General features: G+C 40.7%; 3 protein-coding genes, 1 long non-coding RNA gene and 1 pseudogene across 4 annotated transcripts; 2 read left to right on the top strand and 3 right to left on the bottom strand.

Annotated features, from left to right (window-relative positions):
- The first annotated feature begins 13,022 nt into the window (after positions 1-13,022).
- On the top strand, positions 13,023-15,185 carry LOC137025167 (E3 SUMO-protein ligase KIAA1586-like). The gene has a single exon (XM_067393202.1). The coding sequence runs from the start codon at positions 13,023-13,025 to the stop codon at positions 15,183-15,185; it is 2,163 nt and encodes a 720-aa protein (XP_067249303.1).
- Positions 15,186-18,786: 3,601 nt separating this feature from the next.
- Positions 18,787-20,406, bottom strand: LOC137024808 (ladderlectin-like). The gene is made up of 6 exons (XM_067392697.1): positions 20,397-20,406; positions 20,185-20,263; positions 19,903-19,997; positions 19,335-19,460; positions 19,018-19,126; positions 18,787-18,867 (listed from the first exon to the last, which is right to left on the bottom strand). Exons 2-6 carry the CDS (start codon positions 20,243-20,245, stop codon positions 18,800-18,802), a joined length of 459 nt encoding a protein of 152 aa, XP_067248798.1. The 5' UTR covers positions 20,246-20,263; positions 20,397-20,406; the 3' UTR covers positions 18,787-18,799.
- A 13,484-nt stretch (positions 20,407-33,890) lies between these two features.
- On the bottom strand, positions 33,891-39,973 carry LOC137024795 (tripartite motif-containing protein 16-like). Its single transcript, XM_067392678.1, has 6 exons — positions 39,395-39,973; positions 36,105-36,200; positions 35,794-36,027; positions 35,069-35,228; positions 34,882-34,929; positions 33,891-34,645 (listed from the first exon to the last, which is right to left on the bottom strand). Exons 1-6 carry the CDS (start codon positions 39,971-39,973, stop codon positions 34,125-34,127), a joined length of 1,638 nt encoding a protein of 545 aa, XP_067248779.1. The 3' UTR covers positions 33,891-34,124.
- Positions 39,974-46,288: 6,315 nt separating this feature from the next.
- LOC137024785 (NACHT, LRR and PYD domains-containing protein 3-like) lies at positions 46,289-71,489 on the bottom strand (annotated as a pseudogene).
- LOC137024812 (uncharacterized) lies at positions 53,470-55,946 on the top strand. Its single transcript, XR_010895757.1, has 4 exons — positions 53,470-54,155; positions 54,506-54,659; positions 55,358-55,461; positions 55,858-55,946. It is a non-coding gene; the product is annotated as an uncharacterized lncRNA (long non-coding RNA).
- Positions 71,490-72,089: the final 600 nt, after the last annotated feature.

The raw sequence follows: 72,089 nt of genomic DNA, 5'->3' as shown, positions 1-72,089 counted from the left end.
TGGCTCGCTCAGTCAGTCTCAACACTCCAGTTTTTGCCCAAAAAACCCCCCATTACATATTTACTGTTACACATTCAGGAAACAATACAGGAATAAAAACAAGGTCGAACATTTAAGCGATTAAATCAGACCTCGTCTTACCTTCCCACGGCTCGAAGACCAGAGATTCCTTCCACGTACTTTCATAGTAGAAGAATGATATCCCCGGTTCCATAAGCCTACGAACCTTATCACTATCAAGCCAGAAGGCGGGCCTTCAGAAAAAGTTTCATCATGGGCCGGCCACCGGCCTGACTGTTCAAAGGTGTTATCCTGAACGTGCACAGATTAAAATTAAAAACATATCCCGGGAGGACGAAGAAAAGGGGCGAAGGAAAGTACCAAATCCTCCCTCGCCCAGAGAAGAGAGCAATCAGCGGCGTTGATCACGCCGCCGATCGATCATCACCTCTCCTTTTCTTCGCATCCCGCCGCTTCTGAGACCTACTCCGAGGTGGAGGAGGTGCTCGAGCGGCGACGCTGGATCTCTGACCCTGCCTCTGAGCCTCGGCTCGAGGCAGACCAGAGCCTCCCGGTTGTCTGGGCCCAGAATCGGACCTGAGCGGTATGAAACTCTTAAATGCTGCTGAGCGTGCCCTCGCCTCCCTAAACTTTCCAACGACCGTCTCAACGGAACCGCCGAAAAGTTCAGATGGCAAGACCGGGGCATCGAGGAGAGAGCTCTTCTCTTTCTCCCCGATGTCCGCCATGGTCAACCAAAGGTGCCTCTCCGTAGCCACCATAGCCACCATCGATCTTCCAATCGAGGCGGCCGTTTGCTTAGTGGCACGGAGAGCCAAATCCGTAGTTTGGCGCAGCTCAGCCACCGCATCAGGGGACAAACCCTGCCCCTGATCCAGGTCCTTCAGCAGGTCAGCCTGGTACGCTTGCAACACCGCCATTGTATGCAAAGCAGCACCAGCCTGACCCGCAGCAGCATATGCTCTGCCGTTCAAACGAGATGTCATCTTAAGGGGTTTAGACGGCAGAACCGGAGCTTTCAGTGTCGGCGCGCTACCCGTGACGAGATAGTTGGCAAACGTCTCGTCAATGGGGGGCATCGACACATACCCATGCTGGCCCAATTCCTCCACATCAGCGAAATTCCCCCGCTGATGCAAATGAATCCTGGCCGAGTATGGGTTCTTCCATGCCCTCCCCACCTCAACATGTAGGTCGGGAAGGAATGGAAGGCTCGCAGGAATTATAGGGTTGTGGTCGGATAGAAACCGTTCGTCCAATCTGCCACGAATGGGCTCTTTCCTGACGCGCTGCCACGGCAGCTGCAGCCTGCCTGCAGCGCGTTCCACAACCTCCAATAATTCCACATATGCTGGACAGGGAGGCTTGGAAGGGAAAGAAGCAACCTCAGTCACTTCTCCCTCTTCCAAAGCCATCTCCTGCTCTCGGGGGCTCTCAGCCAGAAGAGCACTCGCTCCTGGATCCGATGATGTCAAGGAGATGGCATCATTGTCATCCAGAAGCTCATCCCCGCCAGCCGCCGCTTGAGGTTGAGAGACCGTGACACCTCTCTCAATCTTAGCGGCGAGCTCCACCTGTGACCCCCATGAATGCAGCCGGCGCTCGGCCTCAGCACGTGCAGGACCAGATCCACCGGGCACAGGTGCAGACGTCTCTCCCCTCGAGAAGAGCGTCAGGCAGGAACGGAGCATTCTCATGGGAAAATGCTCACACAGCTCACAGCCAGTGTTCTCAAACGCCGACCGTGCATGCTCTTCTCCCAGACACATAGGGTGTGAGGATCCTCCGGAGTCAGAAACCTCGGACAAGGATCCGCACACTTCCTAAAACTTTTGCCCTCAGACATAGTTTGAGATACTCACAGTTTGAATTAGAGAAACGGACAGTGGCAAGACACAGGCAGTCCCTGAAAGACAAAAAGATAATGACTGCTCCCGCGGGCGCGCTTTTATACTTCCGGGTCACGCCCCTATGACGTTGTAGGCTGTCGCCAGCCAATGAGCATTGGAGTTGTTGGATAGTTGGTTTTTCAGACACCGAGTCACGTGTGATGTTCCCCAAAGCGTGGCAATGCAGAGTTGGGTTCCCTTCGAAAGGGAACTTGCACTTTATAGCTGTCACTTGTTTCTGGTAAAATCTACCTCAAAATTAGTTAATATTTACTTGTCAAGACAGAAGAAGACCAGTTTTCTTAAATTAAGATTTATGAGATAGTGTGCAATGTATTTTATAAGACTTTTTATCTTTTATGGCAAAAAACAAGACTTGTTTTCTAGAAATAAGATTTTTTTACTTTCTTAGATTTCTGTTTTTGCAGTGTGGCTGAACTGTTTGCTTGTGTTTATTTCCTGTTGTCTTTTATAATGGCTTTTGTTGTTAATTTAAATATTGTTGTTCAATAAATATTATTTTACATAAATAAAATGTCGTAGTTGTTATTGAGAAAGGGATTGTGATATGGAGTGAAATTACATTTTTACAGCATTAGATGGAAGCAAAACTGTCTTTATGAATGAGTCAGAACAAGGAAGTTGTTTTAGCGCCATCATGGGAAATCCCCTTAAAGTGTTAGTTCACCCAACTTTAAATTTCTGTTATTAATTACTCACCCTCATGTTGTTTCAAACCCATAATACCTTTGTTCATCTTTGGAACACAAATTCAGATAAGACATCGTTAAAACAGTGTAGTGATTTTTACTTTGTCCATCCAAGGACGCGAAGTAAAATAGGGATTGGTACTCACGTCACCGCTGACTTTGTGATTTTGGATCACACGTCTCTTAAGGTGTGGTTATGAGTACATCAGATAACCACTCACCCCCTTTTTATTAACAAAAAGATAAACAAGAATAACTAACACAACTACTAAATGAATACCATGAATGATAAAGGAATAAAGTGCATAAGATACATAGAATACAAGTGATTAAGTTGGGTGTGGCTATGGAAGAGTTATGTTGTCTTATGGAAAGATAAACTGTTTCTCTGAAAATAATAAGGTGGAGAACCTTATTATGCAACAAACAAATAAACGAGAGATTATTTGTTATTGACTAACATCAGCTATATTGAATCTAATAGGAATTAGGAAAGTATATACTGATAATATACAGCAATGCCAAGGTCTCTGGAAAGAGGTTTGGTTAAGTGATATTTACGTTCCACTTGGTTGAGTCCGATGATGGTGACGTCTTCCACTGGTTGTGCTGGGTGACAGTGCAGTGGGGAGAGGAGCCAGCAGTGGTGGAAAGAGTACTAAAAATTTGTACTCAAGTACAAGTACTGTTACATTGCTGAAATAATACTCAATTACAAGTTAAAGTACTGGTGTCAAAAAAGTACTCGAGTAAAAGTACAAATTACTCTTCTCAAAAACTACTCAAAGTACTAAAATTACTAGTTACTTTTTAGCCGGCGATATTTAATGAATTGCCAAACAATATTCAATCAATCAGTAGAAAGTAGCTACTTTTTAACAAAGCACTTTCACCTTATTCATGAAGTGCATGAATTAGTGGTCACACAACTTCAATACAATACAAATGATCAATATTCAGTATCATTTTAAATACCAATAACATTGATCAATTACCGTTACAATAATTTCACTTAAATATTTGCTCACTCTGTGTATTTGTGTCTTTACAGTAGGGTAACTTTGTTGCAGTAGCTCACATGCAGCACAAGAAAGCTTGATTTCAAACTGAATTGAATTTACAAAAAAAGACAAGAAAACAGTCAGTAATAAAACAGGAACAAAAACAAATTACCTCAATTCAGTTAAGGTATATGAAATATAACACTGAATTTTTATATGCCCTGTATCTTAAAGGGTTATTTCATCCAAAAATGAAAATTCTGTCATTAATTACTCACTCTGGTGTTGTTCCAAATTCATAAGACCTTCGTTCATCTTCAGAACACAAATTCAGATCTTTTTGATGAAATCTGAGCTCTTTCTGACCCTCCATAGACTGCAACGTTATTACCACTCTTTATGGCCCAGAAAGGTAGTAAAGACATAGTTAAAACAGTCATGTGACAACAATGGGTCAACCCTAATGTTATGAAGCGACCGGAATACTTTTTGTGCACAAAATAAACAAAAAAAAAAAAAACACTTTATTCAACAATTTATTCTCTTCCATGTCAGTCTCTAACACTGTTGACGTAGTAAACAGTTATTGGCCGGATTCTGTGTCAGCGTCACATGCATGCGCTGTGGTGCTCACACGAACACCGTCAGAGAGTGACACGGAGGGAGTAAATTGTTTAATAAAGTCGTTATTTTAGTTTTTTTGCACACAAAAAGTATTCTGGTCGCTTTATAACATTAAGGTTGAACCACTGTAATCACATGGGCTATTTTAACAATGTCTTTACTATCTTTCTGGACCTGCAAAAGTTGCAATTGTGTTGCAGTCTGGGGTCAGAAAGCGGATTTTATCAAAAATATCTTCATTTGTGTTCTGAAGATGAATGAAGGTCTTATGGGTTTGAAATGACATGAGGGTGAGTAATTAATGACAAAAATTTCATTTTTTGGTTAAACTAACCCTTTTAAGAGCCATATAATATGTTATTTAGATAAAAAGCATCAGAATGGTTTGACCTATAATGTTTGTATAGTGATGCAGTTACACAGACTAGGTTATTTATTATGTAAAAATCATATAAATGCCCCATTCTGAAACATACATCTAGGCTACATTGTAAAGAAATTAAAGATCCACTTTTGTTTGTTGAGACTGTAGCATTTTCATCGGCCAGGCATGGAAGTCTATTATGATTGTTTGATAACTTTTGACAACGTTTATTTTAAGAGCACGGAGAGATTCGCGATTGCACACTACACAGAGCACGCGCTCAGTGGAGAGGCAGTTCACTTGTTTATTTGAGAGCTCGTGTCGTTTTTGGCCATTACATGAATGTGCTCTCGCGATACAATAATGCGCTCTCCACAAACCAGCGGGTATGATTAAAATTATACGCAATACCTGCAATCCTGCGCTGTAACTGAAACGAGTGACAATGCGCCACTGGTAAAATTTCAGGGTTTTCATTGGTCCGTTTACGATCGGATAACTTTATTGGCTACCGATATGCTGGTCAAAGCAGAGCCATATGGTTTCAATATTAATTCAAATTGTTGGCGTACTCAGTAACGGAATGTGATTTTACAAGTAGCGAAGTAGATTTCTAAGCTTAATTTGTACTTAAGTACAAGTAAAATTACAGATTAAAAAATGTACTCAAAAAAGTACAAAAACCCGAAAAAGATACTTAATAACAGTAACGTGAGTAGTTGTAATTCGTTACTTCCACCTCTGGGAGCCAGAATCTGTTTCAACAGTCTTGAACATGAAGCTCTGTGGGATGCTGATCTCCTGGAGCACCAAAGGGTCCTAAAATCTGGAACACGCAGATGAGGCCCTGGTGTAGGTGGAGAAGGGCCTTAACAATCTGGAACATGCAGACGAAGGTACATTGCAGTGAAGGTTTGCTCTCCTGAGCTTAACCTTGTTGCAGATGTCGTTACTGTCTCGCTGGACAGAAACTCTGTACGTAGTGTTTGTTGATGTCTCTTTTCTCACAAGCTGGAGGCTTAGAACGTGGTCGTCTCTGTTGCTGCCTCACAAGCTGTAGACTCAGATCATGGGATCTGTTGTTGTCTCTCTGGATGGACCAGAGGCTCAGAACAGTGTTGTATCTGTTAATATCTGTCCCCGTGCAGGACAGACTCAGAACGGTGTATCTGTTGTGTCTCACCCGATGGGAGACTCAGAACGATCTATCTGTTAATGTCTATCCCCTTTGACGGACAGACTCAGAACAAGGAGTGTCTGTTGAAAGGGTACCTTTATCCCTTTCCGATGAGGAGGAGATTGCATTTTGGCGCTTCTCCATTCGAGTGCTGTGATTGGCTGCTGGCATCAGAGGGGACACACAGAGTGTGGCCCACCCTTCTCTCCCCTGTGGAACTCTTGCATAAAGCACAAAGTCTTTACAGTGTCTTTAAAGTTTACCAATGCATTTCTCACTTTCCAAACCACCACCAGAATACCTTTGGCAATATTCTAAACAAATAGAGACTAAACATGATGGAAAAAGATTGAACTGTCATTCAATTGTACATTAACAGATGAATTTGCGTCAGAGGTTGCACTACAAATAGCTGTCACTGAGAATACTTATTTCTGTGAATAAGTATGAAATGGATGTGTAGTTTGCATCAGTTCTAAGGTTTTCAAACATAGTTTTGAATGGATTTGGATGGATCTTTGTGATCTCTCTTTGTTTCACATTGCTGCTAAGGTCCTGAGGAATTTTTATGGCAGTCTCTGGCCAACCTTAGGAAGTAGTGTTTAGATGGGTGAAGGGCAGTAACTGCCTGTGGACCAATGAGAAGTCCTGTCCTTTCCAGGCTTGGTACAAGAGGTCTTCCTCTTGCCCTCTAAGAGAGGTCTGGATGTTGTCCTCACATCTTTATCTGATGGCGTTGGACGGTTTGTTTGTGTTAGTCCACCAAGATCCAATCAAAATGTAGCAAAACTTTGTCCACTGTTACGGAGAGAGGGGGGCCCGGCCGTAAATAATCTGAAATGTATCCCGACATTAGCCACTTTCAAAAAAAAAATCAAATTGTGGTTAATTCAGGAACAATGTTGTTCTCATATTTAGTCCTCTGACTTTGCCCTTTCTGTATATTCTTAATATTTTCTTAATTAATATTTTCTATACATTTTTATCTTTATTCCTTCCCGGTCTTTTATTAATGTTGATGTTAATGTTAAACTGTATTGTGTGTTTTTTTTTTTTTTTGTTTTTTTTTAAAGCCCTACTAGGGACAAGTGTTGTAAATTAGCTTTTAGCTAAAAACATTATGATACATGCATCGGACGACTGTCAAAGTTTGTCTATGTTATTTGTATCTGTCCCTATCTAAATAAAACAAACAAACAAACAAAATTGGGCCCTGGAATTCACTACAACAGTCAACGTGACTGCAGTGGTTCAACCTTAATGTTGTGATGAGAATATTTTTTTGTGCGCAAAAACAAAACAAAAATAACAACTTTATTCAACCAATTCATCTCTCCCCTGTCATTCTCCTATGCTGTTTACGTTCAGCACTTCCAGGTTCTAAGTCAGAACAGCGACTCAGTATTCATCAACCCTTGCCACTTTCTCATATTCTTTTTGCATTTAAAATGCCAAAACTTTTGAGGCAACTACTGTTGTAGTAAAATGAAAAGTTGCTTAAACACTGAATAAAAAGTTTTTGCCTGTTAGTTTTTATGTTGTTGTTGATCCTTCCAGTTTCTAAGCTGTAGCCAATTCTATTCATGTATTGCAGTGCAGCTATGCGAACATTTACACCAGAATTGGCTGATGCTGCATTGGGTCCACAGTAGTCTTCAGTCCATCAAGTTCCACATTTAATTTCAAGAACCTGGATGTCAGAATTTGTGTGACTGGGGATAAGACCACTGCTTTCCCAATCTATTTGTGGAATCTGTAAGAAATTATGAATTAGTTTAAAAATAAATATGAATGAATAGACTAAACATAAAGAGTTAGATATGACTACCTCATCACACTCTCTTTAGAGTGGTACTGCTAAACCAGCTGCCACAGATGATTCGGAGAGAGATTGCCTTCATCTGAAAGGGGATGATTGTCCCACTCATCTCTGAATATATCGAGCCGTGGGATGAAGGCATAGTGACAGAAAAAGATTTGCAGACTGCTAAATGGATCAAGATTTTCATTCTCTTCCAGCTTGCGCAGGAAATGGTAGAGATAGGAGGTAACTTATTTTCAGGTTAGTTAAAGTAAGCTGAGTCTGGCCTAAATTAAGCATTAAAAAAATAATTACAATTTGGTCAGAAGACATCTCTGTGGTATGTTCTTGCTCAAGTCTTAAACACTAAAAATCAAAGCTTCTGTAGGCTTTTTTAATCAGTTAAATTTCTTTTAATTAGTTATTTATCTTTTTATAATAAACAAAAATGTACAGTGCCCTCCACAATTATCGGCACCCTTAGTAATTATGAGCAAAGGCGGCTGTGAAAATAAGTCTGCATTGTTTATCCTTTGATCTTTCATTCAAAAAAATCACTAAATTATAACCTTTCATTAAAGGAAAAGAATTGAAAGTGGGGGGAAGTCACATTATGAAATAAATGTTTTTCTCTAAAACACGTTGGGCAAAATTATTGGCACCCTTTTATTCATAATTTTTTTCAACCTCCTTTTCCCAAGATAACAGTCTTCACTTATAATGCCAGATGATTTTGGAGAATATCTGACAAGAGATCAGAGGCCATTCCTTCATGCAGAATCTTTCCAGATCCTTCAGATTTCCAGCTCCATGTTGGTGCTTCTTCTCTTCAGTTCACTCCACTCATTTTCTTTAGGGTTCAGGTCAGGGGACTGAGATGGTCATGGCAGAAGCTTCATTTTGTGATCAGTGATACATTTTTGTGTTGGTTTTTATGTTTGTTTTGGATCATTGTCCTGATGGAAGATCCAATCACAGCCCATTATTGGATTTCTAGCAGAAGTGGTCAAGTTTTGATTTTTTATCTATTAGCATTTGATAGGATCCATGATACCATGTATCTGAACAAGATGTCCAGGACCTCCAGCAGAAAAATAGGCCCACAACATTAAAGATCCAGAAGTATATTTAACCATGGACATGGGGTACTTTTTATCCATGTGTGCACCAAACCCATCTGGTGAGTTTGCTGCCAAAAAGCTCTTTTTTAGTTTCATCTGACCATAGAAGCCGGTCCCGTTTGAAGTTCCAGTCTTGTCTGGCAACTGAATATGCTGGAGATTGTTTCTGGATGAGCGCAGAGGATTTTTCTTGAAACCCTCCCGAACAACTTGCGGGGATGTAGGTGCTGTTTGGTAAATTTATTTAGGCTTTCTGAGACTCAAGACTCAACTAATCTCTGCAATTCTCTAGCTGTGATCCTTGGAGAGTCTTTGTCCACTCAAACTTTCCTCCTCACTGCACATTAGGACGATTTAGACACATGTCCTCTTCCAGACAGATTTGTAACATCTTTAGTTTATTGGAAATCTTAATTATTATTATTATTATCTTAATTAATAATCTTAATTAATAATCTTAATTATTATTATTCTTAATTATTGTCCTGATGGTGGAAATGGGGATTTTTAATGCTTTAGCTATTTTCTTCGAGCCACTTTCTATTTTGTGAAGCTCAACAATCTTTTGCTGCACATCAGAACTATATTCTTTGGTTTTACACATTGTGATGAATGATTAAGGGAATTTGGCCTTTTTGTTTCCTCATGTTTATACTCCTGTGGAAGTCATGGCTGGACAATTTCATGCTCCTAGTCACCCTGGTGTGCTAAAAAATGTAAATGTGAATGGGAATATACTTCAGAGATATTTTACTCAAGAATTTCTAGGGGTGCCAATAATTGTGGCCAACATGTATTGGAGAAAAACGTTTATTTCATAATGTGATTTCCCCCCCACTTTAAATTGTTTTACTTTGATGAAAGGTTAGAATTTCGTGAATTTTTTGAATGAAAGATCAAAAGGATAAACAATGCAGATTTATTTTCACAGCCACCTTTACTCATATTTACTAAGGGTGCCATTAATTGTGGCGGGCACTGTAAATGCAAATAAAACTTTATTAAAGTAAAAATATCATCTCAACAGAAGACATACATGTTTGAAATTGCATGTGAGTCAGTAAATTATCACAATTTTAATTTTTGGGTGAACCATTCCTTAAATTAATTAATTAATGATAATTTCTTAAAATTTGATTGAATGTTCTCTTTCTCTGCAACCAATTTGTGAGAGGGATTGTGATTATTTGACCTTTATTTGACAATCACTGAGCATTGTGTCACGTCAAAAGCAAATAGAAGTGAGAGTGATTATAATCTCTGGAACTGTCTACAAACAGGATACAGACAGCAAACAGATGTCTGTTTAATGTCTAACATACAGTACTTCACACACTTGAGCGCCTGCTGCAACAGGACAAATGGAAGAGTTTGCTCTGATGCATCCAGTGTGTTACTGCAAATAAATGACTGAACAAATGACTGCAATCCTGTTAGTTAGTGTATCTCTATGAAACTGGATGTGTTCTCAAACCTGATTACTTCCACCAAAGCAGCACTATCACAGTATAATGCCTCTGGACAAACAACTGCAAATAATCTCTGAGGAAATGAACAGAGGCAGTTCTCAAACAGAAGAGACGAGCCTCTGAACTGACGCACTGTGAAACCTGGAAGTGTAATTTTTTAACTGTTGTGGATGTAGCACTTCATTTTCTTGAGGAAAGATTTCAGATCATGGAAATGTTAAATGAAATGAAATGAAATGTCTAATTACATCCGTGCTATCAGAGTTACATGACACTCTCTCAGAAATGTTTTTGCAACTAGAAATAATCGTCCACCCCCAGCTTACTGTTACATATCCCGTGTCTCCCGGACTCCATTTCCCACCATCCTCCTGTTCTCCACACCTGCACTCACTTCCATCGTCATCTCCCCTTCAGCACTGATCATCATCACCTGGACTCCCTCGTCATCAGTACCTTTATTATGGACTCACTCCCTTCACTCCCTGTCCGTTCACTGTTGTATTACTGTTGTGTTTACGTGTGTTTAAGCGTGTTCATCTCCATTCGTTGTCATTAAAGTACGTCATTTGTGGATTACCGTGCATCGTCTCTTCCATGCTGCACCCGCACGTAACAGATGAACGGACCAAAACCGAAGGGTAATCCACTCAACAAGATGGATGGATGTTTCCTCACGGAAATTCCCGCTCCTCCCGTGCCTCCCACTTCACTATCCACGGCGGACCGGCTCATTGGACATTTGCAGTTCGGACGTTCGCTGGAGAGGTATGTGGAGGAGTTTGTCGAGCTAGCTTTTTTGACGAACTGTACGGATGCTCGTTTAAACGCCCTGTTTCTGGACGGACTGGACGAGAGCACTATCCGTTTTGACGAACCTGATACTATTAATCTGATTTTGTATTTAAATGGCTCCAAATTCGTAGTTGAAGAGGTTCCGAAAATTAAGTGCTCATCTCGTCCAGTCCCCCCAGAAACACGGGTGGCCTGGCCAGTTCGTCCATCTCTGTCTTCCTCCACATACCCCTCCAGTGAATCGTTCCCTGTGTCGCACCGGGCCCACAAGCCCCTGCTGGTTCTAGAAAGCGGAGGAGGAAGAAGAGAAAGACCCCACCGAGCCAGTGTCTCCGATCTCCGCCGAGCCAGTGTCTCCGATCTCAGCTGAGCCAGTGTCTCCGATCTCCGCCGAGCCTGTGTCTCCAGTCTCCGCTCCAGCCGCCGCCGCCGAGACCTCCGCTCAAGCCGCCACCGAGCCCGCCGCTCCAGCCTCAGCCTGCCATGAGCCCGCATCTTCAGCCTCAGCCTGCCATGAGCCCACTCCTACCCACAAACCCACGCCATTCCTCAGACTCCTGAAGACCCTCCTGAACCTCCCCAAGTATTTTTTTTGGGGGGGGCAAGTACCCGTGGGTGGGATACATATGGGCGTCACTCATGTGGGTGGGCCTGCTACAGCACCTGACCCACCATGGCCTGCTATGACCTCTGACCCTCCATGGCCGCCTGCGGCACCTGTCCGGCCATGGCCACCCTTGGCCCTTGACCCGCCGTGGCCGACCAGACTCATAGACCCGTCCTGGAGACCTCCGGTCATGTCCGTCCCTATCCCTGCACCGGCATGAAGTCTCCAGGACCAGGGTCACCAGGGAGGTACTGTTACATATCCCGTGTCTCCCGGACTCCATTTCCCACCATCCTCCTGTTCTCCACACCTGCACTCACTTCCATCGTCATCTCCATTTCAGCACTCGTCATCACTACCTTTATTATGGACTCACTCCCTTCACTCCCTGTCCGTTCACTGTTGTATTACTGTTGTGTTTACATGTGTTTAAGCGTGTTCATCTCCATTCGTTGTCATTAAAGTACGTCATTTGTGGATTACCGTGCATTGTCTCTTCCATGCTGCACCCGCACGTAACACTTACACCAACAATTCAAATATCTGTCTCTGGCGGGAGATCAAGGTGATTATGTTCTTCTTTGATTTTTTTTTCAAAAAATGAGTGGTGGATGAAAGTCACACTTGAGTAAAAGTATAGATACATTACCAGAAAATGATATCTGTGAGGTGACATTTGTGAGGTGTCAGAGGTGGCGTAGGATCTGATTTTGTGGTGGGCAACTTTTTCCCTCCAGGCTTCGGTTGGCCAGTGTGCTTGTTCCCTAAATGCAGACTGCCAGCTCTTTCACAAACAAGCTGTCTTTCACATTCAGCTGTATCTTCTTCCATTTTTCACAGTGTATAACTACACCTTCACCAATATTAACCTGCAAGATTCATGTAGTTACAAATCCGTAAAGGTGATAATACACAGGGCAACTTTTTGAGCAATTTTGCAGAGCGATGTTGCTTGGGCACTTTCCCATTGAGAATAGGCAACACATGTGTGTAATGGGGTAAAAACTATAATCACCTTTAAAATGGTCAGGATCAGGGTTCGAATTACGGGGGAGCTAAGGGGAGCTCTGCTCCCCTGAAAAGGACCTGGGCTCCCCTGAAAGCCTACTTTGAGACATTTAGGGGGAGCTCTAAAACACTGTCCATTTTTGTGTCGCATATAGATTTTGATTTTCTGTACATTAAGGTTCCTGAAATAAATGATGATATTAAAAATGTGTCAATGTTGTGTGTTTATTCGCTCATTACATTACTATTTCCGAACACTATTTTCCGCTGTGTCTCCTGCTGTGACCATCCATGCGTGGCGGCGCTTCACTGAAATTACTACGTTTACGTCACCACTTGAACTTCTCACTGAGTTGGTATTTGAATGTTAGCTTAACTTCAAGTTCAAAACATACTTTATTCGTTTTTTGGAACACTCTGTGGATACTAATAAAAATGTCGAAAAGAAAGCAGCCAAACCTCAGTCAATTTGGATTTACAAAACAAACGAAGAGGAGTGATGACAGCGCACCAGCTACAACTAGCTTGCCGGTGATACCGTCGGCGCTGCCGCCGCTAAAAGTTGCTGCTAGTGACAGCACCAGCACCGAGGATAGCGAGACTTTGGCGCCAGAAACCACCGCTGCGACCTGCAGCGGACCAGGCGATCATGCAACACCTTTCAACTGGACAACAAAGCAATGGAGTGAGTGGAGAATCAGGAATACATGGCTCTACTCCAAAAATCAGAAGTTAGGATGTACAGTATGCATGGAGGCAAAAACCCTGTTGCTCGCCGAAAGAGCAACGGGAGTACATCTGTCAGAGGAATGGATGAATGGAGAGGTCAGCAGCGAGTCACAGAATAACCTGCGGAAAAAGATTTACAAGCATCGGGACAGTTTGGCACACAAAAGAGCGGTTGAGATTTCGGAGATGAAGGAAAAGGATGTGCTCCCAAACAAGGTACTTGAAGTAAATGCTAATTTAATGCAAGAAACAGCTACGTCTTTCAGATCTCCTTATATGGTGGCCAAGGAAAAAATGGCCTACAGAAAGCTCCCTGCTGTAATGTCCCTTCAAAAACTTAATGGTGCAAACGTGGGAAATGTGCACAAATCAGACCATGCTTGTGCTGAAATAATCGGACATATCGCCAGTGAAATGAGAGCTAAATTTGTTTCAAAAATAAAAGAACTGGGATCACGAATCAGTATCACGATAGATGAGAGCACAGTTCATGGCCTGGCTTATATGATCATTTATGTGCGGTGTGACATGACAGGAACGGGGGAAGTGGATAATGTTTTTTTAGATATCGTTGAGCTTTCAGAAGGCACGGATGCCGAATCGATGTACAAAAGTTTGAGGAAAAGCTTGAGACAAGCGGGACTGGATGATGAGTTTCTGGGAAAAAATCTCATCTGCATTGCAACGGATGGAGCAGCGGTACTGACGGGCAGAGTCGGCGGACTCGTCACTAAACTCAAACAAGATTTCCCCAAAGTTCAGTCAATACACTGTCTAGCTCACCGACTTGAGTTAGCTGTCAAAGACTCACTTAAGGAAGTAGCTGGATGTAACCAATTTGAGTTTTTTATCTCAAAACTTTACGCCCTCTATAACCAGTCATCAAAAAACGCCTGTTTGCTCCAGGAGGCAGCTACAGGTTTGAACATGCAAATCCTAAAAATAGGTCAAATCTTTACAATTCGTTGGGTGGCTAGTAGTTTTCGCACTGTGAAGGCAGTATGGAACGATTATCCTGCACTGGCGCACCAATTCAGAACAGCCATGGAAGACACATCTCGCTGCGACACAGAGAGGCAGAAATTCAGGGGCCTGCACAAACTCCTTACAAGCACAGGTTTTTTGGCTGATTTGGCATGTATGAAGGATGTACTGCGAGAATTACAAAATCTGCTAAAACTGCAACGCAAACAAACATCTTTAGTTGATGCAAGTTGCCACATTCAGCAGACCATTGACATCTTGACAGCCATGAAAGCAAGTGGAGGAAAATCCACACAAAAAGCCGAACAACGCATATCGACTGGCCTGTTCAAAGATGTTGAGCTTTCAGAGAGCAGGCCGAAGATAAACCGTCTTCAGTTCAATCAGTCTATTATCAACAGCCTAAAGAAGAGACTGCCCGAACCGGACCTTGTCCAGATGCTGAAACCGCTGGATAAACGCTTTTGGCCACAGCAACATAGCGCCCGTATCCTATATGGGGAAACTGAGGTTCGAGCATTGGCAAAAACACTGGGAGAACCGGCCCGAGAGGCTGTCGAGGAGTTCCGGGACTTTAAATTGCAAAACAGAGCACCAGGGAAAACGCTTGTCAAACTTCAAACCGCAAGTCTGACCTACTTGCCGTCCTCAGCTGAGTGTGAGAGGGGATTTTCTGCCGTGAATTCTACTGACAGCAAGTATCGCAACAAGTTGTGTGAACAAAGCCTCTCCTCGCTTCTCTTCGTGGATCTGAATGGACCCCCTTTGGAGCAATTTGACCCTCTGCCTTTTGTATCATCTTGGATTAAAGCCGGTCACCGACCCTCAACATCCTGGGTTACAGGAAGGAAAGCAAAGACCCCAGGCCTCTGTGGTCACTTCTGATTTAAGGTAAGAATCATGGAATTACTTGATCTGTGCGTTTGTGAGGATTGGCCCTAATCCTATTTAATATTGATGTATTTTTTTATGATTGTTATGTGAGTTATTCTGTTTTTTATCATGATTTGCATGATGTAGGCCTAAGCGCGGTTGATTCAGAACCGTGGACAGAGCTGTTTGCCCTAACACTGACAACACTGACTGACGCTTGCGTTTTAAAGTAAACAGTTTACTAAGTAAACAATAGGTTTACTGTAAACCTATTGTTTTAAATGCCCTAACATGCACCAAAAGCGTTAAAGTCAGTCAGGGAGGATCGGAAAATCGGGCTCCCCCGAAAGCCACTTTGTAATTCGAACCCTGGTCAGGATACATGTGGACAAGCTGACAAGCCAGTTTATCCTGCTTCTTCATGATACAGCCATGAGTCCATAATAAACTTTATATTTTCTTAAACTCCGAGATAAACGCAGCCCCCCAGTCAGTCATGGGGTATATCCACAACATATCCAGTTGTCATGATCACCAGCTGGAGTGCCTGTGAAAGCCAACAGGGGGCACTCCAACAAGGACTTTCAAAAGACTTAATTTCCCATAATTCTTTGCCCGGACCATTCTTCTATTATTGTTTTCACCTGTGTCTCAGTGTCATTAGCTCACCATATATAAAGCCGGGTTTATCATTCACTCTTCTCTAGATCTTGTTTGTCTGTTAGACTGCATTTCAGAGCCTTGTATTCTTGTTTCTTCCCGTGTCTTGTTTTTTTTCTTCATGTTCTCTGGATTTTCCATTTTGCCTGCTTGTTTTTTGTCATTGTTTGTACTGCTCACTACTGTGTATGAATTTTGCTTGTTTTTTGTTGTTTTACTCTGTTTATGAATTACCCTCCATTACCTGGTCATATTTTGAGGGGGATGTACAAGAAAATCAAAGTCTGCAGACATGTCTTCAAACCTGAGATGTATCCTCAGTTTAAAGCTGTGAATAATGATACTTTAAAAATTGCATTTGTCATGAAGACACATGCCCAGTACAACACATCACTTCCCAGAACCTCACTGCCGACATAATAGGTGCAAAAGTTAATGTCCGCTCAAACACACCATTCTAGACATACCACTATCCACGTCCAAAAGTATGGAGCGAGAAATGCAAGATATTTTACAAATCATGTATAACCCACTACACAAATGGCACACTAACAATTAAAACACAAACAGACATGAACAGAAATGTCCAAAATGAGAACAAATTCATTAAATCTGTTATTAACGTTCCTGATACCACTCTCACAATAATAGATTCACTGCTTGATCTACCACCTGTAAGCATCAGAACAATATAACACACACAGAAACCATAATCAAACCTCACACCATACAGTGTGACTTACCTGTCATAGTAATTGCACCATCCTCCCGTACAAAGTCCTCCACCACACTCTTTCCATCCAGTGAAGACCTAGAAGAATTTATGGAGGACTTCCCACACAATGCACACCTTCCCCTTCAACATCATTAATTTCATGCAGGTCACTTACCTCATACTTAGACTATGATCAATTTAAAATCTATTACAAAATAATTTGAAGGGGAGGAATAGGGAACGGGGGACTCGCTGCAGTCCGCCGGGGAGCGGAGGAGGATCGAGCTGTCCACCAAGCATCCAGTACTATTGTCTTTGTCGCTCCTTATGCTTCCGTCTCCTTTTCTCTTGTCTCATCTGTCCTTACCCCCAGGTGCTGCGGCCACCGAGACTGTCCCCCAGGAGGAGTAGAGCGCAGTCTCGGGAGTACCCCCTGGCCTGCGAGGGGCGATGGGGGTATGTGACAAACAGGGTGGGGCAAGAGCTGTGAGAGAATGGCACGACGCCTAAGGATCTAACGTCTGTACAAGAATCAGTCTTAGCCAACCAACTTTGGAATTTTCAGAATGCTTTTAGCCTCCTGAATTGTGCATGTAAATCACTAATCGGCTCCGGCCGGTCTAAGAGTGACTGTGACTTTTGGCACTTTTGTGGACCCGCTGAGGTTAAACAGAGAACCCCATTTCCCAGCTCTGGAGACTTCAACGGAGTCTCTCATGTGGCTACATTCAAGAACAGCCAAAACCCAATGCACACACACAGAGACACCCACACAAACATGCTTAGAGATTGTATGTACAGTTATTCTCAAAATATGACTGTGCCAAAATGTACCCGTCGTGTATGTCAAGTGCATGTATGTATCCCGAGTGTTTGAACTTAGTTTAAATGACTGTAGTTGGGTTAATATTCATGTTAAACGATAGTATTAGAGTATAAAATGTGTACCTGGCATGCTCAAACACTGTTTTTCAGTTTCCCTGCAGGCCCACGCCTGACTATGGAGCAACCAGACAGAGCACCTCAGTCATTCCATGTGCCAAGATTTCCATACTACCCAGCAGTTCTACCTCGAGGAAGCTGGAGACCCAGGAGGTGCAGAGGACAGCCTGAACACGGGATGGGCACAGTGTCATCTCGGTGACGCTTCTTTCTTTGGCTGGGCATCGTATCTGACTGGTGGTCCACAGTGAGGCCAACAACTTGCTGAGCCAGTTAAGAGCCATCAGGCGTGCATTGGGCTTTGGCGGGAACATGAACTTTGGACACCTAAGGTGCAGCTTGCTGACATAATAGCAATGTGTAGCCCACAGTGTACCTGGCATGCTCAAACACTGTTTTTCAGTTTCCCTGCAGGCTCACGCCTGACTATGGAGCAACCAGACAGAGCACCTCAGTCATTCCATGTGCCAAGATTTCCATACTGCCCAGCAGTTCTACCTTGAGGAAGCTGGCTCTGAAAGCCATCAGACCATGTAGACCCATGAAAGAGATTGAATAAAACCTGGCTCGTTTTAAGCACTGTGTCTGGGTCACTTCATTCCATATATGAGTTCACTTTTTTTGCCCTGTGCATTGAGCCTGGGTAGCAGTTTGAATAAGCCAGCCTATCATTTCCTGGAGGTTTTTATGTTTTGATGATCTCATGATCTACCACTAATGCTATTTGTGTCTCGAGACTTGCCCTTCATGGAGTACCATAACAGTTTTGTATTATTACTTTTCCAGCCATCTTAGCCTCTCATATTGTCATGGTATGTGACCATAGGAGTAAGAAGGCATGAGAAGCGGGGTTCAAATAGGTTTAATGATATATCAAACAGCAGGTTAACACATCCAAAAACAACAGTGACTGGACAACTGAAGGAGGTGAGTGGTGTGCTTAAAGTCTGGTGTCTGTGACACATATATCCCCTTTAACTCATTTTCTAGATGCTTTCATTCATGTTCTCATTCTTCATGTAGTTCACAACTTGCTTAACATCTTTGGTAACCATATCCTCAAACCCTGCATCACAATATTCTTATTTTATTATACATTTATTTATTTGATTTAACTCCACAACACACATGATTTGCTTTATTAATGCTTTTATTGATTAAAGGAGTGTTTCAGAGAAGGTATTGAGAAGAGATTAAAGCTTAGAAAAGATTCAAATGAAGTTTAATTTTAAAATATCATTTTTTGAAAAGATTAGATCACAAAGTATAAAATCAATGTAACTGTGGAGCAGCATGCCTGCATATGATCTCAAGCATCTGTAACACAAATATAGCCCAATTGGCCTGCACAGGCCAAGTCGTTCCAGCAACGGTTAGCTGTAGAGTGGAAAAATTAAGTAAGTTATTCTGATCATTATAGGCACTTTGTGAAATCCAAATGAGCCATTACATGTTACTGTGAAATTATGAAATTACAGTAATGTAAATTATAATGTGAAGTATTCAAAAACCAGACTGCATTCTTACAGGACAAGTTGATCTCCACACAATTCTCGTTACCAGAACCATTAGGTTCTCCAGCGCACCAGTTGGTAAAGTCATTCACAGTTCCATCAGTCCACATCCACTGTCCTTCCTAAAGAGCAAAGACATGATTATAAGAGTGCACTACTGTACTCAGACTTCAGTACTAATTCTCAACTAAGTTAGTTGACATGTAGACGCAACGTTACTTATAGTCAACAGAATGTGTTAAAGGGACCATCAAAAAAAAAAAGAAAAGTGAAACTAAAATTCCAGTCTACAAATAAATAGGTCTCTTTAGTACACACAATGTAACTTACTTGTTCACCATCATGAGCACCAATCCAACCACGTGAGGAAGAAGAAGGCAGCAGACCCAGCAGAAACTCATTTTCCGGTTTATTATGCACAGATGCGAGATTCGCACCAAGACTTAGGCAGTTTCTCTAAAGAGACAGATTTTTATTGTCAATACAAAAAAGAGACTTTTAAAATAACATTTTAGTCATTTTCAAAGTATGATTGATTATTTGCTCAGTATTAGTTTTCTGTATCATTCATTTGAAGAAAAGAAAGGTTTACTTTAAAAATAATGAAAATCACCACTCCAATTTATATTAAAACTTTTAAACTGCTATGTGCTAACATTTAAATTAATCATTTGATTCGGTGCACTTATTGTTTAGATAAATGTTTTAACATTGTACTTATATTTAAAAAAAAAAAAACTGTACCTGCATGTAATTACATCTGTAATTAGATCAATGATTACACTGTTGACCTTTCCTTACACCTTAACCATTGTACCTTATTGATTTATTTATATGTAATGAAAGACACCTAATGTAAAGTTTGAACAAATCACCTTGTTGTAACTTAACACATTACCTCTGCTGTGATCCAGTTAACCGACTGAGAGAAGTACTTGAAGCACCGGAGTCCAAAACTTGACCATCCAGCAGGGCATTTTATGACTAAATCAACTGCATCCAGTATATAAATGTTAGGACATTCATAATATTCACAGCAAAAAAAAAAACATTATTATTTTATGTTTGTGTGATTTTGTCCCTAAATTACATGTACTTTGATACTGTAAATCCTTAATTAATCATGCAAATATTAGTAAATGGAATAGCAAGGGTTTTTACAATTAAATGTTTTGGTTACCTTCTGCATTCCCAATGGAGAAGATGATGAAAAGAAGCATCAGACTTCTCAGCACTGCCATGATGAACCTGAAATGAACCTAAAAATGAATAGGACAAGTTAGATGTCTGCACTCATATACTGCACACTGTGGATTCTCTGTGTATTTTAAAGACAAAGAACAAAGATACATTAGAAATTTTATTCAGTAGGTTTTTGTTCCCAAAACTCACCTTGGTTTGGTTGTCGCCTGTAGAATCTCAGAGGAAGATTTTGTGAAGTTCCAGAAACAGCTCTGCTTTTATACTTTACTTGACGTCAAGTGTGTGTGGGCTTACAGTCACGAGGATGACATGTGATTGTTTGATATGTAGAATTTATGTACACAGGAAATAAAATCCTAATATTGGAGAACGGTGTAAAATGAGCCTGTAGAATAAATGATAGTTTAGATAAATATTTATTTTTAAGTTAGTCATGAGGGACAGTTTCCCTCAACAGTGCCTGTTAAATTCCTAATGTGTATTTCTAATTCATCCTTATATCTGATCTAGGAAGAAAGAACATCACTGCATTTAACCCCATCAAACTTAATGACAAAATTAAATAAAAAGTAGGCCTGAAAATGTTGACTCAGTCAAACACAATGGCAGACGGCAGGAAGGGGCCACTTGTGCTTTTAGGGGGCACACTTTAAAGGTGCTAGAACTTTTTTTAAAAAGATGTAATATAAGTCTAAGGTGTCCCCTGAATGTGTCTCTGAAGTTTCAGCTCAAAATACCCCATAGATTTTTTTTTATTAATTTTTTTAAATGCCTATTTTGGGGCATCATTAAATATGAGCCGATTTATGCTGCGCGGCCCCTTTAATTCTTGTGCTCCACGCCCCAAGAGCTTGCGCTTGCCTTGAACAACATAAAAAAAAGTTCAAACAGCTAATATAACCCTCAAAATGGATCTTTACAAAGTGTTCGTCATGCAGCATGTCTAATCGCGTAAGTACAGTGTTTATATTTGTCATGAATGGGAGGCTCAGGCAGGAGATCCAAGTGCAGCGTTTATTTACAGTGAGGATGGTCGTACAGGCAGAGTTAATCAGGGGCAAACAGGAACAGCAAAGGACAGGCAGGGACGACGTCAGGGTACAGGCGGTCGGTCAAAAGGCAGGCAGATATCGATCATAGAACAGGAAACAATAAACAATCCAGGGGTCCAAAGGCAAGCAGCTGAGAATCAACACGGGAAACAGACAAGGTCGGGAACAGAAAGGCAAACAGGGAAAAACGCTCAGAAATTGCAACATGAATGTTAAACAATACTTCGCGGTGAGGTGGTGTGAGTGGAAGTCCTTTATAGTCCTGATAATGAGCAGCAGCTGGGTGTGGTGATCAGTGTGGTGTGCTAGGGTGGATGTGGCAACAGGTGATTGGTGTGATGTGAACATGTGACTGACAGGGAGGATTGTGGGAAGTGTAGTCCGGGAACTGACAGGAGCAGACGGTGATCGTGACAATATTGATGTTTACATTGATTCTGAATCAGTTTGAGGCTGTGCTCCGTGGCTAACGGCTAATGCTACACTGTTGGAGAGATTTATAAAGAATGAAGTTGTGTTTATGAATTATACAGACTGCAAGTGTTTAAAAATGAAAATAGCGACAGCTCTTGTCTCCGTGAATACAGTAAGAAACGATGGTAACTTTAACCACATTTAACAGTACATTAGCAACATGCTAACGAAACATTTAGAAAGACAATTTACAAATATCAGTAAAAATATCATGATATCATGGACCATGTCAGTTATTATTGCTCCATCTGCCATTTTTTGCTATTGTCCTTGCTTGCTTACCTAGTCTGATGATTCAGCTGTGCACAGATCCCGACGTTAATACTGGCTTGTCTAATGCCTTGAACATGGGCTGGCATATGCAAATATTGGGGGCGTACATATTAATGATCCCGACTGTTACGTAACAGTCGGTGTTCTGTTGAGATTCGTCTTTTAAACAAATGAGATTTATATAAGAAGGAGGAAACAATGGAGTTTGAGACAAACTGTATGTCATTTCCATGTACTGAACTTTTGTATTTTAACTATGCCGAGGTAAATTCAATTTTTGAATCTAGGGCACCTTTAACATTTATCTTAAAAGTATAGTTTACCTAAAAAAGTCTGTCATCATTTACTCACCCTCATGTCGTTCCAAATATAACTTTCGTCTGTTGAACATAAAAAGATATTTTGAGAAAAGTCAAATTTTTTTTCTTCATCCATATTGCAGTCAATTGGCATAGAAACATTCTTCACAATATATATATATATATATATATATATATATATATATATATATATATATATATATATATATATATATATATATATATATTTTATTTAACTTACAGAAGAAAAAAAACTCACAGGCCTACAGATTTGGAACAACATGAGTAAATGAATTTTCTTTCGTGAACTAACCCTTTAACCTGTTTTCAGGATTATTGGTAGTCATTTTTGTTTTTTATGTTGTTTAAAAACAAACATCTAATAAAGCAACACTGGACAACTGAATATATAGTAATATTATTTCTCATTATAGGCTATGTGAACATGACACATGAACATGAAATTATTTTCTTTTACCTGTATCTTTCCTCAGGTATCTGAAAATGTGAAACATTGCACCACATACTCTTCATGCTATTTTACATTGGTCATCGAGTAATTTCTTCTTCACGGAGTTTAAGAGTTATGGCACAATTAATTACTTAATTGCACCCAGTTTTAGAAAATTGTTTGGTGCAAACGATTCCAAATTTGGGGGGCCAGAGGGGGGCCTTATTTAGCACATATACTGTATTTAATGAACAAGATGTTACTTGTCACTCTATAAGCATTGACTGCGCTATAGTGTTTACCTTCATGTCGTCTACTCTTCAGCACAGTGTAATCACAAAAACTTCAACATAACATGAAGCCAATTTAACCAGATAATTTTAAACTAATGTAGCTTTGTCATGTCCACATACAATAGGCTATTTCACTGATGCTGGAGCCAGGTGAGACATAAATAGTCAGGATAAATTATAGTGTAAATATGAAAAGATATGATGAAATGATCTAACCTGAAAACAACTCTGTTCGGAGCAGTGGTCTGTTTGTACAATACAAGAAAACTGAGAAAAGGTGTTCACAGGAAGACCAACAAATCCATATTTATGCTAGTTGTGATCCATGACAATCGCCATGATCCAGGCCTACCACTGCTCCACGGTTCAGGCCCACCAATGCTCCATAGACCTGGTGTGCCTCTGCACCATGACACAGACCCAGCATTGCCATGCCGTGGTCCAGGTCATGGGCCTCAGCTCCACCACCCTTCGGGACTATAGGCTTATTTGTCTCAATTGGATTGGCTGACTTGAAGCAGTGCATGCCGGTAAGAAATTTTGTCTGACTTGAGACGAATGACCGACGGCATGTGACGGTGAAGTATGATTTCAAAGTACCGCGAGAGCAATACGAGAGCAGCCGCCTGAGTCAGCCAGTGCAGCATCTCAAGAAGAACTGCACAAGCTCTGATGACGACACAGCTGTTCCACAATTGGCCGGATTCACCGCATGACAACGATCATGTGTTTCATGTTTATTCTGAAAACTTTAGTTCCACTAATGCTCACAAATCTGTATTTTTATAACAGTTAAGGCTCTTCATGTTTATCAAAGTACAGTACATAAAGTATTGAATGAAAATTCTGAAACATCAGTGTATTAGTCAAATATTGCATTTATTTCATTTCAGCTGTGATAAAGTATGCAAACGCAGCGCAAGCGTCACTACGAGAAGCAGAAAGTGTCCGACTTCACGTCTCCGTTTTCAGCCCCTCCCCATGCGGATGATGCGGATACTCTCAGCGATCCATTACATCCAGTCGCAGCCAATGTTGAAAACACCTTATGGTTCTTTGTTGATCATTCACAGGTGTCTTTGTTTAGTCATCAGTCGGTGTATATATAACACTCATGTTTCATTGTTCACTTGTCTAGCTTTGTTTGTGTAACCTGCTGTTTGGCGAGTGTCAGTTTTAGTCAAGCCACGTCTTTGTTTTTGTATTTTGTTCATGTTTTGGATCATATTAAACTGCACTTGGGTTCTCACTATGCTCGTCTCCTGTGGACTTTGTTACAATGACCAACATTCGGTCTTCGATCTATGCCTCGATATTGCATTGAAATTGCAAGATCATAATTGCTTCTTTGTAATTATGGGTGCAATGAATGATACTTTTTTTTTCATGCCAACTTTTTTTTTTTTTATAAGAAAAACATACATTAAAAGAACCAAATAAGATCAATTGGGGGATACAAAAAAAAAAAAAAAAAAGTTTGACACTGGATAGCAGGACCCAAGTTTTACCAGCAGAACATTGTCCAAAGCATCACACTGCCTCTGCTGGCTTGCCTTCTTCCCATAGTGCATCCTGGTGCCATGTGTTCCCCAGGTAAGCGACGCACACACACCCAGCCATCCACGTGGTGTAAAAGAAAACCTGATTCATCAGACAAGGTCACCTTCTTCCATTGCTCCGTGTTCTAGTTCTGATGATCACATGCCCACTGTTGGCACTTTTGGCAGTGGACAGGGGTCAGCATGGACACCCTGACTGGTCTGCAGCTATGCAGCCCCATACACACCCCACAAGAGCTGCAGTTTCATTCAAGAGATTTTTAAACCATTTGAGTGCACAGAAAAGCGAAACAGAGCTCAATTCTGAACGTGCGGTTTTTTATGTGCGCACATACGCACACAGCATGCCGTTATCTTCAGCGTTTATTTGTGCCTAAATGGACACATACATGCAAAAAATAGTAAAAATGCACAAAAAAGATCAACTATCCTTGTAAACACAACTGAATATGGCTTAGATGAACTAAACAATTGAGAAAGAAAACCGGATGTGTAATAGTATTTTGGATCCACGCTGTGAATTCAGTCCAGCCCCTGCTGGTTTCTGTATCATGAATGTTATTCAAACAACAAAAGAAAAAGAGAAAAATCTCTTTTGTAGTTTTAACACAGATTAATTATATTTAATTTATACAGTGAGACTGTGCAGTTGTCACTGTCATGTTCTGTTTGTTTTGATTGTCATGTGCTTCTCTTTTCCTGCATGTCATCAGTCACCATGGACACTAATCATCTCACAGCTGTTCGTCATTACTTTTGTTTATTTAAGTTCCTGCCTTAGTTCAGTTCATTGTCCAGTATCGTTTCTATGTACGTGTTGCTACCTGTTGCCAGTCTGATTCTATATTAAACTATGTTTTCTGAAATTCTTCGTCTTCCTTCGCCTGTTTCCTGCAGCAGTACCTGACAGAACACCGGACCTCAAAAATGGATTATGCAAAGAAGTTTGCACTTCTGAGCCACGACTTTTGTTTCTTCACACAAGAGTTTATTCGTCTTGCACTCACCTGCCCCTACGATGACGAGACACTGAAGTCATTGTTCTGGATCGGAGATAACTTCCACCATCCTATTGACCTCCCAGACACCACCGGACTAAGCTGGACAGACGCAATCATCCAGTGTCTGGAGAGCATCACATCCCGGTCCAGAACACAGCCAGACCCAGAGCCCATATCTCCTCCATGGACTGCGGAGTACCCGTGTGAGCCCCCCGTAGACAGAGAGTTTCTACCGGCCATGAAGTGTCAGTCAGATCCCAAAACCACGAGGACAGAGGTGACCATCGCCCCGGAAGTGGAACTCTGATGTCTGACCAGGGGAGTGAGCCCACGACATCTGCGGATGAGGGAGAGACGCCCATAGATATGGAGGGCTGGCTAATTGATTTCAGTGAGGATTCAACTCCCACCCTGTCCCACCCGGTATCATCATCGTCTTCATCGACATAATCTTTGATCTGCCCATGCTGACGTCACCGCAGTGCTCAGCCAGTCCTCCAGTCCCATCTCTGCCGGATGGACCTATGTTTTTTTTATTGCATTGTCCTGTTGTTGACTGGGTGGATGCATGTACTTCTTTGTTTGTTGCCACTGTCTGCAAAAAAATTGCCCCTCGGGGACCTAATAAAGACGTTTGACAGTAAAATAACGCTATACACCTCTAATCAGTTTCAAGATGAGACTCACTGACACCTGTAGCATGCAAATTGTACTGCAAGTGTGTGTGAATTGCCTAGGCTAAAACTGCTGTAGAAGTATTATTTTGTTTCAAAGACATCTAAACTAACTGGGCTCAGACAGGAAAACTTTCAGTGAGAAAGAGGGGTCATACAGTAAATTTCACTCCATACAGACTTCATAAGTGTTTTAAAAGAAATGTGACAAAAACGTGCCTTAAAGATATCAAATGATTGTTTGCCAAAGGCTTTCCTGACTGACGACTAATGAAATATTATCCTTCTGCTTACTGTGTAATGTGAATACAGTGAAATTTGTTAACTGAAATTCTATTTTATTTGTTAACTGAAATTCATATTAAGCATAATTGTAAGATAATGCATAACATAGGTTCATTTGAGGAACATGAAACTATATAGGCTTTCATAGCCCTTTACCAAATTAATATAAAAGCTAAACTTAAAAAAATACTATGAATGCCTTGATTTATGATCTGAGAGTTTATGATTTAAGACCAGAGATTGAAGAATATTTGCTCTGTTTCAGTATGCTTCTTTAAGAGATAGGAGTAATTTTGAGAAACTAAAATGTGACCATTACACTAAATGTTAGGTTAACTGCTGCTGAGAGTCTTATCAGAGTCAAATCTTACAATTAGTGGCAAATTAAAATAGAAAAGCCATGAAAGAATGTCCCTGCTAGAGAATGTCAAGTAAAGACTGAGTAGGCAGATGCTCAGTATATCTGAATTAAAATAAAATAAAAAGGTGGTATGTTAATGTGCTGAGAAATATATGTTGCCTCCAGTTTACCTTCTATAGGCCTTTTACTCCCAGTGTCCTCTGTTCTGTTCTGCAGGGATAGATTGGTGCACAAGTCAGCAATCATTAAAAAAGAATATACTGTGCTATGATCAGACTAGTAATACATTATGGTTGCATAGCAGCAGCATCCACTTTAAGTAAAATAAATGTTATTCAGTCACTGGCTTTAAGAATCAGTTGTGAAGAAGAAGAAGAAGAAGACTGAATTTTCGATCTATCCATGTTATCACTATTATACGGTAGGAGGACGCTACGCATCATCCAGTACAGAATCTCCGGATCAAAACCGGTGAAGAAGAAGCAGAGACACGTGACAAGATTGCTTACGCAAATGTAAAATAATGCGATCATCAAACATTAAACGGCATATAAATCCTAACATTACTGAATTAACAAAAGCATCAGTAAACCATCATAGATTTAATTTTATTATTGCACATATGAGTGATTCTGAGTATGTTAAGTTGAATTACTGAGTTCAAATGAAAAAAAAATAAATAAATAATCTAATCTCTGAACATCAATATACAAAATTATTCAACCCCCAAAAGTCACTCTTCTCTCCCTTACTCTTTATAACCTCAAATAAAAATTGCCTGTAAGTGCTGATAAGCTTCTGACACTCTATTCCTTGTGTACAAAAGCTTCCATGTCACTGATATTCTATTTATGTTAAAAATCTAAATTAAAAATGCTCCCCATTGTACCCTAATAATAGAGAGCTAGGAAGGCAGATGAAAATGGAGGATCTAGGTGCTGGAGGGATCTTAATGAAAACAAAGCAAAACCAAAACAGGGAAACACTGACTGAACACAAAAAAGCATGATACATTCAACAACTGACAACACAACGAGGTCTATATATAGTGTTCAGCGTAAATGAGTACACCTTCTTAACAACAATATCTCAGTGAACACAAAAACAATTTCCAAAATGTTAACAAGACTATCTTTAATATAACATCTGTTTAACTTATAACATTGTAACCGGAATGAGTATGCGACGCCTTTAATGGGCAGGTTACTTTAAAAGTCTCGCGGGTTTCGGCGAAACAACGTTTGTTCTCGTTCTCCGCTGATGAACGAGCGTGTGTGGGGTTCTCTCTGGCGCATTGGAAGAACTGCTTCTGTGTGGTTACTGCTCTCAACAATTCAGCGTGAGTAAACGGGGTTCTTATTAATAAGAGTAGATTTTAATGAGAAACGTCTAATGTGCCCGCTAATGTGTTTTTAGGATTGGTCGGTGCTGATGACCTGTTGATTTGAAGATGCTGTGTGCGTGCAACTCTGCGAGTCCTCGTCGGGGGTTCAGCTACTCAATGTGAGCGTATGGTCAAGTTTACTGACGAGTTGTAATTGATATGAAATGCGGGGTCATAAATTTAGTATGTGTTCTCTTAGGATCGCTTGTGTTTATACTGAGTTACGAGTGCCAGAATCCATGGATAATCACACAGAATAGACTGTTGTAATCCACTTCTGCCATTTAACGAGACTGTTTCAATGTGAGTGTATGGTCAAGTTCATTGATGAGTTGTAATTGACATGAAATGCGGTGTAATTTGACATGAAATTTAGTATGTGTCCTTTTAGGATAGCTTTGTGTTTATACTGAGTTACAAGTGCCAGCATCCACAGACAATTATACAGCGTAGACTGTTGCAATCCATATCTGCTGTAGGAACTGTGGACGAACCAGACAAATGAATCATTCAGATGATTCTTTCAAAACATAATTCTAATTCAGAATTGAGGTTCCGGCTCCGGCCCGTCTGCAGATAAAGCCAGGCTGATTACTTTTACGACACATGCTTCCTGATATCAGAAGCAACGTACCAAAGGGTCACCCAAGAAGACGGAGAGACAATCCAGACCCTTTTGTTTCCTTACTTCACAGGAGAGCCAAAGAGACTGTTGAACAAATAAATCTGCTTCAAAATTGTTCCAACAATTTTAACGGACTTATCAAACATCTTTTAACTACATACATTTTGCATTATGTGTCCACAAGTACTACCTGTAAACAGTTAGGCTTTAGAACACTCACAATTCATGTAAATGTGTTAACTCTTGACTGAATGACTGGAAGTATGCCTTATTTGGACTTAATTTGATTCTTTCCACCTTTCCTATATCCTGACTTGAATGAAATCTGTTTAAAATGTATTGTATTCCATTTAATAGAAATTATGTTAAAATGGCACACTCTGCTGAAGCAGAAACAGGATGTAACACTTATGTTTTATTGGGGGCAGAGGAAGGCCCTCTTGAAACAGGACAATGTCTGATTGGCCAGGACTCCTCAGAGGGGTGACAAACAACTAAGTTTAAATGATCATATTGCAAGATAGTGAACGAGAGAAGTTGGTTAGTAAACGAGAAAGGAGTTCAAGCCAGCCAACCTTCACTCACTTTTCTTTTCTTTACTTAACTTTCCTTTACCGCTGAAAGTCTTGTGTCCTAAGTGTCGTCGCAAAGTTCAACCAACGACTTTTGCCGCTTCAACTCCAGCGACAAAGAGACTTCGTTTCATTGTCCCACACGGACCTGATCTGGACCAATCATCGACTTGGGAAACCCTCCTCTGCACGACGAGGGAAATTCACCTTAGTCAACGCAAACAAGTACCTCCAGATGAAAACTGAACTGGTGCATTTAAATGAATGATTCATGGTTCGTTCTGGTCTTTGAAATGCATTGATAGGAATTCTGTTAATCAGATCTCTCTCTCTCTCTCTCCCTCTCTCTCTCTCTCTCTCTTTCGAAACTCTTTCTCTCTCATTTCCTTCTTACTGCAACACGTATGAATGTGTGTGTGTGTGTGTGTGTATGTGCGTGCCTTTGTGTTAGATTAGTTTGTATTAGAATAAAATCTCTTGTAGATTTTAAAAAGAAAGTGTCTTGTATTATGTGCTTTATGATTTAATGTCTTAAACTGTCGATTTCAAGTTACCGTGCTCTAATCAGTGTTTTCACGATTATTGGATATTTATATCCGTTACAAGAGCTTATTACGGCTCGAGCAAATGAACGCTGGACGAATCAGGTGCTCAGTCGTAATCTAAACAACTATTTATTCATTTGAGCTAATTATACTTCCTAGGGTGTTTTCCCTACACTGCCCTTTAACGAGACTGTTGACTGAGACGTAACAAAGTGAGCCATAGCATATTTTTAGAAGGTACGTGAGTATTTTATATGGTTGTTTTAATGTAATATGATGGATTTGTGTAATAAAAATGTGAAATGGTTTTAATTACAGGTTATAAATCCTCCTTGTGGTTCAGCGCCACTGTTTCTTTCCATTAAAAATTAAGGTTTATTTGTTTGGTTTTGTTTTCTGTATATTTTGTTGTACAATTTTGTTTTATTGATTGGTGTACTACTGTATGGGAGGACTTACTTTGGTTTGTGTGATTTTTGGTTTGTGTGTTTCACGTATGGTTTGATTTCTTTTGATTCATTTTTTGGGGTTTGTGTTTCCTCCCATATGGTGGTTATCCAGTTATGATTCAAGTTGATTTCATTTGTTTTACTGTGGGTACTATATTTGTTTTTTGTTTTTTTTATATCATCTGCTAATTTCTAATTTGGTTGACTTTTCATTTATTGTATTTTCATTTTTTGTGTGATATTCAGTTGATTTGATTGATCCTGATTTGTTTTTTATATGGTTGTATATTTAATGTTTTTTTTTTTGTTTTTTTTGATTTATTCGTTTTTCAACTTTACATCTTAATATCAATATTGCTGCGGATTAGATTAATTAAAAAAAACAAGTTCCAAAGTGTGATTCGTCTTTTTGTTCACCACTAGTGCATGCTGATGATGTTTTTATTCTTCTGTGGAAACTTGTACTGTAGCTCACAAGTCAACAGGTGTCATCATCATACAGTCTACATGCATGTCATACTCATTACCCAAGTTTAATAGATCCATGTTGCACAATGTGATTTGTAATGATCTTATAGGATTGCTAAAGTTGTGCAGTGTATCCTGGGCTTTACACCTTTAACCCTATGATTAGTCATGTAGGGTAAGGTTAGTCAAATCTAGCCTAAACCATAAAGTACTCACCCACCCGCAGGCTGAAGTTCTTTAGGAATGACGTAGAAGACTCCCTTGTGGTAGTTCTTTGTTGAGGCTCAGTTTGTAGTTATAAGTAAAGTCTCACAGAAGGCAATAGTTACAATAAAAACACTTATTTTATTAGTTACATTACAAAGCAGTTAATGCAAAATAAAATAAAACTTAAATCAGCTAAACTAAAAGCTCTAAAGTCAAACTCTAATTAGCAATATTGGAGATACTGTTAAGTGTCCCTCGATAGGGTATCGGATGTCCTTCACACTTAATGCAGGCAGCATCTGAGGGGTGCTTCTACCGCTATTGCCTACGCCGTGGCTTCTTCTAGCACTTTTCCCCTTCTTTACTGTAGTCTTCCTTACTTCCACCTCTGCTTGTGGTTCTAACACTTCCTCTTCACCCCCATGCACCCTGTTGCTGACCTTTGTTGTTGGTTACAAACATTTTCCCACACATATTTTACACTTGTTTCTGTTTTTCACACCATAATAAACAAAGGAGGTCAAATACAATTGTTTATATTGTACATCTATGTCACTTAGTTTTTTAGGTATTTTCCACTCATAGCATTCAAGCATTTAAATATTTTAGGTAATTTCCAGTCATACAGCAATTTAATCATTTCTATTTTTAGGCATATATGGCATTATCTTAAAAGCAAGCAAATTAATATTTTTTTGAAAAAGGTAAATAGCAATATCAATACCCCCCCAAAAAAAGAAAAGAAAAGAAACAAAGAAAAGCACTAGCAACATACAAGTGTTCTGCAAAAACACATATCTGCTTTCAACGCTTCTACATCTTGTGGAATGAGTACAGGGATCATGGTCTCACCTTTGGCTCCCAGAATACTCACTCTGACATCCAAACTCACTGTCTTTCTTTGCGACGAGGAAGTAGCAGCTGTAGAAGCCTGACTCGCTCTGAGCTGGAGGAACCACTTCTATGGCTCTATTTGCCAGCACAGTGTTCACCTCGGAGCACAGGACGTGAATGTCCTGGATCGTCATGGAGTTGAATAACAGGGCCCTTTGAGTGAATTGGAGTACATAACCTCGCTCTGTTATACCCAATACCTATTTTGACACTCTGGGGATGGCCTGCCAGGCCTCTGACCATGTGACAAGGGGTTGGATTGGCTTGAGCAATGGGCGCTGTAAGGAACCACAGTGCTTGTGGGGAACAGAAGAGGAAATTTGCTCTCTTTTTGAGTGTGTTTGTTTATTATTTTGCCCGCTATCACAGCGGTTAGTTGCATGGGTGCTTGAACGGGCCCTATGCATGAAACAAACACACCTGGAACTGAACGAGGTGATGGGAAAAATAAACGAGGCTGGGGGTGGTCCGGCCACAGCTCCCTCCTCTTCCTGTCAGTGATATCAGGATGACTTCTGAGGCGCAGGGTCCAGCACTATCTTGGGCCGGGATCAGCTGGTGGCGCAAGCTTTGGAGGGCTGCTGAGTTGGCGCAGGCCTGTGGAGACTCGAAGCAGAGGAGCTGGAATGCTTTGACAAAAAGTGTCACATGGCTTGGGACGACTTTTGCACAGCGGTGAAATGTTCAGCAAATCCATCAATGGTGGGACCAAAGAGGCCAGTGGGGGAGATCGGGGAGTCGAGGAAGACGGTCTTGTCCGAGTCCTTGATCTCCGTTAAATTGATCCATAAATGGTGCTCTAGCAACATCGATTGGCCGATAGCCTGAGCCGTAGGTTTGGTGGCATGTTTTGCGCTGCGGAGCTGCCTGAATACTGTCGGGTCATGTCCAGCTTCATCCATGGCACGGAGGAACTTCGCCTGGTACACTTGAAGCACAGCCATAGAGTGTAACGCAGATGCTGCCTGGCCTGCCGAGGTGTAGGCGTGACCAGCAAGGGGTAAAGTCGTCTGGCAGGACTTAGATGGATGAACGGCCTTTGACTTCCATCCCATGGCAGTAGGCGGGCAGAGGTGCACAGCCACAGCTTCACCCAAAGGAGGCAGCTTTTCATAGCCCTTCTGTTCAACACCATCAACAGAGGTGAGAGAGGTAGATGAGCGGAGTCGGGCACAAGCTCCTCGATGGCTTTAGGTAGAACACGGATGAGCTCAGTGTCTATCGAAGCTCTGGCGGGGGTCGTGGGCTGAGCCTGTCCAATCTTCGGTGTCCAAGGCCACTAGGGACATGCTGTCATCCAGTGGCTCATCATAATCTAAGATGTTCATGTGTTTTTTTCTTCAGTCGAAAAGAAATTAAGGTTTTTGATGAAAACATTCCAGGATTATTCTCCTTATAGTGGACTTCAATGCCCTCCAAACAGTTGAAGGTCAAATTTACGGTTTCATTGCAGCTTCAAAGGGCTTTAAATGATACCAGATGAGGAATAAGGGTCTTATCTAGAGAAACGATCACTCATTTTCGAAAAAAATACAACAGTTTATGCTTTATAAACACAAATGATCGCTTGTACGTGCTTCCGCTTTCCGTATTCTTCAAAAAGCTTAAGCCGTATGTCCTACTCCTTCCCTATTCTACTTATGGAAAAAAAAAAAAAAACTGGTGCATCGTTCTTTCCGTAAGTTGAATAGGGAAGGTGTAGGACATACGGCGTAAGCTTTTTGAAGAATACTGAAACTGTAATTTTGACCTTCAACCGTTTGGGGCCAATTGAAGTCCACTATAAGGAGAAAAATCCTGCAACGTTTTTAATCAAAAACCTTAATTTCGTTTGGACTGACGAAAGAAATGCATGAACATCTTGGATGACATGGAGGTGAGTAAATTATCAGGAAAATTTTATTTGAAAGTGAACTAATCCTTTTTGTAATGAAGAGAAAATAAGAGACTGTATAACATCTCACTGTTACTGATTTACCATGAGCTCAAAGCATTATAGGTAGAATCTCTCTACAGTCTATTCTGATTCATCAACACAGTTTCACTGATGATCCAGTATAATAAACATAAAACCCAGGATAGAGCGGTTGAGTGAATGTGGTCTGGACTGTGTGGATGAGGCTCATTGTGTCTCCAGAGACTCTGTAGAAGGACAGAGTTCCTGCTCCGTGATCCACATACACTCCTATTCTACTGCTAATGGACTCTACAGAGAGTTTAATCTCTTTCTTTTTGTGTCTGAATGAGGAACTGGAGTGAGAGCAGAACAAACTCCAGGACTGATCATTATATCCAAACCAACACTCATAACGCCGTCCCTTCCTCCTGATTCTCTTATATGACACTGATATATACACACCACCACGCCACTCAATCTCCCAGTAACAGCGTCCACACACACTCTCTCTACTCAACACCTGACACACATCAAATCTGTCTGGATGATCAGGATACGACTGCTCTGTGTCAGTGAATGTAATCACTCTATTCCTCTCAGACAGACGGAGGCGTTTATTTACTGTGTTTGGATCCAGAGTGAACTGATGGGAATCTGATGGAGATAAAACACATCAGAATCAGGAATTATGAATCTGATCTTTTAATGTATCTGAACTCATTATGTTCAATATATTATCAGTGTCTCAGTACAGTTTACCAGATATCCTGTGCAAATCATCATTTACATGATCAACTCTAAAACTCTTCGGTCATGTTTTCTTTCTCCTTCTACAGGAAGAACATGAACACACTCAGTGAGTTTCTCTGCTTGTTTTCTTAGTGACTTACATTGTAGGAAGTCGTTCCTGGTCCTGGGAACAATGTTGGTGAAAGTGACTGTGGAAATCAACAGACATGAAGAGTGTGATTATCATGATAAGAGAAAAGGATCCCTGCATCCGTTCCTAAGACATTTCTAATATAATCTTCTACATGAGGATAATTTCTGAGAGCAGATGAATCACCAGGACTTTACCACTGACAAAGATTTTCTTGAACTCCTCTTTGCAGAAATCCTCTAGTATGTGCCTCAGCTGACGGACAGATTTTCTCACGACATCAAAAGAGAAGAGAAAACTGAAGGGATCATCATTTACGTCTGTAGATTCAGGAGGAGCTGAGAGAGACTGGAAACTCTACAGAAAACAGAAATCAAAGCTCATCACCTCCATACTTCAGCCAATAACCTGCGATACTGTCAGATTTGAGCAGCTCTTATTGATCTTTAGTAACTCTCCCACTCTCACAGCATCAGCTGGTAAATAGTTATGAAAATGTATTATAAAAGGTTTCAGCTGGTTTGAAGATTATCTGATTTTGGTAAACAAAAGATTGTAAAAAGGTAAGTAAAGAGATAATGCTAAATCTAGCTGGGTGAAACTGGTGCCATCAAGTTCATGGATTTCACACTGTTGTAACACAAAGTTTAAATATTAGTGAAGTTTTGAGCTGTTGCTATCTGGAAGCTCAATATATCTTTCAGAAAAATGTTTCCTAAGAGATTTCCAGAGCTGAACTGCATTTGTAAGTGTGTCTCTTTCAAAAGAAGATGATCAGATGAGAGTCTGACTGATGATTATATAATAACCGAACACACAGATCAACACTTCAGTCAACGGCTCATTCTGCTCTCATGAAATGTTTCTCTGTGAGTCTCTTGCTCAAGTCCACTATGATCCTGTTCTTCTAGATCTCTGTTACCTGCAGGAAATGGATGTGATCCTGTGTGTGTGAAAGCTGCTCCAGCTCAGCGTCTCTCCTCCTCAGATCATTGATCTCCTGCTCCAGACGCTCCAGTCGCCCTTCAGCTCGACTCACTGCAGTCTTTTCCTGATCTCTGATCCGCTGTGTGGCCTCAGAGCGGCTTCTCTCAATGGAGCGGATGAGCTCAGTGAAGATCCTCTCACTGTCCTCCACTGCTGTCTGTGCAGAGCGCTGTTAGGACACACATCACAATCACACAGTGGCTTCAGTGAGTCCTGACTGAGACTTCTCTTCTTCTCCAGACTCACCTTATGAGACTCCACAGCCTCTCTCAGCTGCTGAAGATCTTTCTCTCTCTGCTGGATCCTCTGCTGGAACGACCTCTGCGTCTCCTTCAGCTGGTGCTAAAGGACAAACCAATAGCAGGAGAAACATCACATAAATCATCAAGAAAACCGATATGAATCCAGTGTTAGTGAAGTGATGTTGCTACAGGTTTAATCATAAGTGTCAGCATGCTTTCACAAATGCCTAGAGTAGGGGGTGGATTCTGGGATTCATTGCATGTTCAATATATATATATATATCCTTTTGAGTGATTTACAATCAAGGTATTTATCAATATTTATCCGTGTACATATTAAATTCTCCATGTTTTTGAGAGAGGCACCAAACATGTGTTAAATCATATCAAATCTTCTAGCTGACCAAGACAGCTGAGGACAATGGGGTCACTTCAGCTTGTCGCCTATGTGACCACTTCTTACTTAAAGCATTACTAGCAAACTTTACTTACCTATATTCCAACACTAGAGAATAATAATGACTTTTGTCTAAACCTCTCACTGAGAGAAAGTACATGCTATCAGTATGTTTTGGGAAACCTTCCAGTTTAGAGCAAGAACTTGATGAACTTCAACCTTGAAGAAGCTGGGTGTATCTCTGCGTGTGCAATAGTATTTATTTTCCCAATAAGCTGGAGCAGATACGTGACCTCAGAGTCTCTCCAGCGGGTGTTATTCTCTATACAGTGCACACTGTTTCTGAAGCAGTCATTGCATTGGGGGTTGAGCTTGGAGATCGATCCTCTGTTGAGGACAGCAAACCAACTTCATTTACTATTAAAGGGGTCATGAATTGAAAAATCTACTTTTCCTTAAGCTTTAAATATAAGAGGTCATTTTACTATAAGAATATTAAGTTTCAGAACTGAAATCTTCCTTGTTAGTTCAATAAAAGCCTTTATTGACACCAGGCCCATCGAAAGACTGATCCTGGAATGTGCCTTTAACTGGGTGAAACTCTGCCTCCTCAAAAGAAATCAGCGCCTACTTCATCATTGCAACATTAGCCCCGCCCACTCACATGTTAGTGAGATGAGAGAAGAGCAATACACCACGACAAAAATAACATTACCTTTCAAAAGATCTGTAATTAAGTCCACTGGAGGCGAGCATTGAGAAACCATGTACAGATTATTATAAATGCCAAACTTGAAACTAACATGACTTGAAACTAATGTAGCTCTTCCAGTTCGCACCTGCTCACTCCAAGCGGGACGCAAACCCCGGCCCGTCCGCATGGGAGTCGGACGCTTTAACAAAGAGGCTAAAGGCTGCAACCTCTAGCGTCAGTCGCTAAAGCATCTCTTGAGATCAGGGGAGTGAGGTGTTACACAGTGCTTACTAGCCTACGTCTGTTACACTCACCCCCTAAACCTCACTCCCATCTGGGTCACGGCACCAATGTAGCCTCTACAGAAACAAAGAACGAGGGAACCAATGACAAACAGAATAGAGCTTAGATTCTGCCCGGACTCGGGCCGATATTTCCCGCCACCGTCCTCGGGTTGGGTCGGGCTCTTGATAAAGTACGTGTCATGCGCAGCGTCTCGTCCACTCGCAGTCTCGCACGCGTGACGCATCACACCTGCTGTGCGTGCTGTACTATTCAGTAGCTTAAGTGTAACATGGAGCTTGAAGAAGCAAAGAAAAAAATTAAAACAGGAGAATTAACTTTGAGCAAGTTTGGAGGAAAATCGGACGTATGGAAACATTTTAAACTAGTCGTGGGGAGTGACTACATATGTGTTGGCTTTGTCTCGTGCATTAAATGCCGCACGCTGCTCGCCTATGACCGCAAAAAACGGGGACAATGCAGTTTACATGCTTCTTCCTTGTCGTATTATTCATTAAGATAATAATTAATAAATGCACGCACAATTATGAACTTGATAAATGTTACAGATATGTTTTATTATGCACAAACAAATGCCTTTCAACTTACATGTGCAAAATTCAGAATTAAATGAATGTGCTGCAATGTGTACAAAAAGAGAGTCTGTAGTAGCCTACGTGTTTTAGCCATTAAATAAGCACATTTAGTTTCAAGTTTGTCAAGTTTTGTTTTGAAGAAAGATTTTCTTTAAATTGAATTTCTTTTAGTATAAATTGTAGCTTAATTTCAATACATTTTTCATCAACCAATTGCCTGGATTTAATACATAAAAAGCAATATAGCAGACAAAATAATAATGACATGGAGGCGCCGGCGTGCCGTGCACACTCATAACACGCTGTCACCGATTTTACAAATGCACATCTTGCTACACACATATTTTTATGTTGAAATAACAATATGTTGAAGTAACATTATTAATAATAATTAATCTTTAAGAATATTTGATTGAATGCTGAATGTTGCGCTTGTTCAATTTAATAAAATTAAAACTTTAATTATGATAATTAAAATAATTGAATATTAAATATTTAGTGGCCAATTTTTGCTCATCTAGCACAGCAGCACCTGCATTAAAATAAAAATGTGGCGCCGCCCCTGGTTATAACGGCCCACATATTAAAAAATGTCAGGTTTAAATCGGGCTCGGGCTCATAATTATAGTGAACGTGTCGGGCCGGGCTGGGCTCGGACACATCGGGCTCGGGTAGGGTCGGGCTTGATTTGTTGGGATCGATCTAAGCTCTAAAACAGAACTCAGAAACACATGACCATTAACAACCAATCAGCACATGACACATTGATTAATGGAGCACATGGAGCAATGGAAGCATGACACCATCTGTATGAACAAAATGACAAAATAAAAGACATGAAATCATATATGTGAAAAATGAACATGACACCAAAACAAGACATTACAGGATCCTTATGCTAGGAATGTGCCTGTTGCCTTTTAATTCTAAATGATCAAAATTTTTGATGCAAAAAGCATACTAACATTATAAGTGCACCTCAGGAAACCTTATAAAATAATAAAACAACGCAGTTCATAACCCCTTTATAACATCACATCTGAATTGTAAGAGAGCTATAAAATAAAGAATCACCACTGTGAAAACGTCCTGCTTAAGTCATGCTCATGAAGGTGGTTGATCAACTAGAAACTAGACTGATCAATCAGAAACGGAAACTAAAACAATGCTCAGACAAAGGTTGAAAACAGGCACAACAATGCAAATTATAAGAAAATTAAAGAGTTTTTTTTTTACATTAAATTAAGTAAATTTATTCTACTAGACCCCATAAACAAAATGATGAACCTGTAAATGATCATAATGGGACCTCTTTAAGTTCATACCTGTTTCTCTGTCCTCTGTGCTGCAGCTGATACAGTGTCATGTTTTTTATGTTCATCCATCGTACACAGCAGACATATACACTTCTGATCAGTGCGGCAGAAAACCTCAAGGATCTTGTTGTGTTTCTGGCAGATCATCTCCTGCAGTCGTCCAGTGGCTTCAGTCAGATTGTGTCTCTTTCTTTTAAAGAAACTCTCATGTTGTTCAAGGTGATTCTGACAGTAAGACTCCAGACACACCAGACAGGACTTGACGGCTTTGTGTTTTCTTCCAGTACAGACGTCACACTGCACATCTCCAGCTCCAACATAACAGTCAGCAGGAAGTTTAGTCTTTTTCAGTTTCTCCACCATTTCAGCCAGAATGGTGTTTTTAGCTAAAGCAGGTCTTGGACTGAAGGTCTGTTTGCACTGAGGGCAGCTGTAAACTCTCATCTTATCCTCTTCATCCCAGCAGACTGTAATACAGCTCTTACAGTAACTGTGTCCACAGGGAATGGTCACTGGTTCCTTCAGGAGATCCAGACACACTGGACACAGGAACTCATTCTGATCCACTGAAGTTCTGGCTTCTGCCATTTTACTGCATGAATACAGAGACACGAACACACAACAGCTCAACTACACTTCAGTTTCTCTTACTCTGAACTCAGGTGTTTCCTGTTTCAAATTCATCAGTTTCTGATTCTTAGTCAGAGGGTCCAGAGTTTACTAATGCATTTGATTCAAACCGCCACATGCTTCTTCATACAAAAATGCAGTTTTCTTAGTCACGATACTGCAACTTGCTAAGTCAGTGATAGACAGAACTCAAAGGTCCCACATGATGTGCTACATGCTACTTTCTTTGAGCCTTTAGATTTGACCTATCCTTACGCAGATTTGCAGAAATACGGACTCTCATTAGTCTATCTCAATCTCAATTTATTTATAAAGCACAATAAAACAACAGTGGTTGACCATTAGGCTGAACAATATTAATAAAAAGCAAAAACAGAAAGAAAAACAAAATAAAATAACAATAAGACACAAATAAGACACAAATACAGCAATTAATGGATAGGCAAAGCCCATTTGAAATCATTAATTATATGCTTTTTCAAAGAGAGTTTTTAATTTTGCTTTGAAAAGTGATTTTGAAGAGATTAATCTAATAGAGAGGGGTAGGCTGTTCCACAGCTTAGGGCCGGCTCTGATTGGATGATCTTAACTGTCTAGCTGAAGTGTTTGTACTCATAGCTAGTCCATTTAAAACCTTAAAAACAAAGAGTAAAATTTTAAACTCTATTTTAAAACAGACTGGCAGCCAATGGAAAGAGAGTAAGACTTGCATGATATGTTCATATTTGCGGGTGCCAGTCAGAAGTGTAGCAGCTGCATTTTGGACTGTTTGTAGGCGATTAATATAGGATTGGCTGATACCTATGTACATTGAGTTGCAGTAGTCAAGTTGTGATGAGATAAAAGCATGTATGACTCTCTCAAACTCTGCAAATGTTAAAAAGTTCTTAACTTTAGCAAGGAGTCTTAGCTGAAAGAAGCTAGATTTAACTACTGCATTTATCTGTTTATCAAAATTCAGAGCAGAATCAAAAACAACAAGATTTTTGACATATGAGGACTTGACATATGAGGCTAGGTTACCCAACACTTGGTATATATTGCCAGAGACAACTAGAGGCCCGAACACAACTTCCTCAGCCTTACTCTCATTTAAATTTAAGAAATTTATTATGTTTATTAAAAATTGACCCCAATAGGATCATATATATGAAGAAAATAAAATGGGAGCAAGGATAGATCCTTGAGGAACCCCACAGGTCAAAACTTATTTGGAGGATGAGCTCCCATTCACAAAAACTGAGAAAGTCCTATTATTCAAATATGATTTGAACCAGTTCAGAACACAGCCCTTTAAACCTACGTAGTGCTCAAGGCAGGAAATAAGAAACACTGGTCTACCGTGTCAAATGCTGCACTTAAATCTAAAAGCAAAAGTACTAATGAATTACCAGAACCCACAGATAATAAAATATCATTTAACACTCTTAAAAGAGCAGACTCTGTACTATGAAGTTTCCTAAAGCCTGAATGGAAAGTTTTAAACAAACCATTGGACACAGGTTTGTAATTGAGTAGAAGTTACCTAAAACTTTAGAAATAAATGGTAAATTAGAAATAGTCCTAAAGTTAGATAATGCCGTTACATCCAGATTTAGTTTTCTCAACATGGGTTTGATAGTTACGTGCTTAAAATATTCCAAAACAATCCGTTCAGAAATACTCTTATTATAGAGAAATACATGGCCCAATAGCATCAAATACCTGCATGAGATGCCATGTTGGAATAATGTCAGTTGGAGACATAGGTTTTAAATGCTTAATATAATCATAGTGTTACGTGACGTTAGTGTATCAAGGAATACGTAGAGTAGTCTTTAATTACAAAAACAAGCAGGATCACCTCTGGAGGAGGGTGAGGAGAAGAGGGGCAGCAAAACAAAGTCCAAAGAATTAGTCCATGGGGGAGTGGAGGGTGGGAGGAACCAAGGACATACCCGGAGCAGGAGGAGCCAGATGTTGGTCCAGAGACCAACCATGACGAGGCCCCAGGGTGGAGTGGCAGGTGGGAGGAGCCGTGGTGGTGTCGTCTTGGTGGTAGGCAACACCCTGGGGACGACCAACGAAGACGTAGCTAACGATGGAGACCCTGATGTAGCTGATGAGCTGAAGAGCCCACGCACAGCCGAAGATACGGTAGACCGAGGTGGAGCCAAGGTGATGAGCATCCGAGGTGGAGACAGACGTCCAGGACAGAGGACAGAGGTTGAGCCGGTGGGGCCGAGGATGTAAGCGGCGCTGGAGGGAAGGAGGAGCCAGACGGAGCCTTAGGTACAGGCAGGTCGACAACTGACCAAGGCGGAGTCGGAGAGACGAGGGAGCCTGGAGAAGCCGTATGGCCGATGGTGTCCGGTGGAGCCGAGGGAGGGAGGAGCCATGGTGGAACCGGAGTGTCGACGGTCTGAGGTGGAGCAGGGGGCACAGACGCTTGAGGTGGAGACAGGGGATCCTCTGTGTGAGATGGAGCTGGTGACCTGAAGACAGTTGGCATTTGGCATATTGAAGATGTAGAAGGGCTGAAAGACAGCAGCGATGGTGGGGCTGAGGAACTGGTTGAACGAGGAGGCGGGAGAGGGAGGCTGGGCGGTAACACAGGAAATACAAGGGGAGCTGGAGATACAAGAAACTCTGGAGATATAGGGGGTGCTAGAGATTCAGGGGAGTTGGGAATCAACTCTCCAAAAATGTCAATTAGATCAGCCTCAAACAAATCCCTCAGTTCTTCAAAATAATGGCCAGAGTTCAACAAACTCACATCAACAGCGGTGGTGTCATGGGCGGGGCTTTCCTCCCAGCCCTTGAGCTCCACAATCACTCCCTCAATGATGAACGTGTTGCCGGCTCGCACTCCTGGTCAGACTCGGTCAGTGGTCTGGGCTCCAAGGCGATGAAAGACTCCGTCCTTATCCTCGGTATGGGCTCTTCTCTCGCGGGTGGCCGGTCTCCACAGCCTGCGGTGGGCTCAAACAACCTCTCCATCGCGTCGTTCACTGGTGGTGGTTGGTTGGTCTCTGGCAGTGGAGTGGGGTTGGTGGTGAAGTCCTCCTCCGCAGGGGCGATGGTGAATGGTGAGTTTTTACTCACCAGCGCCCACTTCACAAATGTGGCGAAATCCTTCTGAGGACCGCTCCTTGGGAGGGGTGCCCAAGACTGCTCGCTTAGGCTGGAGAAGTAAAACACGCAGAGCAAGTGGTCGGGAAAGTGAGTTTGGCACGCCAATTACAAAAAATCCCTGGTGTGAGATTCCAGGGAGCGGTCCCTCTGCTCCAGGCATAGAAGAGTTACTGCTGGGTCCATAGTTACAGGAGTAGGGGAAATAAAGAAAAGAAAACGCAGCAAAACTGTTTTGGTCCGTTCTTCTGTTACGTGACGTGAGCGTATCAAGGAACAAGGATGAAGGAGAATACGTAGAGTAGTCTTTAATGACAAAAACAAGCAGGATCACACTAAACACAGTCAAACATGAACGAGAATGGACAAGGAATGAGGGAGAACACAGAGTATATATACAAGAGGCAAACAAAGGGAACTTAACAAGATGATTAACTGACACAGGTGAAAGAAATGACTAATTAAACAGAATAGGGAAAACTAGATCAAACTTAAGGAAGACAACAGTGAACATGTAACACATAAAGAGAGTTAATAGAGATTGGCTCAAATTCATTGAAAGTTGAGGTACAGACAGAAGGGACTGAAGGATCACAATCTGAAGAGATAATAAGCTGTCTGATGTCACCACAGTGAACATCAACCAAAGGACTTATGGCGGAGTTTATAGTGGAAAAAAGAATCATAGGTCTATGACAGTTTTTAGCAATAATATCTGAGAAGTATTTAGATTTAACTGCTTTAACAGCTTTTTGATAACTTGTCAGAGATGTACATAGAATTTCAAGAGACACATGAAGTCTGTCTTTTTTCCACTTTTGCTCTGCATGCCAACAAACTTGTCTCAGCTCCTGTGTGGTGTTGTTTAGCCATGGTTCAGGTTAAGGTTTTTGTTGTTTTGTCAAAGGAGCTATAGAATCTAAAATGTCAGTGCAGTTGGAGTTAAACCAAATAAGTTGCTTTTCAGTATTTAATTTATTGGAGGAAGAATCAGGTGACAGCAGCTGATAAGCCTCCTTAAAATGTATGGAGAAATCCTCAGAAAATTGACCTGAAAAGGAGCAGGTAAACATTACGGGCTTATGATCGGAAAAGCTTAACTCACAAATGTCAAGATCACAGATAGAAAGACCATGTACCAATACCAGGTCAAGTGTATGGCCCAGTGCATGTGTAGATGCTTTAACCATTTGGACTAAATCAAAAGAGTCAATAAGTTTGAAGAAATCCATTGCTAAGGGATTAGTATCACAGCAAACATTAATGTTAAAGTTACCAACAATTAAAAGACTGTCAAACTGAGTAACAATACCACCTAAAAAATTATTTAGTTTTGGTGGGCGATAAGCCACAGCAATCTTCAGATTTTTGTCCTCCTTCAGATAACATATTTGCACTTCAAAATTTGAAAACATCTCAGTTTTTAAGGACCAACAACAGAAGCTGCTTTTGTGGACGGATGCTAACCTGCCAACCCTTCCAGTAGAACTTGGAGAGTTTATAAAAGTACAGTTTGAAGGCACAAGATCAGAAAAGGGACTCAAATCACCCACAGTCAGCCAAGTCTCAGTCACGAACAAAAAAATCCAGATCGTTTGAAGTGAAAAAATCACGTAGAATAAATGTCTTGTTTACCAAAGATCGAACATTTACCAGTGCCATCTTGATTCACGTTGGATCACCAGCTGGCTGTACTGTGTGTCTCTGAGGATGGAGATTGCCATGGTTAATTCCTCCTTGTCGTAAACAAACAGAAGGCCTGCACCAATGAGAGTCATGTAAGGCATTCAGTATCACAAGCTGAAGACAGTGCTGGATACACTCCAGTGGTCGCCCTGAAATAAAATGGCCATTGCCCAGCCCAAATGTGCAAGGATAGCGCGCAGTGAGACATGCTAAACATAATTTTAGCTTGACTGCAGTTCTTCCCCGCTTTCCTCTCCGTCTGCGACATTTCCCACAGCGAACGCCGCAAGCAGGTACAATCAGACGTTAGGAAATGTGGAGGTGGGCAATTTGAATAGGATTGCTTCAGAGCTGTGCTTGATAAAACTTCAGATGCTTCCTTGAGTGGTTTGCCAAATCTCTTCAAATACCCCAAGTCTTGACAAAAGGACTGTAAACATGTTTCCTATTGTTGTCAGTAAATAAAATATATTTATTTTATTAATTCATGCATTAATTTATTGCTTGACTGTAAATTCAGATGTATTCACCTTGGCTGTATTTGTCTAGTGTGTATTCATGCATATATATGTGACAAAACATTACATTTTGCTTGTTTTACTAAATCATCAATTTCACAAAAAAAAAGTATAATTATGTTATGTATAATAATTAATAATATGTATATAATAATATGTATATAATTAATTATGCATAAGTGTTGGGGTGGGCTAGCAATGCAATTAATTCTGGGGTAATCTTATTTTAAGTAGTGATACTTACATTTTCTGAGTATAAAATCAACAGTCTTCTCCAAAGGCGAGATCTTTAAGCAGCTGACCTCATTTGTGCAGAATTTACTAACACTGAGGAAAACCGCACTAGGTAGGGTTGTGGAGTTACTGATGCTGTGAGGTGTTAGTGCATTTGACCGTCATCTTTTTTTTTATTGCAGAACTTATATTTACATACAAGAGCAGGGTAAATACCATAATTGTATCTTTAACAATGATATATATATATATATATATATATATATATATATATATATATATATATATATATATATATATATATCGGTAAAAGGATGCTGAGGTTAGAGCTGCCAGGCAGGAGGTCGAGAGGAAGACCAAAGAGGAGGTTTATGGATGTAGTGAAGGAGGACATGAAGGTAGTCGGTCTGAGAGAAGAGGATGCAGGGGATAGGGCTAGATGGAGGCGGATGATTCACTGTGGCAACCCCTGAAGGGAACAGCCGAAAGGAAAAGATATCTAATTGTAATTATTTTAAAGTACTTATAATTTAGATTAGATTTGACTTACTTACCAACCTGAGAATAATAAAGAATAAGGTAAAGGTGTTTAAAAACACACCACAAAATATACACACACAAAAAAAAGCACAATGACAAGGTTAAATATCTTTGAAAAATTAATCATAATGCTTCAAAAAACATATTTATTTATTTGGTTATTTATAAGAACGAGGGATGAAATGATAGTTAAATTCAACAAGGAAAAAAGGAAAACATAAGGAGATTTAAGCCACTTTTGCTTGTGGATAAACATTTTTGCATATAAAATAAAGAAATGAACAACATATTCAAAAAATCACGATTTTGGTTTTCAAAATAAAAATAATAGTTTTGAGGACAAAACTGAGGGTTACATTAGTAGGGTTAAAAATATAAAACTTAAATTAACCTAACATTTATTGGTTATACTATATTACAATCACAAAATAAATGGGCAGCTGTTTCTTAAACATGACCACAAAATGAGCAAGCTTAATAAATATCAAGATATTTACAGATAGATTAATTAAACCTGCCGCTCATATCTTTTAAATTGTTGCGCTTGAGAAAACGTTTTAGGTCAAATGATAACGTCAACATGGCGGATGATGTCTGGATCGCATTCATACACAACGAGATCAGGCTATAAAGTACCTACGCTTTTAGCACTCATAAGTACTTACTGAAAGCAACTCAGTGAGTATGCGGTTTTCTACACATCCAACGCTTCAGTCAATTGTGTGTGTGACGTCTCTGTTGTTGCTCATGGGCTTTACAGTCTCACACAAAAACACTGAAGAGTTCAAACCATAAACCCCAAATCCAGCACAGAGAGTCTGAGTGAATATGGATGTGAATGTGTGTAAGTGTGTGAGTGTGTGTGGGTCAGAGACGCTGTAGAAGGACAGAGTGCCAGCCGACACATCCACATACACTCCTACTCTCCTACAGGAGCGAGAAGGTGCATGTAAGCCAGTGAACATATTATTATGCCAAACAATGAATGCATCATCAGAGCAGATCAGACACCAGGAGTTTTCATTGCGTCCAAACACAGAGATATTCCCTGCTTTCCTACTGATTCCTTTATATGTCACTGATATAACAGCATCACCACTCCATTCAGCCTCCCAGTAACAGCGTCCAGACAGATTCTCTCTACACAGAACTTGAGACCACTCATCAAATCTCTCTGGAAGATCAGGATAGGGCTGATACTCTCTCACATGTGTTATCTTCCTGTTCTCCTCAGACAGAATGAGACGAGTGTTTGCTGTGTTTGGATCCAGTGTGAGATCACAGGCATCTGGACACAAGAAGAGAGACATGTAAAACAGGACATCCATCACCAAAGGTTTGTGTGTGTATGCATATGCTATACATACATTTGTGTAGTCCTGCTGTAATCCTGAAATCTCCTCCATGATCCAAACTATAAAACACACACAGCCACATTAAACCAGTAAATGCACACACAAAGAGAGAGAGCAGTGCAGGGCTGGGTGAATAATCAAATTATATTTTCAGATACGATTTTGCCTTCCAATGATTGTAAACATAATATGACATGCTGAAACATGCTAGGAAATTGTTCAGTGTGAAATAAATGTTTAAATAGTGAGTATGTTACTGGCAATGTGTGAAGTCTGGTGTTATATAGAATGCCTAAGGAATATACAAAACGCCTGAAGTTTGTAGGCTAAGTATGAAATGGTTTATATTTCACACATTTCCTTGGCATTCTGTATAATAATACCTAGGTAATGTATAGAACTCCTAGGAAAAGTATGCAACATAATCACAAAAAACAGACATTTCATACTTTGCCTACAAACTTCACACATATTTATATCTATATATTCCCAAGGTATTCTATACAATACCTGCTTTTCACACATTGCCGGTAACATATATATAGATACTGAGGAGTTTAAATAATAAAACAAAAACATTTATAGCTCAACATACTTGAGTTTGATCAGTGTGCAGTTTGGATGGTTGAGTGCATCAGAGAGCAGCTTGACTCCTGAATCTCCTGGGTAATTGTAGCTCAGATCCAGCTCTCTCAGGTGTGAGGGGTTTGAACACAGAGCTAAAGACACATAACCACAGCCTTCTTCTGTGACCATACAGCCAGACAATCTACAAACACACAGCAACAGTACACATGACATTAGTTTGACAATCATATTTTTTTCTGCAGTTTAATAGTAAACATTATGAGTAAGATTATGGTAATGGCTGTTCACTGCAGTCAAAACATCAATGACAGCTGTTATCTTGTCCATGCTAGCAAATAATCATGGCCAACCAACATGAAATATATAAATAATTTTAATAGCATGGCCATTCAAAACCAGAGGGTCTATCATGTGCATAGTAAAGTGAACACCGACAATTATTTAGGACAGGAATTCATGTAAACATCATGATATAAAATATGATGTATTCAATCCTACAGCCATCTGTATAAATATGAAAAAAAAAAACATGCCAGCAGCTGTTGTTTTTCGTTCTTGTATTCAATCGATGCCATATTTGGATATAAAAATTAATGATTATTTATTGTGATACCCTTTTGTTAATTCTTTTAAAGAAAACCATTTACCTCAGTATCTCAAGCTGGCAATTTGGACTCTTCAGTCCATCAGAAAGAAGCTTCACTCCAGAATCCTGCAGGTCATTGTTACTCAGGTCCAGCTCCCTTAGAACAGAGTTTGAGGATTGTAAAGCTGATGACAAACTCTCACAAGACTGAGCAGTGAGATTACAGCAATGTAGCCTGTTTAGAGACAAAACAGCAATATAATATGTTAATCAGGTAGGGTTTATAATCTATATAAGTACAGATAACTTGGAAAAAACTTTGACTGTATTGATGTTTGCAAAGCTAAAACCATCAGATTTATTCAGCAATAACTGAATGTAAGAGAGAATTTAATGCTTTAAAATGAATGTAAAAGGCATCCTTTAGTTTATATTTTAAATATATTTATTATAAATGTAAATAATACTTATTATAAATATAATATTTTTCAATATCTATAATTCAACTCTTCATACTCATAATAAAACACCAATTTTTTTCAGTTTATTTTATTTATGAATTAAGTTTTAAGAATAATATGTAATACAATAATGCAATTAGTAATAAAATGACTAACCCTTGTGTACAACTTGCCTGATGGAGATACATTGACATTTAAGATCACATTTATTTATTCAATGTGAGCTCAAGAGTATTTGTTTCTATTTTTACATTAAATATACATGGTAGAACCACACTTTTTTATGTTTTCATAAAAACTGACACATACAATATTGACGTATTGACAGCATTAAAACATAAATTACTTAAGTATTGGCAGCTTTACAGATGTACAAATGTGTACGAATTCTTATTTATTAATATTAAATTTGTGGCATTAATGTTTTTATTTGATTTTATTTAATTGTCATATCAATGACATGTTTTCACATTTACTAAATGCAAGTTACTCATCTACTACTTTAACATGAAATTATAACATTTCGCTGTTTGTGACTGCTGCTGCAAACTCAAAGGATTATGTAATGTTAAGACTACACTTTAAAACATTAAAATAAATAACATTTCTGTATTATTGTAACCATTATTTGTAATATAATATTTACTTTGTTTGCCATGGGACACAAAAGGTATATACTTCTATGCTGTGACCCAAGAAGAGTTCCAACACATTACTAACTGCAGTGATAAAAAAAAAATGCTCATTGGCTCTCACCTACTTCATCACAGATTGCAACATGTCGTGTTTCAGTTGTTGTGCGTTTGAATGAGAAATGTGCGCCTTTACAGAGTGAATATAGATACAATTTTCAGGTATTAATAACTTAAATTCTCCTTTGTATAATACAAAACTATTATTTACTGGCAGAGAGGACTTCGACTGCACCACATCGTCATTTGGACTACTTTTGGTACTGCTTTTAACATTTTTTGCAATAAAAAAATTATTTTAATAACACCTGTCATGTTTTTCTTTATAACTGTACATATTTTTAAGAAATGGCTATGGGTAGGTTTAAAGGTAAGCAGCTAAAAATATAATTTTATTGCAATATTGTTATTAAAATTGACATTTTCCTACACAATTCTGTCAGTTAAGTTGTAATCTTTTTTTATATTCTCTATAAAATGATTATGTTTAGGTTAGGGGTGAGGTTTAGGCATCTAAAAATATATAAAAGACATATAAAAAAAAGACTCTTACAGTGCTCTTCGGGTGTTTTTTATTACTGGCAGCAGTCTCATCAGTGCTTCATCAGATCTTCTGTATTTCTGCAGTTCAAACATCTCTTGAGTCTCTTCTGACATCAAAAGCACAAATACCAGACCAGACCATTGAGCAGAGGAGAGATTCTGTGCTGAAAGTTTTCCTGTGCTCAGATTCTTCTGGATTTCCTCCACAAATTTATCTTTCAGTTCACTCAGACAGTAAAAAAGATTGATTGTCCTCTCTACTGATTTCTCCTTCTCTATAGTCAGCAGTGTCTTTGATGTTCTCTGTTTTGAGTTCCAGTTCTGGAAGTAGTTCCTTTAGGTCACTCTGATTGGACTCCAGTGAGAGACCCAGGAGAAACCGGAGGAAAAGGTCCAGGTGTCCATTTTCGCTTTGCAAAGCTGTGTTGATCGCAGCCTTATGAAGCGGAAACAATGGATTTTTGGACAGTTTCCATGTCAGTTTTTCTTTCCAGGATTGAGGAAATAGGTTAGCTTTCTCATCTTTGCCAATCAAAAACACATAGAGAGCAGCAAGGAATTCCTGGACGCTGAGATGTACAAAGCTGTAAATTTTTCTTGATGAAACAGCCTTTTCTTCTTGAAAGATCTGAGTGCATAACCCAGAGAACACAGACACTTCACTGACATCTAGTCCAGATTCCTCAAGATCTTCTTTGTAGAAAATTAGTTTTCCCTTCACCAGCTGTTGAAAGGCCAGTTTCCCAAGCTTCAGAATAATCTCATCAAAAGACCTGGTATTAGCTTGAAGTTTAGCATCATCAATGTATTTTGTTTTCATTTGCTGCATCTGTGAAAGTAAAAAGTTTGTGTACATGCCTGTGAGAGTTGTGGGCGATTTGTTATTGCTCTCTTGAGTGAGCTGAGGCTGAAGAACAGTGAGAGAGATCCAGCAGAAGATGGGGATGTGGCACATGATATACAGGCTCCTAGATTTCCTGATGTGACGGATAATTTTTCCAGCAACCTCAGTAGTGCTGTTATTTTTGAAGAATTGCTCTTTTTGTTCATCATTGAATCCTCGCACCTCTGTCACCTGATCAATGTAGTTACGGGGTATCAGACTAGCTGCTGCTGGTCTGGATGTGATCCAGATGAGAGCAGAGGGAACCAGGTGTTTCTTGATCAGGCTTGTAATTATCTTACTTACTGTTGTTTTTTCATGAATGTCTGTAAATCTGTCATCTTCTATAAACCTCAATGAAAAGTGACATTCATCCAGCCCATCAAAGATGAACATGACTTTACCATCACCTTCAGGAAGAGAGGGCAGTTCTTCAGGGCTACTGAAGAAGTATTCATGAAGCAGTTCCATGAGACTACATTTTTTTGTGATCAAATTTAGCTGACGGAAAGGAAGAGGAAAAATGAAGGATATATCCTGGTTTTCTTTTCCTTCAGCCCAGTCAAGGATGAATTTACTGACGGAGACTGTTTTACCAACCCCTGCGATCCCCATTGTCAGCACCTTTCTGTTTCGTCTATCCTCATGAACTTTGAAAATATTCTTGCACTGGATTGGTGTGTTCTTGGCATCAAATTGTTTAAGATTAATTTCGATCTGTCTCACCTCATGGTTGTTCACTCTTCCTCCAGTCTCATTCTCCACCATGTATAGATCTGTGTAAATGTCATTCAAGTATTTCTGATGACCCGTCTGTAAATTACCAACCAATATCCTCTCACATTCCTGTTTTAAATTGTTCTTGAGTCTTAGGCTGGTCCCTGAGTAATCATGAGGAGCAGCTTTGTTATCCAATGAGCCTTTGAGAAAAAAGAAAATTGCAGCAAAGAGTAAGCTGTTACAGTTTAGTAACCTCACTATTCTTTGCTTTGAATAAAACATCAAACTACTATAAACAACATTAGTGGTTCAAACTATTTAACAGTCATTTGAATGTCAAAAGCAGACAGCTTCAGGTGACCTGCTTCTTCATCAATCTCTTCATCGGTGCATAGGTTTTCTTTGAACAATGCAAATACTGGAATAAGTTGTTTAACAAAAGTCAAGGATCAAGTAAATAGAACACTAATCATCATAATGGTGACGTCAGTTCAAACAAGTATTTCGATAAACATCACCATTGACTAGAACTAAACTTCTGTTAGTTTTCAATAAGACCTTTTGTAGACATATAAAAGAAATGGTCAAACTGGATTGATAATATGACAATCAATCAATCAAACTTTATTTCTATAGCACCTTCCAACAACCAAAGCTGACCAAAGTGCTGCACAACATTAAAAACAAGATAAAAAAAATAGTAATAATGATAATAACTAGGGATGAGCGAGTACAGCATTAGCTGTATCTGTATCTGTTAACCATATGAATTATCTGTATCTGTACTCGGAGTGGGTGGGGCCTAACCCGGAAGTAGGCGGGACTGGTCTTGAAATAGGCGGGGCTTTAAACAGTAGTTTATTTTAAGCATGCAATTGATATGGGTTGATCAGAAATTATTAGATTTATTGCTGATTAGAAAAATATTTACAGGACAGCATCAGGATTGAGCTTCAGATCAATGGTTTTGATCACGATAGCAAACAAACTATATTACAGAACAAGTTTTGCAACAATGAAAACAAAACAATGCATGCGCAATTATGAAGTAAAATGTAATGAACAACATAACTTTCTTTTTTAACTTTTAATTTTTTTATGATCAGTGAGATTTTTTTTTTTTTTTTTTTGGGTTCTTTTTTATTTTTTTATTTCCACACCAGGTGTGTGTGTGTGTGAGAGAGTGAGTAAGAGGGAGAGCGAGAGAGAGAGAGAGAGAGAGAGAGCGGGCCTCCTAGTGATGTGAAATATGAGCGGGAGTTTACACAGGGTGATTATTTTGACTTTATTTTGTATTTGAGCTGCGTGTCTTGGACGCGGCGTCCGTCCAAAATAGGCGAGGTGCCTATCTTTAGCAAAACGCTGCGTCGAGGCGCTTCTGGGACGCTTCTCAAACGCGCCGCGGCGCGGCTAGTGTAAACACAAGCATTGACTAGAGTGGCCGTGTATCAGCTCCTGTACCCTGCAAACACGTCCAGTTGGGGCCCACATGGGCCTCGCTTGGGCTAGTTGGGCTTCGGCTGGGCATGGGCTCAGGGTGGGCTGTTGTTGTTGGGCCCCACATGGGCAGTAGATAGGCTAAAGGGCTCCATTCAAAATTGACTGTCAGACATGGATGCTATTTTTAACAATATAGACTCTGGGCTAGGTCCACTTTTTATACAAATTTTATTAGATTAGCTGCTGTCTGTAACATTTTTGTGTGTTTTAAGATTTACAAAAATTTTATAATGAAAATGTACAACATTCATTTTCAATCCATCCATCTAACAATCAATTTTCCTAACCGTGTTTTTGTCTTACCCCGAATCATTATACATTTATAATAAGTGTTTACATTAGGACTATTTCAGGCCGGTCAAGTAGGAATCGCTGCGGAGGAGCAAAGTCCCTGCGTGACTCGTCATAGACGTATCTCCGGCTGCAGTGTTCTTCCGCAAGAATAATTCTGTTTATTAATCGCTAGAGCGCCAAATTGGAGACTGCAGCTAAACAGTTGTCTTAAGAACGTTGTACGAGTTTCAAAAGACAAGTTTGTACGGTTTCCCCACAAAATGTTCAAACCGTAAGCAGTGCGCACTCTGTGCAGCGCACATCTGGAAAGCTCCACCCCCATCGCCGAGCGAAAGAATCTGCCCAGCAACAACTTTGCCGCCTTTCAGTAGTCTGCTGTCCGTTAAGGATCCTCGAGTTCACCGGTGTCGTCGTGTGGACAAAAGGCAGGTAAGAGTATAATAAACTTGGGGATGATTTTACCACATGATGTTAACCTAAAGCTTTTTTGTAAAGTATTAGTTTCGAGGAAAGCTTTTAGCAAATGTTTGTGCATTAGCAGATGTAGCTTAAACTTGGTTAAAGCGTTGAACAGACGACTTTAAGTTAAGTCAGTAACGTTAGCATTTGAGCTTGTTTTGAGTGGTTGACTTAAATATATTGTTTAGAACTATTTGGTTACAGTAAACTTCTTAGCAAGGCAGTCGAACAAGTATTGGCAAGCTGTTAAAAAGACTGTAAATTTCAGCCGCTTTTACCAGCTCGTGGAATTTTAATATTTGTACTTGTTGCATTTACAGTTAAAGCAAAAACACTGATGAAAGTCCATGTGAATGTCAGCAAAGTTTTATCGGCCAGGGTGTCGTGCCAATTAAGGCACATATCCCCGCCAGGATTTGCATCCCCTGGCCGCGGGAGCGCGCGAGCACTCTGCTGCACTTCGAGACACGGCAGGTGAAAACATCGGTTTTTTCATGCAGTGATCAATTTTTAGATTTTGGGCCAGTTTGCTCCCTTAACATTTAAGCTTTAATGTCAAAAATAAAAAAAAAATGTCAACATTACATATTAAGGTGGTTATTTCATTATATTTTGTCAACTTGTGCCTTTATTTCTACCGTAAATCACCAAACCTTAACAGGGTTTTCCTGCGTTTATTTTTTTAGCGGCCGACAAAACAAATTTTTGTCCCGCCAAAGCCTGGTTTTGATCAGTTATTGTGATCTATGACTGATGTAGATGACTGCTGCGCTTGTGATAGAGCGCATGTTAACTGAGTGACAGAGAGAACGAGCAGAGAGCCCCTCCCCCGCCCCTCTCTCTGTCTTCAAAATAAGCACTGTCTTAACTCTCTCATATTTCACATATTAATCAAAATCAAAAGGTCAGAAGACCCAATCCATTTTGCACATGGCGCATTCGGACACTTTTGTGGGTGTGCACTCAAAAAATGTTGACTCTTCTCTAACAAGAGAAGTAGTTATCTTCTATTGCTATTAAAAGTTTTTTCATTTATTTCAATGTGTTTTAAATATTATACACTTACTGATAATAATTAATTTAATATATATATTTTGTTTGTAGGTTGTGGGTGTCATTAGAAATGTAAAATTTGCTCTGAATGAAACTAATTGCCACTATGTCTCCCACAGCAACGTATGAAATTGCCTGCACAAAATTAGTCGAATATGAACACAGATGTACGAACCGAGTCCGATTCTACAGAGAATATGGGAAGGGGGAAGCGCAGAAAGAGGTGAGGCTATTTGAATTACTACTACTAAATGGATGGTGAAAAATTTCCCAATGATACAGGAAGGACATGTTTTGTGGGAGTTTTGTTAAGTGTATTTGGCTCAAAGCTGTCAAAACGAGGGAGGTAGACAACAGATATATGATTAAGAAATAAATAATATTAAATGTAATGTAATGTCAGTTAATAAAAATAACAATCGCATGTTTTGGGGGGATAAGAGATGTATACAAATGGATGTGTGCATGCCTGAAGGGAGCATAGGGTGTTGGAACAGATGTTAAGGATCAATGTGAGGGTCTCTCTGGTATCTAGAGTGTAGATACCAGAGATGTATATATTTTTTAACCAACTGTTTTTAAAACACTTAAACTCATTGATTGTGCTTGTATATTATAGATTTCTAGGCGAGTGATTTTGTCCAGTGAGGATGAGCCCCATCAGGCCTACACCTCCATCCACCCTCAGGTCATCACCTCCACTATAAAAATTAGAAAATGTAAGTCAACTTGACATTATTTGTTTTCTGGAGAAAACTATTCTGTACCAAATCTTTTGTAGTTGAGCCAATTCAACATTTAATGTCTATTGGATACAGAAGTACTTAAGAATTTAAATTATATATATATATATATATATATATAAGATTTTTTTGTTGTACAAGATTTTTACAGTGTGGATTTTTGCTGAACCAACACAACAAAATTATTCTTTTTTTTTTTTTTTTTTTACAGCGCACCGGCTGCATCCACCCTCTGATCTGTGCCGGCTCCATCCACCGGCTCCATCCACCCTCAGATCTCTGCTGACACCTCCACGCCCTCCATCCAACTGGCAGTACAACTTTGTGGGCCGAAACGGGAAGAGAGAGTTCAAGGCCTTAAAACTGTATGAAGTAATGATAGGTGTGCATGTAGATAATGTTTTAAGTTGTACTGATACTAGAAAGCTGTCACAAGACCCCAAAGTTATAAACATTATTTACTGCCTATGTTTACTTGCACCCAAATAATCCATTTGTAATCGGATTGACGGCTCAATCAAATTGAAAGACGTTCATGTAAACACCTTAATCGATCCGACTGAGCTTGATGCGAATGAAATTTAGATCGGATTGAAAGGGGTGGTTTATTCCTTTTCTAATCCAATCCAACAGCAAAAAATGACCATGTAAACGCTTGAATCCGACTACTATCTCATTCGTTCTCAGAAGATCTGGGGCACATGCGCAGTGCAATGTTGACACACATTACGCAGTGCACAAAGTACGTTCACGTTTTGAGTTGAAAAGATGCCAACAGGCAGTGACGTAGTTGTATCCCTTCATCATAATATTGGAAATATTTCCGTTTAAAAACAAGAAGGGGAGCCAGTGGATATCATAAAAGAAGCAACGTGCAAACTTTGCGCAAGAGTTATTGCTGGTGAAAAAGTCACAGAAAGTGAAATTAAAAAGTGACGGAGCTGTCTGACGCTGCATTAACGGAGCATATTCTCTCAGAGATGAATTTCAATATAATATGCTGGTAACGGTATATAAAAAAATAATTTATTCCATTATTTATCTGGTGGCTGTACATATAGGCAAGTGGAACAAGTGAGAATAATAGAGAATACGGATCTTTGAGTTCTGGGTAACTTCTTTGTTTATTCGCCAGTTTATTTGTCTATTATTATTTTGTGTTAAACAGTTTTTTTTTTTTTTTTTTTTTTTTAGTCGGTGCTTGAAGTAACGCTGCACTTAATTTTCATTGATGACTGCAGTGTTAGGAAATAGTATTATAGCCTACACTCTAAATAATTTTAATTATAGGCTATAATTCATTTTAATAATAGACCTAAAAAAAAAATTAAATCATTTTTAAAGATAGCTAAAAGCCTAATCTTTTATTATCCTCACAGCACATATAATATTAATTTAATAAAAGAAGCTGAACCTAATAGTTATAATAAGACTAGAAGAATGTAACACGCCTACATTAATTGGAAATACTAAATCCTCTTAATATTGCCAAGATTTGAAGCTGTTGACAATATCTCCCGCTATCGTCGATACATGATAATCGTCTGTTGACGCAACCTGGGTTACCGCATGTGTGACTGATATGACGTCACGCACGCACAGTGCGTGCGCAAACGTTTTAATCATAATGTATATAAAACACATATAAATGGATAGTTGAATCAGATTACAATGTTTAGAGTACATGTAAACAGATCTGCAATCAGATTCAATTCATTCGGATTGGTGAAAATTGGAGCATGTAAACGTAGCCACTGTGTATGGAGTTGCAAGTAAGTTGCCTAACTTGTGTGTTTAAGAGTATGTGTGTAGTTCTAATAATAATCTTATTGATTTATATAGCACTTTTCTTTACATAGGCTACGTTCACACTGCAGGCTGAAACGACCCAATTCCGATTTTTTTGCCCCTATGCGACCTGTATCTGATCTTTTCATGACAGTCTGAACGACACAGATCCGATCTTTTCAAATGTGACCCAGGCCACTTGGGTATGTGGTCCTGAATCCGATACGTATCCAATCTTTTGAAATGCGACCTCCGTCTGAACGGCCAGACCACATGTATCTGACCCGTACGTCATTGATATGCTACAAATGTCATAATTGTGCGTTGAAGTAGGCGGGAACGAGAAGATAAACAACAACCATGGCGGACGATGCTGCTGAGACCAGTCAATGGAAGGGAAGCTAGGTCACAGATTTAATTAATATTTGGGGTGACAGCTTTATTCAGGCCAAACTCGAGGGCTCTTATCGGAACCGGGCGGTTTACGAAAACATTTCCAGCAAAATGGCCGAGCGTGGTTACAGACGATCCTGGCTCCAATGCCAGCGACAAATAAAAAGCCTCTGAGCCAAATAAAGGAGGGTTAAAGCCTGGAACAAACAAGGTGGCCGTCTACTTCCACAAACAACGAGTGACGTCGTTGACCGTTGCGTACTCTTCTGCGCATGCGGGTCACTTTTGGGTCATTTAACGTTCACACAGGAGATAACAAAAAGTCGCATTTAATTGAAAATGTGAACGGCCTTGCAAAAAAATCGAATTTTTTCAAAAAATCGGAATTGAGCATTAAGCCCTTCAGTGTGAACGTAGCCATAGTTGTCTTTACAGTCCTGGCTGAGAGCTGTGGTGGCACATATAAAGTAAGTGACTGTTATATTTGTTTCTTGCAGGAGGCTTAAAGAAAAGCACCATGACCAGCCAAATCATCTGTAAAGATGTAGAGAAGGCAGTCTCCAAGTGGCTCATTGGTGCTAGGGACTGGGGGGGGGTAATAGACAGGCCACGACAGGCAACCCCTCAAGGACTTCAGGCTTCGGGTTCATTTGAGGTGGAAAGTAGCTAATCCTGTCTCTAACAGTGAGGGAACACTGAGCAAAAGTTTTCTTAATGAGAGTTTTCTTAATGTTTTTGTTAATTTTACTTAAATAAAAAGGTAATTAATTGTATTACTGGTCTTGTTATTATTGTAGCTCATTTAACCCAAGATGTTTGGGTCTCAAGGACCCGTTTTAAAGGTTGCTAAAAGAAAAAATATGCTATTTATTATTTTTTTCTAACACAAACTCATTGGCCGTCTGTGTGCAGGAGTGTTGTCTTTCTGCACCTGCTATTCCCACACAAAGTTACAAAATTGTTACATTTCAAGCATTTTCACCTATTCTGATTAAGTTCTAAGAAATAATCTCTAATAATGATATAATCTTTTCTATGTTTTTTTAATTTTTTTATTGAATTTCCTTGGTTTCTCACAAAAAACAAACAATCATAAATGCGATCTCACAGGGGTAAATGGCTAAAGTAAACTTCTGTCAAGTATTTTTTACATGAATTGTTATGGCTGTATTGATTTAAAAGCCTAATAATATGGTGGGTCCACCAGACCCAGTAAAATTAGCTGTGTAAAAAAAATATGAACATGGGTTACAGAACTGTATGGGCTGACTGTAAAATAAGATGAATTTGTTAGCCCATAATAATGGTTATTACCCTTATGGGTAGAATAGCAGGGGCCCATGTGCAGCCCACATGGGGCCCAGGTAAGTGTGGGCCCCAGATGGGAGAAACCTGGGTTGCCCGTGTGGGTTTTAGCTAGGGCCCATGTGAAGCCCAACTTCAGCCCATCTGGGCTTGCCCACATGGGGCCACCATGGAACCCCCGGACAAAACTAACTGGGCCCCATCTGGGCAGCCCAGATGGGGCCCACTCACCAGCCCATATCCAACCCTTATGGGCCCCACATGGGTGTGTTGGCAGGGTAGCCGCGTCGCAGCCGTAACGCGCCGCACACACGTGCAGTGTAAACGAGGCTTCACTGTGAGTGAGCAGAGCGATACACAGCAACAAAATACATCTGTATGTGTGTAGGGGAGTGGCGCTGTGACTAGCCTATCACAGAACGCTGACACAATCAGCTACCCAATGATGATTTTCATTCAATCCGAGCACAGATATTGACTCGTATTACTCGTATAATACTCGTACTCGGCAGAAGTGCTTTATCCGTACCGGATACTCGTTTCAGCCGAGTATCCGGCTCATCTCTAATAATAACAAATAATAGTACAAATAGGTCAGCAGAGCACATTACAACATTAAAATAAGATAAGAGAATAATAAGAGAAGTGTCACAGGGCCACTAAGTGTTAAAAGCCATTCTAAATAAGTGAGTTTTAAGTTGGGCTTTGAACAAAGGCAGTGACAATGATATATTTGGAGTTGGTTAGTCATCCTCTGCTGAGATCATAAGAAATGTAATGTTTTATTTACATTTTATTTCATCTAAGTCTGTGTGGCTGGAAGTCAGTTGTAGTTGTGTTTCTGCTCATCTCATTTTCTTCTCAGTTCTTGTTGTTCTTACCTTCAATGATTCTGTTTGTTAACAGCAGCTATCCATCACTAATGTTCAACCATCACTTAATCACTTATTTATCGCATTAACTCCACTGCTTCAGTGTTATTTTTAACATTCTATAGTGTGGATTGTATTAACTCCAAGCAGTGTTAAATTAACATTGATGATTTTTTTGAAAAACTAGTACTAGCCCCTACTAACATTAGTAAAAATGGGTCTTTGGCCCTCAGACAGAGTTAGGGTGTAAAATTAATTTGTTGTGCACTGCTTACTACACTTGACTGCTTTAAAATCAGCAACAGAGTTGATAATCCAACAACTCTACTGTTTGACAAATTTCTTCCAGTTTATTGTCTGTTGGTATAACACCTTGGTTTACATTTTAAAATGTCTAAATATATATTTTCCTAATTCCTTCCAAAATGTTTACTGGATTGTCAAGCCTGGCCTCATTAGAAAAACGTACCTGTGCGTTTTCGAGAGTCACAAAATACATGCCAGTTTCAATGTGAGTGATGAGTGATGCTAAAAGTGTATTCATTTTTTTTTTACAGATAAATGTGAATATGGTAAATCTTTTACGACACTGGTTTTTATACGAACCACCGCAGTTCTGATTTGAAATTTGTCCGGTGAGTGGCACTAAAAGTCTAATGCTCCATTACGTTTTAACGTACCACCAACACTACACCTAAATCTGCCCGATAGTGTTAACAAAAGCAAATGTGACATAAAAAGCATCCGTAATCGTGATGTTTTAGCTTGTTTTGATCTCTAATCTTTAAGCTCTTTTACAGTGACTCGTTTTTCCCCGGATTCGTACCCAAATCTTCCTCGTCCTAAGTACAACTCCATATCAGCTGAGATATCGAGCAAGTTTGTAATGTCAGAAAAGCAAAACATCCAAAAACAAGTCCAAAATATATTTGTTTACAAATCGTGCACTTTGTTAAAAGTTTTTCAAAGTCATAATGTAATACTGTTCAAGGAGACGTAAAAACAAGTCTTTATTAATCCATAATCTGACCTTGCAATCGTAACTGTGTATGAAAATGATTAAAAGCACTTGCTGTTTTACTGCCTCTAGTGTTAATTTCTCTTGGAAACTGCAGTGATATGTACATATACACGTTCCCACAGGCACGTCTTTCCATGAGACCAGCTTGGGATTGTCACCATTAGGCTTTTAGACCATTGTAAACTAAAGGTGTAACAGTCTCTGTAAAAAAAAAAATTGCACCGTTATCCACCCACATTTTGGCATGCACTTGCACCTCGGTTCATCTTAAATCTGATGATGCAGCTATAATATGGTTTGTTAGAAATAGTAATGTGCAAAACAGAGTTCAGATAATGTACATTTCAGTCGATGGATATACATTCTGGCTTCCTTCCCAATACATTACAATAGTGATGATCAAAAAGCATGGACAAAACAGTCACTCTTTGTAAACTTGATTCACTGCGAGTGCCATATGCTTGAATATGAATAGTCATTTACGCCATCATCACCCGGGTGTTGATAGCACAAGAGTGCAGATGAGACATAAACAGCAGACATTGCTATCTGTGTTTAAACTAAACTTGCTAATTTAAACATTCAAGAGCAAGATGCAAAAATAACTTGGGTGAACTCTGAGAAGATTTGTGTGTGCACTTATCTGAAGCGCTCACACGCTTACCCCAGACATCGCACAAATACTGAGTTCTCTTTCAAGTCCTGTGCTTGAATGGACAATGCTATTTTTAACACAATACAACTCGGAATATAATATACGATGCCACATTGTGCAGCTTTTGGTTGTAATTTTCAGTCGATGAGCCACAAGAGAAGCGATGTAAGTCTTCACTGCTTTACTAGCGATAAGAGGAGAAAAGAACAGGAAGTTGTGCAGAATGTGGATGAATAAACTTCCTAACTGCATCTTTTTACTCTTCACTTTAGCCCTGATGACTGAGGCTCTTTATCTGTATGTTTTGTTGCAACAGTAATCTAGTAACGCTTAATATCTTAATATCCACAGGGATCCTTTTAAAACCCGATAAGCCTTTTCAATTTGAGCCAGAGCGCAAACTGAGTGAGGATGAAAACATCGAAGACATGCAATGTCTCTGTGGCTATTCGAACTACTGTTATATGATTGATGTGTTAAAATTGTCTGATATGTCACCTGAATGCATTACACATAGTTAAACATGTTTTATTCGTCCACATTCTTCTGTAAGGACTGAGGACGAACCAAACAAATTAGTCATTCAGATGATTCTTTCAAAATATAATTCCAGAAACCCAAGCACAGAGAATATAATTTTTGGCTCCAGTTCGTCTACAGAACAACCCCCTGCTAGGTACGCGTTCCCTCTCTGATAGCAGAGGGTGCTGATGGAACAGCAGTATGCAGCGGTTACCACAGAAACCATGCAAACAAAGTAACTGCGCTGGTGAAGTTTTTAAAATGCCTCAAACAGCCATTATTTTTTTGTAATCTCAGTGTTGTTCATCACAGCACCAAAAACTGAATACTTAAAAAAGACTTAAAAGGATATTTATTTTCAAACCTAAACATTTTTATATTTTAATCTGGACTACAACATGCCCTAATGATTAGAAATGTTCTGATTATTTGTTATTGTTGAGTAAAACTTTGAAAACATACAGTTTCATTAGTTAACATGTTAATTCATTTTCACTAAACTGACAATAAAAATACTTATAAAGCATTAATTATTCTTAGTTAATGTTCATTTCTTAGTTACTGTTTAATAACATTACTAAAATCAAAAGAACTTATTTAATGGACCTGACATAAAACTAACAATGATCAGTTGTGTTAATACTAGTTATTAAGTAGTTATTATTAACTAGTTATTAGTTGTGTTGAACTAACATTAACAAAAACTAATACTTTCTGTAAGATATGTAGCTGTTGCTCAATCTTAGTTAATGCATTAAATAGAGTAAAGTGTTATCTGTTGTTCTTTATAGCCTAATTCTTTTGCATTTTAATCTGTTGGAAAATTTCACTTTATATATTTTTTGTAGTGTATTATTGTATTTAAACATTCAGAGTTGTTTTTGTTTTATTACAAAAAGAGTTCTTAAACCTGTTAAACTGACATTTTTTTGCAACTTATTTCAATATTGTGATAATACCGTATACCGTGATAAAAGCTTCAGCAATTAATCGCAACATGAAAATTTGATACCGTCACATGCCTAAATGAAAGTATTTCTTGTTTGATATGTATTTAAATCTCTTTTTCCCATTCAAATTATGGCTGGAATGAAATCTGTGTAAAATATATCATATTCCATTTAATAGAAATCATGTCTAAATGGTACTCTCTGCCGAGACCCGGCAATTCCAGAGGTCCGAAGTAACACTCGAGGTAACCCTTTCCTTTTCTTTTATTTTAACTTTGTTTTCCTTTGAGAGTCTCATATTCTAAGCAGGTTCTAAGTTAAGTTTTCCGCAAAGTTTAATCAACGACCTTTGCCGCCTCAACTTTAAACTCCAGCCATGACAAGAGACTTAATTTCATTTGCCAGCACGCTCAAACGTGATTGGTTTTTACCTAACCACAATCCGGACCTGAAAAAATCCTGCAACAAATCATCGACTTGGAAAAACCCTTTTCTCCAGCCAAGGACGCCAACAAGGAGAGTTTAAAGTCGACAAGCAAGTACCTCCAGATTCTAAAGCTGAACTGGTGCATTAAATTAATGATTCATGGTTCGTTTTAGGTCAGGTCTTTTGAAATGTATATTTTGCTAGAAATCCTGCTCATCATTTCATTTCCTCTCTTAAAACTCTTTCTCTCTCATTTCCTTTCTTTCTGCAACATGTATGAATGTTTGTGTGTGTGTGCGTGTGTTACGAATGCGGCTCCCGCGGCTCTTCATCCCGGCCGCCGGAGGGAGCCGTCACCGGAATATTGACTTGTTGCTTTCTGGACTACATTTCCCATGGGCCCTCATTCCTGGGACTGATTGCGCACACACCTGCATCACATCACACTCACTCCATAAAACACTCACACACGCATCCATGCACCGCGAAGTCTTGATTTGCCCTGGTGATCATTTCTGAGCGTTTTCTTGTGGACTGTTACCCCGTTATCGATTGGACTGCCTTACCTCTGTGAACCTTTGCTGCCGACCCCGATCTCTGCCTGTTTCCTGGACTCTGTTTGTTTGCCGCCTGCCACGATCCCTGCCTGTTGTAAGACCTTGTTTCATTGCCGCCTGTCTCGACCTAAGCCTGTCCCTGTTTACGCTACTGTCTTGTCCCTGTTTGCATTGTGCTGTCTTGTCTTAATAAAGACGCTGCAAATGGATCCTCACGTTGTTGACCCATCATTACAGAAGACTTCGCCATCAAACGATCCAGCAGCCCTCATGCAAATTTCCACCGAGCTTTCAGCACAAGCCAGCCAGCTCGCGGTGCATCAGCACCAGCTGAACCGACTCACCTCTCTCACCGAGGAACTAGTAAAGACTTTGCAAGGCCTACGCTTCGCCTCTCCTGAGGCCGCCATGCCGCCATCTCCCGCCGCTACCAGTCAGGCGATCACGCCGTCCCCAGTCAACCCACGCCTCGCTCTGCCTGAGAAGTTCGACGGCAATCCTGCCAAATGTAAGGGCTTCCTGTTACAATGTTCTCTGTTTGTTAACCAGCAACCATCCTTGTATTCTACAGAGATCAGTCGCATATCCTTCGTCTGTTCTCTGCTCACGGGCAAAGCGCTAGACTGGGCCACAGCAGTATGGAGAGAGGACAGCTCGGTGTTTCCCACTTTCTCTGCGTTCCTACAAAGCTTCAAGGAGGTGTTTGAACACCCGGAGGGCGGCAAGAGTGCTGGTGACCAACTGCTCACCTTAACTCAGGGAAAGTCCACGGCCGCGGAGTTTGCTCTACAGTTCCGCACACTGGCCGCACAGACCAACTGGGTGGAGGACACGCTGAAACTACTCTTTCGCAAAGGCCTGAATCTGGAGCTCCAAGCTGAACTGGCATGCCGTGACGAGGGCAGGTCATTAACTTCATTCATAGAGCTGACCATCCACATTGATAATCTCCTCCGCTCCCGCCGGCCGCTTCGTTCCCTCGCCACCAGCGCAACCCCATCAGAACCCATGCAGCTTGGATATACTCCTCTTCAACCCGACGAACGAGAGAAAAGACGCCAAATGCATCTATGTCTCTACTGCGGACAGGCTGGTCACATCAAGATAAACTGCCCAATCAGACCCAACGTCTCCAACCCCAGATCGGTGAGTTCAGATTACCCCTCTAACTGCCTGAAAATACCCATCCAAATCACCTGTAACGGCCGGGTTGTGTCCACTCACGCACTCCTGGACTCCGGGGCTGCTGGAAACTTCATATCAGACACTTTCACCCATGAGCATGATATCCAGTTAACCAACTGTCATTCCCCATTAACAGTGGAGGCGCTAGACGGGAAGCCCATAGGAGGAGGAAGGGTGTCGCATATCACCTCTGACCTCGGCCTGCAAGTCGGGGCCCTTCACAAGGAACAAATTCGCTTCTACGTCATTCACACGCCCAACAACCCCGTCATCCTAGGCCTACCCTGGCTCCGCACACACAACCCTGTCATTTCCTGGAAGGAGGGTCAGATCGTCCAGTGGGACCCCGCATGTCATCAGCACTGTCTGAGTCCAGTTCTACCCATCGCCATTCATGCCATAGCCGTCAATGAAGCCCCAGTCGACCATGAATCAGTCATCCCCGCCGAATACGACGACCTGGCACTAGCCTTCAGTAAATCCAAGTCCGCCGAACTGCCGCCGCACCGCTCCAGTGACTGTGCGATTGATCTGCTGCCTGGGACTACGCCCCCCAAGGGCCGTATCTTTCCTCTGTCGCAACCTGAGGAGGCGGCTATGAAGTCATACATCGAGGGAGAACTAGCTAAGGGATTCATTCGGCCCTCTACCTCTCCCGCCTCATCAGGGTTCTTCTTCGTCAAAAAGAAGGATGGCAGCCTCCGGTCGTGCATAGACTATCGTGGCCTCAATGACATCACCATAAAGTTCAGGTACCCACTACCACTAGTACCAGCGGCCCTTGAACAACTTCGTCAAGCCCAATATTATACCAAACTAGACCTCCGGTGTGCTTATAATCTGATTCGCATCCGAGCAGGCGACGAGTGGAAAACTGCCTTTTCCACCTCCTCTGGCCACTACGAGACCCTTGTCATGCCCTTCGGTCTATCCAACAGTCCTTCAGTCTTCCAATCGTTCATCAATGATGTCTTCCGAGATATGCTAAATCGGTGGGTCGTGGTTTACATCGACGACATCCTGATCTACTCCAACACATACCACGAACACGTCCAACATGTTCGAGCAGTTCTGCGACGTCTGATCCAACACAAACTCTACGCCAAGGCCGAGAAATGTGAATTTCACCGCACTTCCACTTCTTTCCTGGGCTACATCATCAGCCGTGAAGGAGTAGCGATGGATGATGGAAAGGTCAAGGCGGTGCTGGAATGGCCGCAACCACGCACACTAAAAGAATTACAACGGTTCCTGGGGTTCGCCAACTTTTACCGGAGGTTTATCAGAAACTTCAGCGGGGTGGTCGCTCCCTTAACCACCATGACAAGACGTAAGACCTCCCGCCTCACTTGGTCACCAGAAGCAGTCCGAGCGTTTCAGGAACTGAAGAGACGCTTCACATAAGCTCCAATTCTCCGTCACCCAGATCCCGAACTTCCGTTCATTGTGGAGGTGGACGCCTCCAATACCGGCATAGGAGCCGTACTATCCCAGCGTCAGGGTGAACCACCCAAAATGTTCCCCTGTGCGTTCTACTCCCGTAAGCTGTCCTCCGCTGAACGCAACTATGATGTGGGCAACCGGGAGCTACTTGCCATGAAAGCGGCGCTGGAGGAGTGGCGTCATTGGCTCGAGGGGGCTAAGCACCCATTCGTAATTCTAACTGATCACAAGAACTTGGAGTATTTACGATCTGCCAAGCGTCTAAACCCACGACAGGCCAGATGGGCAATGTTCTTCACCCGCTTTAATTTCACAGTCACTTACAGACCTGGGTCAAAGAATGTAAAGGCGGATGCGTTATCAAGGCAAACGGATGAACCAGAGCGCTCAGAGAACACTGAGAATATCCTGCCTGAAACTCTGCTGCTCGCTCCCGTGCAATGGGACATAATGACGGAAATCTCACAAGCCAACGAACAGATCGCAATCCCAGCGACCTGTCCACCTAACCGCACCTTCGTTCCCGCACATCTCCGAGACAGACTATTGCACCAAGTCCACGATTTCCCCAGTTCCGGCCATCCGGGCATCACTGCCACTCTCCAGCTCCTGCAGAACCAATTCTGGTGGGAGACCATGCTCGCTGATGTCACCACCTTCCTCAACCACTGCACCGCCTGTTAAACCACTAAGGCTTCACATCAAGCCCCGGCCGGCCTCCTTCAACCACTTCCCATTCCACAACGCCCATGGTCCCACATCGCTATCGACTTCGTCACCGATCTACCCGAGTCCCAGGGAAACACCACCATCCTCACTGTTATCGATCGTTTCTCCAAAACCTGCCGTCTGCTGCCATTACCCAAGCTTCCCACCGCGTTGGAAACCGCTGAACTCCTGTGCAACGCGGTCTTTCGCTTCTACGGATTACCTGAGGACATAGTATCCGACAGAGGACCCCAGTTCACCTCCCGCGTCTGGGCCGCTTTCTTCAAACAGCTTAACGTCAACATCAGTCTCACCTCTGGGTACCATCCTGAATCCAACGGGCAAACTGAACGCATGAACCAGGAATTGACACGGTTCCTACGCACCTACTGTAGCCAGAATCAGGCGGACTGGAGCCGTTATCTAATGTGGGCGGAATATGCACAGAACTCCCTACGAAAACCTGCCACCGGCATCACCCCATTCCAGTGCGTCCTGGGCTTCCAACCTCCGCTCTTCCCCTGGTCTGGCCAGCCATCAGAATTACCTGCAGTCACTGAGTGGATGCGCAGAAGTGAGGAGACCTGGGAGTCAGCACATCACCACCTACAGCGGGCAGTGAGACGCCAAGAGCTTCACGCCAATCGCCACCGACGGCCCAATCCTCACTACACTGTTGGGCAATGGGTATGGCTATCCACCAGGGATCTTCGCCTCCGACTTCCATGTCGCAAACTCAGTCCCAGGTTTGTAGGGCCTTTTCAAATCATAAAACAAATTACCCCTGTATCATTCCGTCTAGACTTGCCTTCTAATTATTGCATTTCTCCCACTTTCCATGTGTCGTTGCTGAAACCCTCCGGGGGACCGAGAGAGGAGCCTGCGGGAGCCGAGACCCACAACCCCCACCCCTGATCATCGAAGGCGAGGAGGCCTATCAGGTCCGAGATCTACTCGATTCCAGGCGCCGGGGTGGAAAACTGCAGTATCTGGTGGACTGGGAGGGGTACGGCCCGGAGGAGCGGTCCTGGGTCAACAGGGAAGATATCCTGGATCCATCACTCATGGAGGAATTCCACCGGACGCATCCGGAGCGACCGGCCCCTCGTCCACGCGGTAGACCCCGGCGCCCGCTTCCTCGCGTCTGGAGCCGCTCGCAGGGGGGGGGCTCTGTTACGAATGCGGCTCCCGCGGCTCTTCATCCCGGCCGCCGGAGGGAGCCGTCACCGGAATATTGACTTGTTGCTTTCTGGACTACATTTCCCATGGGCCCTCATTCCTGGGACTGATTGCGCACACACCTGCATCACATCACACTCACTCCATAAAACACTCACACACGCATCCATGCACCGCGAAGTCTTGATTTGCCCTGGTGATCATTTCTGAGCGTTTTCTTGTGGACTGTTACCCCGTTATCGATTGGACTGCCTTACCTCTGTGAACCTTTGCTGCCGACCCCGATCTCTGCCTGTTTCCTGGACTCTGTTTGTTTGCCGCCTGCCACGATCCCTGCCTGTTGTAAGACCTTGTTTCATTGCCGCCTGTCTCGACCTAAGCCTGTCCCTGTTTACGCTACTGTCTTGTCCCTGTTTGCATTGTGCTGTCTTGTCTTAATAAAGACGCTGCAAATGGATCCTCACGTTGTTGACCCATCATTACAGCGTGTTTGTGTTAGTGTAGCCCAGCTAAGGTTATTTATTATTTCCTAAATGCATATTTCTGAATATGTAAATGTTTCTGATATTCATGGGTTAAAATGGTATAAATTCCATGGGCTCATATAATGGTATATCATTTCACTTGTACAAGTGTTACATAGATTATGGTAAATGTTTATGTGAGATGTAACGTGGGTTTGAAAAGCATGCATGTTCTTTATTTGTGATTGGTTTTTGTTTTATTTAGTCCCGCCCTTGTTCGGGCACTGAGAGTTCTGATTGGAAGCAGGATTAGTGCGAGAGGAGAGAGATGATGGAGGCAGATCGGAAAGTGACTGCAGACAAAGTTCATAACGCGATCGGTGGACCGAGCGAGTGTGTGTGGGCCCGCATTACATATTTGGTTTATTCACGTGATTTAAACTGTGTATATTTCACTTTGATTTTGTTGATATATTGCTATACCTCAAAAGAGAATTGTTTTATTGTTTTCTTACTGGTAAAATTTGAATATTGATATATGTATCAGATTTTGGATTTTCTGATCTGAGAAGTTCAAAAAGTGATTTTATGTGATAGAAAATACACAACAGATGTTTGAAATTTATTTGAATCATTTCATTCTTGGTTTACAGGATTTCATTCTTATTTTCTGTTAAATAAAATTACTTGGTAATTGATAAGAACTGTGTTATTTTATATTTGATTACTTACATCTTCTGTAGGCCTGTCTGAAAACTACCCTGGTCCTGAAGGACCCCCAACCCTGCAGGTTTTGTCTTTCTCCCTAATTAAACACACCTGATTCAACTCATCAGCTCATTAGAAGAAACTCCACTACCTGAAATGAGTGTGTCAGACAGAGGAGACTTTCAAAATGTGCAGTGTTGGGGGTCCTCCAGGACCAGGGTTGAGAAACACTGAGTTAGATAACTGAAAAACCTGAAAAGCACTGTTAATTTTATTTGAATCTTTGCTCTATTGTATTTATTTGTGCTGTTGCTTGTAGTTTGATTATTTGTTCTTATGTTCTTTATTTTTATTTTTCAGTGTCCCATTTTCCCAGAACATAGCACGCACTGAACCGTACTGAAACTTTGACCCTAAAACCAAAAACCGAACCGTGAGTAATTTGAACAGTTACACCCCTCTATTGTAAACCATTTAACCTTTCATAAAATCACTGCTGTTATATTTTCTCTTGTGTTCATCTACAGAAAGTTTTTTTTTTTTTTTTACCCCAGATCTGTTTCGAACCAGCTCCAACAGGGGAAGATGTCTTCATATTGCCCTCAACCTGAGCTGTGTGTGAGAGAGAGAGAGGATCACTCACTGGGAAACAAATCACACAAACATCAGAGCAAAGAGGAAGGTTTATGTCGAATCATTGCTCTTGTAAACAATCACTCACATTACAGTCAGTAAAACGTTACCTTGCTTGTGTTTGTTCTCCAACTGTTCAGCAAGAAGATTTTGGTTCATCTTCCTCAGGATGTAAACTGTGATCTTCACAGCTTCTTCTGGTCCATATCGTGCCACCATTTTATCCACCGTGTCTAAGATATCTGCATTTTCCATTTCAGAATTTGATATACGCTCATCATTCTTTAAGTTCCACTGAAATGTCTTCAGATCAGCTCCTGCCAGTTCCATCAGTGAGTTCACAAGCAGCTCTTTAACACACGCCATCGTTCTTCAACCATTCACGTCTGCAGGACAAAAAGGAAAAGATCTGAAGTAGTTCCACTCTTAATGTGCGGACTTAAATGCTCAAGTGGAAATGAAGTTGTGATTGGATCAGGTTTCTCTGAAACACCTCATCCAAACTCACTATCCTCTGTAAGTCACACACAAACACTGATACACAAAAGAAAGCATCCCTGCATCTATTCACCTGCTTGTTCTCTGTGTTGCACTTCCCTTCTAGCTCAAACCCCACACTTTCTCAGAACAGTTGACACGGTTCTCATGCTCAATCAGTATTTCAACCGCAGAAAGATGTCAGCAAAACAGCTTGAGGACAATATGAGACAGTCACATTTACCTCAGGAAAGCCATTCAATGACCACAGATTGTTAGATAGATAGATAGATAGATAGATAGATAGATAGATAGATAGATAGATAGATAGATAGATAGATAGATAGATAGATAGAAAAAAAAGAACTCTGCAGAGCAGCAAAAATGCACATACACATTCATTATGTTTACTTTTATAATAAGAACATTATTATAACAACTTAATTATAAAAAACTGCCTCATATGAAATTTTATACAAATTCAAAGCTGAATTTTCAGCATCATTACTCCAGTCTTTAGTGTCACATGATCCTTTATTAAGAAGCACCCTGAAAAACTACTGAAAAGATCATTCTAAAATATGTTGAAAAGAGAAGATTAAGTTTGAAATGAAAGACTAGAAACTTGCATGTTTTGTAGCACTCTCACCCACATGCCACCTCCACCCCAACATCCGCTTAGAGAGAGAGACAAAGAGTTATTTACTAACTATGAATAATGATCATGGGTGGTACATTGGTTTGTGGGTAACACTGTTGCCTCACAGCCAGATGGTCCTCAGGCTAAGGACCTTTCTGCATGGAGAATATATTGATTACAA

The sequence above is a fragment of the Chanodichthys erythropterus genome, chromosome 8 (assembly GCF_024489055.1).
Source record: "Chanodichthys erythropterus isolate Z2021 chromosome 8, ASM2448905v1, whole genome shotgun sequence".
Classification (NCBI taxonomy): Eukaryota; Metazoa; Chordata; class Actinopteri; order Cypriniformes; family Xenocyprididae; genus Chanodichthys; species Chanodichthys erythropterus.
Note: the sequence above shows the minus strand (reverse complement) of the source record. Positions and strands in the feature narration are given on the sequence as shown.

What these genes read in the sequence shown, in the direction of transcription:
- LOC137025167 (XM_067393202.1), top strand. Translation starts at nt 13,023, where the DNA reads ATGTCGAAAAGAAAGCAGCCAAACCTCAGTCAATTTGGATTTACAAAA.
- LOC137024808 (XM_067392697.1), bottom strand. Translation starts at nt 20,245, where the DNA reads ATGGCAGTGCTGAGAAGTCTGATGCTTCTTTTCATCATCTTCTCCATT. An exon ending in CTCCATTGGGAATGCAGAAG is followed by an intron (nt 19,998 to 20,184) that starts GTAACCAAAACA and finishes TACTGGATGCAG; the next exon opens with TTGATTTAGTCATAAAATGC. An exon ending in TTAACTGGATCACAGCAGAG is followed by an intron (nt 19,461 to 19,902) that starts GTAATGTGTTAA and finishes CTGTCTCTTTAG; the next exon opens with AGAAACTGCCTAAGTCTTGG.
- LOC137024795 (XM_067392678.1), bottom strand. Translation starts at nt 39,973, where the DNA reads ATGGCAGAAGCCAGAACTTCAGTGGATCAGAATGAGTTCCTGTGTCCA. An exon ending in AGGCTGTGGAGTCTCATAAG is followed by an intron (nt 36,028 to 36,104) that starts GTGAGTCTGGAG and finishes GTGTCCTAACAG; the next exon opens with CGCTCTGCACAGACAGCAGT. An exon ending in CAGGAACGACTTCCTACAAT is followed by an intron (nt 34,646 to 34,881) that starts GTAAGTCACTAA and finishes TATCTCCATCAG; the next exon opens with ATTCCCATCAGTTCACTCTG.